Source organism: Pinus tabuliformis, chromosome 6 (assembly GCF_031772625.1).
Source record: "Pinus tabuliformis cultivar Carrire ecotype Pingquan chromosome 6, CPIR1, whole genome shotgun sequence".
Taxonomy (NCBI): Eukaryota; Viridiplantae; Streptophyta; class Pinopsida; order Pinales; family Pinaceae; genus Pinus; species Pinus tabuliformis.
The window spans coordinates 2,073,841,942-2,073,914,030 of NC_142292.1; positions in this window are offsets into that span (position 1 = coordinate 2,073,841,942).

Below are 72,089 nucleotides of genomic sequence, written 5' to 3' on the forward strand. Positions count from 1 at the left end.
TATTTTGGGGGAATAGAACTTTGTAATAGAAGAATGGAAATCCTTGAGTGAGGGAGATCTTCACCAAGGCCAATGTTATGGAACATGATGAGACTAAGAGGATCAAGCAGATCTTGACCTCTTTGGGAAAATTAGTGAGTGATTTGGGGAGTAAGGAGAAAGGGAAGTTAGTTATGTCCATTTTGAGCTCCTCCAGATGAAAAACTGCATCATGACTGTGATCTGAAAAGATATAACACTTAGAAACACAAAATTGATCATGAATCATCATTCTGCAACCTCAAAAACTACCTACCCAGCCTACTTTCCTAACATTCTTTCTTCTCTTTGCTTTGGGTGCACTTAGACTTGCAGACCCAGCTTTACAATTTTTTCTTTTGATTGCCTTCCTATCTAAATCTACACTTATTTTTGCCAAGGGCCCAGATTAAGCAGTTGGGCTCCTTTGATTCTCTACCTATCTACAAATCTGCCAAGATTAAGCTGTTTGGATAGATATCATTCTCTATATTCTAAAACAAGAAATTGAAACCTAGGGAGACCAAGGTTAAGCTGTTTGGCCCTCCCTTTTATAGAACATTCTTTTTAAAATTGTTAAGTCATCAAAATTGGAATGCAGCAGTGGCATTTGGACTAGCACACTTCATGGCTTCTTCTTTGGTCTCTTCTGGAAATATGGAACATTGCAGCATGCAAAGTATGACATATTTAGCATGTAAAATTTCAATCATGAAAAATGAACACCTGTCGCAACAGCAGGCTAACAGGAAGCTCAGGGAAATGTTGCATGAAGTGCCCCCCCCCCCCCGGCGGTTCCAAGCCCTGAAGCATGTCCCGTACAGAAGCACCTAGGAAGCTTGGCCTGAAGTGGCGCTTCCGAATTCGGAAGCACCGCTTCCTAGAAATTTGGAAGCGCGGTACGAAAGCACCGCTTCCAGGCCTCTGAAGCACACTTCGTACGGTGCTTTGGGCCTCAGAAGCGTGGCGCTTCGGAGGAGGAAGCGTATGCTTCCCGTATGCTTCCATATGCTTCGGGAAAGAGGCCGCACGCAAGGCAAAAAAACAATTTTTTTTTTAATTTATGTTAACTTAGCATAAAGGGGGTGGGTTAGGGTGAGGTTAGAGTGAGATTAAGGTGAGGAATGAAAAGAATAAAGCCCCCATTCATTCCTCATTTTCTCACTTTGAGTTTATGAGAGTTGGAGAAGAGAAGACAGGAGAAGAGAAGAGAAGAAAGGAGAGGAGAAGAGAGGAGAGCTTGGAGGAGTGAAAGAGGAGGAGCTAGGAGAAGGAGGAGGAGATTGGAGCAAGAGCGTGGAGGACTTCATCTACAAGAGCTAAAGAGGTAAGTTCAAACCCCAAACTCCCTTATTTTTTTGACAATTTTTTTGTATTTTTCTCCTCCCTCTCCTACTCTTTCCCATTGTTTCTACTTGCTCCTTTACTTACAGGTTGTCCACCACCTATATCCATATTCCAAGATGGTGTTCTTTTGGCTTCTCTGTATCATTCCACTCTTGGTTTTAATGATGGCAAAGGGGAATAGGAATAGAAGGGAAGAAACACAAGAGGACAGTGGTCCCAATATGAGTGACCCAATGTATGATGAGGAGGAAGGGTTTGAAGAGGAAGGGGATGAACCTGAAGAGGACACTGAAACACAAGATGGGAAAGCTACATCAACACCCTTGTGGAACTATGTGACCAAACTTGATGGGGGAAAGGGTGGTGGATCTTACAAATTTGTGTGTCCTCATGGTTGTCATGAAGGAAAACCATATTGTGGTTCATATACCCGTCTAAGGAGGCATCTTTGTGGGGTGTTGGACAGTGATGAAAAAAAGGGTCCCGTGGGGGCACAAATTTGCCCCAACATTTCAACTGAAGAAAGAAGAAAATACATCCAAATAGAGATGGCTGCACAACAAAAAAACAAGAAACAAAGAACTCATTCTGAATCAAGTGCAACCTCTAAATTTGGTAGCTGCTCATCTCCTCATGGTACTTCTGCAAGCTCTGGAGGTAGAAGAACAATAGGGGATTTCCTTAATGTTGCTGGGAGGGATGATGTGGATGGAAAGATAGTCCGTTTTCTTTGTGCTTGCGGTGTACCATTCAATGTGCTTCGCTCTCCCTATTAGCATGAAATGGTAAAGGCCATCAATGAAGCCCCAAAAGGATACGAGGCCCCCAACTATGAGAAAGCTAGAATAGTGTTATTAGAAAGAGAAAAAGCTAAGGTTCAAAGAGCTTTGAAATGTTTTACAAATGAGTGGGTAGATTCTGGGGTATCCATTGTATCAGATGGGTGGACAAATATTAGAAACCAACATTGATAAATGTCCTTGGTGTTTCTTCTAGTGGTGCAGTATTTATTACATGTCATGACTCCTCCTCCATCACTGCATCTGCAAACAAAATTGCAGATCTCCTATTGAAATCAATCAAAGATGTTGGTTCCAATAATGTGGTTCAAGTGATCATAGATAATGCAGCAAATTCTAAGGCAGCAGGAAAAATTGTTGAGCGTACTCATCCACACATCTTTTGGTATGGGTCCCTGGTTCACACATTGAACCTTTTGATGCATGATATTGTGAAGCACAAAGAATGTGGGTGCATTACTGAGCTTTACAGGAGAGGGAAGCAGCTCATTAAATTCATCACAGGGCATACAAGGGTAAACTACTTCTATGGCACTTACTCCAAGTTGCAGTTGCTTAAAATTGCGAAGACAAGATTTGCTAGTTATTACCTCACCTTTAGACAGCTAGTGAAGGTGAGACAAGCTTTAAGTAATCTAGTGTGTGTTGAAACATTGGATGAAATTAACACTGACATAGATGGTGCTAATGCAGTCAAGGACACTATTGTTGACAGTTACTTTTGGTCACAGGTTACATATGTTTTGCAATTCACCAAACCAATTTATTACATGATCAAGTTTGCAGATTCAGATTGACTAGTAATTGGGGAGGTGTATGAGCAAATGGATAGCATGTTGGGGAAGATTAAAGACATTGTTGAGCCTAGAGATACCACCTTGTACAATTATATTTGTGTAGAGGTGAAAAACTGATGGGAAATGCTAAATGTTCCATTGCATGCATTAGCATATGTTTTGACACCTAAATACTATCATCCATCATGGATTTCAACACCAGCACCTGGCAGGGGAAGCAAGAGAAAACCACACCAAGATCAAGAGGTTCACAGAAAATATATGGCTGCATTGAGTAAATTAATCTCTGATGAGGAGGAGGCTGCATTGGTACGGAGACAGGTGAGCAACTATATGCTTAGCACTGGTCCATTTGGGAGCATGCATGCAATTAAAGATCGAGAGACTTTTTCTTCTCTTGAGTGGTGGAACATGCATGGAGGGGGTACTCCACTTCTACAATATTTGGCATTGCGGGTGCTATCATAGGTGGTAAACACTTCTTCTGCAAAGAGGTGTTGGAGCTCTAATTCTTTCATCCACAGTGTTAAAAGGAACAGGTTGAGTTTAGACCGGGCAGAGAGCTTGGTTTATGTTCATTACAACTTGCGATTGTTGTCCCATTACTGTGAAGATGCAAAGTCTAATAAAGGCCTGTTGATTTGGGACAAGAATCTAGAGGAGCCCAATTTGCAGGATGGAGTGTTGCAATTAGAGAAATTAGAGGATGCTCTTATCTAGGTATGTCCATTGTGGTATGAATTTTCCAATTTTTCCTTATAAAGCATTTCTCTAATTCATGTTTTTAATTTTTTTGTTAACTAGTGTTTTTTTTTTGCATGAATTTTTTGAGCGATTCCACGATGATGATGATCGTGTTGATATGCCACCCCCACCCCATCTGGTCCCTTGGTTCCTAGGTTCCATGGTTCAACACCAACAGCAGGGGGTTCTTCTTCATCAGTTTCAGTGCCACAACTTCCACAGGCACCATTTTCTTCATTGCCACCACATGGAGGCCCTCGTCCACCGACACGTTCTCTTCATGGTGGAAGGAGGAGAGATTAGTAGATATATTCACAATCTACTACTTTTTGTCATAGATTACTCATTAGACTTGTAGGCTTGTGAATTTGAATTTTGAACCTTTTTTGTCTTGGCGATGACCAAGTGACATATTTTGTAAACATTATTATTTGAATTTTGGACATGACAAATGTTGACAGTTGCTCACTTGCTAGATAAATCATAATATGCTCTATGTTTTATGTTTTATAATATTCTTAAACGTTTTATGTTTTATAATATGCTTAAAAATTTGATTTATGTTTGTAATAGCTAGAATATAGATGATTGTTGTACATACTAGTAACTACAATGGAATCATGGATGCCATATCTATCTTTATTTATGCAAAAATATGCATGTTTTCATGTCTTCTACAATTAATTTGCTATTTGGGATGTTTGTTTTGAGTATAAATGCAAAAAAATTATATATATATATATATATAGATATATATATCTATATCTATATCTATATCTATATCTATATCTATATCTATATCTATATCTATATCTATATATATATATATATATATATATATATATATATATATATATATATATATATATATATATATATATATATATATATAGCAGGCGTTTCCACGGACGCTTCACTTCCTAGATTTTTGGAAAATGACGCTTCCATGTCCCTGCTTCCAAAAAACGCTTCCGCTTTGCTCCTGCTTCATGCAAAATTGGCTCAAAGTGTCACGGATGATCAAATGAATAAAGTGACTTTCGTTAGTGCCTTTCAAGATCACACACTAACGTGGTACATTAAGTACTACACTGATAACCTGACGTCCGCATTGGCAAATATCTAGACTGCGGTGAATAAGGAATTCAGTAGACCTATGTTTGAAGCAAAATCCATTTTGGAATTCAAGGAGATCATGATGAAACCTAGTGAGACACCCTAGGAGTTGAATCAAACATTGAATTGTATGGTCCGTGAAGCTAACATGATTTGACTGATGGATAGCACCGTGAAAGGTTTGTGGCCTCGCTCCTACCCCACCTAAGGGTTGCGATATCACAGCAGAAGATCGGGACCCAGGAAGAAGCTTTGGAAATCACGATGAGATTGCATGAGACACCAATGCAGGATGTTAATCTAGGGGTGCAGAAGATTCATGCGTAGTTGCACAACCTTTGCCTCAAACTACAAAGTATGAAGAAAGACTCGGCCAGAAGTGCACGAAGAGGTCTGGTGCCTGAAATGCAAAGGTCAAGGGCACGACAAAGATCATTGTCCAGTCTTCGTGAATTATGTTGCAGTAGGGGGACCAATGCCTTTGAGGTTGGAGGCTCCAACAAGGCCAAGTATAGGGCCCGCGCTATGGTGTGCTATCTGCCAAGTAGCTCAGAAACATGCAACCGCCAATTTCCATTTGCTGCAGAAGTTTGTACAGACACCACAACAGTTGTTCTACAATTTCTGTCAATCAGCAGGTCATGAAGAGCACAATTTCCGTAGTTACGAATTAATGATGGACAGGACACCTGCATATAGGGTGTAGATAGAAATGTGACCTTCGGACCAAGGCGCTAGAGGAGTACGAGGTGAGTATCAAGGGTGCAGAAGAGGCCGAGGTGGAGGAGGGTTTGGTAGAGGTTGAGGGTATCTCATCTGTTACAATTGTGGATGTAGATTTTAACCCTGTACAGAAATTACCTGCATACGAATTCTAAAACACAGAAAATAAACAATGCGAGAGCATAACACATAAAACACACATACACAAAGATTTTCCCCTGGATCCCAAAACTAGGACTACCAGTGTGATTTTTCATTTTGTTCCTTTCAATGTTACAATACATATTTATACATGTCAAATCATCAAAAACCATGGACCAAAAACCATCACATCCAAAACCATGGACCAAAAACCATTGCATCCAAAACCATGTGCGAAAATCATGCACAAAACCATAGGTAGGTCCACCCAACCTAATATAGGGTCCAAAAAACAAAATTTTGGACCCCATAGATGGGGGTTACCTGCACCCCTCAAACCCCCTGTGACCCCCCTTCTACACAATTGACACAACGAAGGGGGGGCTCTGTCCCCCCTCTAACCCCCTCCCCAGGTCAACTACGTGGGCTAGTCATGGAAAGAATATAACACAACCCAACATTCTCCCACTTTTTGTTTTCTTTCCACAGGGGGCCACAAGAGAGCTTAGTCATTTATCCAGCCCTGCAATGCCCATTGTTTCTCTACACCAAGAGAACTTCTCAGAGCTCACATATTTTGTCAATGCATCTGCAGTATTCTTCAAAGTGTCCACCTTTACCAACAACACCTTTTTGTCTTCTATCATATCCCTCACAAAGTGATATTGGACATCAATGTGCTTTGTCTTTGAATGGTATGCAAGGTTCTTTGCCAAGAAAATTGCACTTTGGTTGTCACAGTCTATCCTTATGGCTCCCTATACTAACCCCATACTTGAACACAATTTCTGCAAAAAAACTGCTTCCTTGCTTGCATGAGTGGCTGCCATGTATTCTGCCTTTGTAATTGATAGTGCCACTACATATTGTTTCTTACTCATCCAACTGACTGCACCTCCAAATAGTCTAAACACATACCCACTTGTAGATCTTCTCTTATCTAGATCTCCAGCCCATTCTGCATCAAAAAAGCCACGAATATCCAACACTCTGTCCAATCCTGGTCTTCCTTGGTAGCACAAACCATAATCACTAGTGCCATGCAAATACTTGAAAACTCGCTTCACTGTTGTCCAATGCTCCTTCCATGGTTTTGCCATAAACTTTCTCAATACTCCCACTGCATGTGCAATGTCTGGTCTCGTACAGACCATTGCATACATCAAGTTATCGACTACACTTGCATATGGAACATGGAACATGTCCACTTCCTCTTCTTATGTCTTGGGACACTGTTCAGCAGATAACTTCACACCTACAGGAATAAGAACCTTCATCGGTTTACTATCCTACATATTAAACCTCTGCATTATTGTCTCAACATACTTCCTCTGGTTTAACCATAGCTTCCTCTTAGCTCGATCTCTTTTAATTTCCATGCCCAAAATATAGTTTGCATCACCAATATCTTTCATGTCGAATTTAGAGGACAATTGGGTCTTCAAATCTTGGATAATCTATTTGTCATTTCCAACCAGCAACATATCATCCACATACAAGACCAGATAAATAACACGGTCACCAATTAATTTAAAATACACACAGTGATCTGCTTTGCTTCTGGTCAAGCCAAGTCCCTATATAAATGTATCAAATTTTTGATACCACATCCTTAGTGACTGTTTTAACCCATACAGAGACTTCTTTAACTTGCATACCAGTTCTTTCTTACCCTTCACCGCAAAGCCTTTAGGTTGCTTCATGTAGATTTCCTCTTCCAGATCCCCATGAAGAAATGTTGTCTTCACATCCATCTGTTCTATCTCAAAATCAAAAGCAGCAGCAACAAATAAAACTATCTAATAGAAGTTACCTTGGCAACAGGAGAAAAAATATCACCAAAATAAATTCCCGACACTTGGGAATAACCTTTTTCTACCAATCGAGCTTTGTTTCTCCACCTTTCTTTCTGCATTTGTCTTCTTCTTGAACACTCATTTACTACCAATGGGTTTCCTTCCAACCAGCAACTCCACCAGATCCCAAGCCTCATTTTTGTGCAAATATGCCATTTCATCAACCATGGCCTCTTTCCATAGTTTGTCATCCTCTAAATCTACTGCTTCCTTCATAGTTCTAGGATCATCGTCAGTAATAGATAAAGAAAAATTTGAATAAAAAACAGATGGACTATACCTTTCTGGTTGCCTTCTTTCTCGAACTAATGTTCTCACACCTAGAGTTTGTGGCTCTTCATCTTCTGATTCCTCCTTTGTTGTAGAGTCTGATTCTTCCTTCTTAAGCTCAAACTCTATCTTCTCAAGTTCCTTTGGTTGGACTTCATGTTTAATAACATATTTTACCTCTCTGAACACCACATCTCGGTTGTACACAACCTTCCTTGTTACTAGGTTCCAAAGCTTATAACCCTTTAAACCATCCTTATACCTAATAAAGATGAACTTTTCAGATTTACTATCCAACTTGGTTTGTTTCTCCTTTGGAACATGTACATATGCATCACATCCAAATACCCTCAAATGTGAAAGAGAGGGTTTCTTACCAGTCCATACCTCTTGTGGAGTCTTATCCTCCAACGCTGATGAAGGTGATCTGTTGACCAGGTAACACGCTGTCTCCACCACCTCTACCCAGAATTCCTATCCTAACCTGGCACCACTGAGCATGCTTCTTGCCCTTTCCATCAATGTCTTGTTCATTCTTTTTACAACTCGATTTTTCTCAGGTGTGTATGGAGTAGTCTTCTGCCGCGCTATACCACATTTCTTACAGAATTCTTCAAATTCCTTACTACAAAACTCTCCACCATTATCTATCCTCCACACCTTTATCTTCTTCTCTGTCTGGTTTTACACCATAGCCTTAAATTCTTTAAACCTATCAAAGACTTCAAATTTCTTCTTAAGGAAATATATCCATGTATTCCTTGAGAAGTCATCTATAAATGATACATAGTACACAGACTAACCCAGTGATGGAACCTTCATAGGTTCAAACACATCACTGTGCACAAGTTCTAATATCTGTTTCACCCTCTTATCACCAGAGGGGAAGCTCACCCGATTCTGCTTCCCATATACACAATTTTCATAGAAATCAAAATCCAGAGAGCTATTACTCATACCTTCTACCATACCTTTACCATGAAGTATTCAAAGGCCCTTCTCTCCAATATGTCCAAGCCTTTGATGCCACAGCATGGTCTTCTCTCTAGATACCACTAGATTTTCTGCTCCACTTTCAAGAACCATAGAACTGTTGCACCCATCAACAACAATGCTACCTTGCAGATTGTACAGAGTTCCAATTCGAACTCCCCTCATCAATACCAGTGCCCCCCGAACCATCTTGCAAATATCCTTCTCGAACACTATTTTTTTCACCTGCATCATCCAGCTTGCTTACAGAAATTAGATTTCTGGCCAATGCAGGAATATGCAGAACACCCAGAAGTGTTCTAACCCTTCCACCTTGCAACTTCAACTTTACTTTTCCACGACCAACAATTCTAGCCTTCCTATCATCCCCTAAGAAGACATCACCACCATCGTATTTATCATACTCGCAGAACCACTCTCTATGGGGAGTGAAGTGAAAGGATACACCTGAGTCAATCAACCATGCCTCATGATCTACATGTGTACTTGAAGAAGCCAAGTACACATCTCCACCTTCATCTGAGGTGGTTTTCACCTCTCCAGAAGGAGCATCATCAAATCCATTTCCTTTATCAGGAGCTTTAGATTTACAGTCCCTTTTGTAGTGCCCTTCCTTTCCACATTTCTAGCACACCACCTTTACAGGTTTTCCTGGAGATTTAGATTTCCCACTAGATTTAGATCTCCCACTCGATGACTTATTTTTGTTTCTGCTGTGGGACTGTCCTCATATAGACAAGGCATCGCCATTATGGCTCTCCATATTTTTCCGTCTCATCTCCTCCACCAACAATGATGAGACTATTTCATCAAACACTAAGGCAGTTGTATTGCTACCTATTGCAACAACCAGACTATCCCACGAATCTAGTAGAGAACACAACAAACTAATGCACTTATCTTCATCTGAAATTTTAATATCAACAGATAATAACTAAATTACCACAGTATTAAATGCATTCAGATGCTCTATCACTAAGTCTCCATCTTTCATCCTCAGGTTATACATCTTTTTCCACAAGAACAGTTTATTCACCAGAGACTTAGATTGGTACAAAGTCCCTAACTTGTCTGACAAAGCCTTCGTTGTAGCTTCCCCTGATAAATTCAAAAATACTGAATCTGAGACACACAATCGTATTGTGCTCTTTGTCTTCCAATCTAACTTCTTCCATTCTTCATCAGACACTCCTATTGGTTTAGTACCCAGATCTACCGTGATCCACTGATCTTTATCCACCAACAGATCCTCCATCTTGAGTTTCCACAACTCAAAACTTTGACCATTAAATTTCTCAATCTCTATCTTTTCACTGCTCGCCATCTTCTTTCACCACCAAAATTGATCTCACAGATCTCCCGCTAAACTGGGTCTACCACAGGCCCAAGTGGAACCCCTTAGCAACAAAGGCGTCCCCTTGAAGCCAAAACAACTCTGATACCAAATGTAGGTTTTAAACCTGTACAGAAATTACCTGCATACGAATTCTAAAACACAGAAAATAAATAATGCGAGAGCATAACACATAAAACACATATACACAGAGATTTTCCCCTGGATCCCAAAACCAGGACTACCAGCTTGATTTTTCATTATGTTACTTTCAATGTTCCAATATATTTATACATGCCGAAACATCCAATACCATGGACTCCAAACCATCGCACCCAAAACCATGTCATGCACAAAACCATAGGTAGGTCCACCCAACCTAATATAGGGTCCAAAAACAAAAATTTCCGGGGCGCAGCCCTAAACCCCATAGAGGGGGGTTACCTGCACCCCTCAAACCCCCTGTGAATCCCTTGCTATGCAATTGGCATTGGCATTATGGCACAGGTTTGGCACTATGGCACAGGTGGTGTCCTTGATGGCAACTCTCTCTGGTGATAGATCTTAGTTCAGGCTCTCAGAATGAAAGAAAAATATATATACACAGGTTCACAATGACGAAGACGCGTATACACACGGGTTAGTCGTTCAAAAGTCGCGTATACATATACACGCACTTTCATGCAAGGAAAAGTGCGTACATGTGGGAGAACTTATTTTTGGTCCGTGGTATTTAGTCCTTGGTATTTGAACCTATGGTTTTGGGCCATGGTATCTCGTCAGAAGTGTTGATCCCAAGTATTGGGTCCATGGTATTGATTTGTTATGGTTTTGGACCATGGTATTGTGAAAGGGCTAAGACTATAAAAGAGGAAGGAGATCATTTGGCAAAGGATCATCTGAATTATATTGAATATCTGATAAAGTGCTAGATCTGGAATACTGGTGATTAGGTTATAGTGCAGATCTGGATCTGAATGAAGAACCTGAGCACAAGGATAAGGATAAGTTCTATTGATGGGTCAAAATCTTAAGGCATGAATAATAGTATCTTTGTATGATTTTGATCTGTTATATGTGACGCATGCTTGATCTATAAATTCGGTAATCTGGGTTAACTAATGTCTGAATGTTTGAAAGAGTGAATTATCCTTTATAGATCTATACGCAGGTTCAATGAAGTGAAGGCGCTTATACACGCTGGTTCTGTGAGTAAAAACAACATATACACAGGTTGGTCCAAACACAGAAGCGTATGCACGCAAGTTTCTGGTTATTGAAGTAGCGTATGTCTCTTGAATTGTGTTCTAGCTGCTTCTGTTTATTGCTGCAGTGTTCTGGGTTCAGAATTGGTGTGTGGTTACTATTACTGTGTTCTAGGTACAGCTGTCAGAGAAGTGTCTATTTGATTCAGTGTTAATTTGTGGAAAGGAGATTGATTGATGCAAAAATTCTTGATGATTGATTGATGTTCATGGATCCAATCTGAAAATTTATGAAACGAGGTCCCTGGAAGCAAAGAGAAGGTTGTAGCCTTCTGCAGGTAGTAGCCTGCGTACTAGTATCCCAGCTAGTACAAGAGCTAAGGGGGTTGTAGCTCCCTTCCAGGAAAAGCTGGAGAACGAGAGAGGGTTGTAGCTCTCTGCAGGTAGCAGCCTGTGTACTGGTAAAGGACTGCACCAGTACAGAAACATTGTAAAAAGAAGTTTCTAATTAAAAGAAGATAGAGACGAATTGTAGCAGGTGGTTTTCACCCACATTGGGTTTCCACCTTATATCTTGTGTTCTTGTGTGTGATTGTCTTCTGCTCTGTTTCACTGTTTCTGGTTACTGTTTATTTGATTCTAATACACAGATTAATGATCAACATCTGTAAGATAAATGAAATTATAAGTCTGCATGGTATACGCAGGTTTCCTTATCTGTAGTTGCGTATACACGCGGTTTTAACTAATTGAAGTAGCGCATATGATCTGGGTTTGAAAAAGAAAATAATTGACTTGATAATACTGATTCACCCCCCTCTCAGTATTATTTCCAATAATTGGTATCGGAGCAGGTCCTTTAGAAGAAGCTTGATCACTTGAAGGAAGATCTAACATCATGAGCAACTACGAGAGAGAAGCATCAATCAGGCCACCAATTTTTGATGGGACCAACTTCGTCTATTGGAAGGTAAGAGTCACAACCTATCTTCAATCTCTTGGTACAGAAGTCTGGGATATCATAGATACAAGGTACACTTTTCCTTCAGCAACTCCTATAGATCCTGCTGGTAAGAAGCAATATGAAACAAATGCAAACGTTGTCAATACTCTATTAGGATGTCTATCTCAATCAGAATTCGTCAAGGTCATGCAGTATAAATCCGCAAAAGAAATATGGGACGAGATCGTTCTGAGCCATGAAGGAGATGAACAAGTAAAACGAGCAAAAATTCAAACCCTCAGAATTCAATATGAAAATCTCAGAATGTACAATGATGAAAGTGTGGCTAACTATTTCCTACGTATAGATGATATTGTTAATTGTATGAAAAACTTGAGTGAAGAAATAAAAGAGGTTGTTGTGGTTGAAAAGGTTCTAAGATCTTTGTCCTCTAAGTTTGAATCAAAAGTTTCTGCAATAGAAGAAGAACAGAATCTATAGAACCTTACCATGTCACAGCTGCACGGAATTCTAACTGCTTACGAAATGAGGAAAGGAGGACCATTGGATAGAAGAGAAGATGCATTCAAGGCTTCAGGCAAATGAGATTACTATGAGTCAGGACATATGTCAGAAGAAGAGGAAGAATCAAATTTTGTTAAGAACCTTCAACGGGGTGCTGGAAGATTCAGAGGTAGGTTACCTTTCAAATGCTTTTCTTGTGGAAGAGTCGGTCACTATGCTGCCAAATGTCCTCATAAGCTTGGCAAAGGTAAGGAACCTGTTAGATGGAACAAGAAACGAAATGTAAATAAGAAAAGCTATTACACTCATGAAGACAGTGATGGACTTTCAAATAGTGATAAAGATGAACAAGGTAACAATTATAGACTTTTAATGGCTTTTTAAGATGATGATTTCTTGGATGCTATAGATGAAGAAGGTCTTTATGAAGAGATTTCTAAACTCAAAATTTGCTTAGAAGAAAAGAATATGATCATAGATACTCTGCAATTTCAACTTGTTGAAAAGGAAAAACATCATGAAAAGTTAGAATGTGAAATTGTGGGACTCAGAAAAGAGATTGAGAAAACAAAAGCTCTTAATATTAGATTTACTGAAGGATCTGAAACTCTAGATGAGAATATCAAAGTGCAGCTTTCTCCACTAATCAAGACAGGTCTGGGATATAATGAAGAATCATCTCAAGCGCAGAAGCCATCCACTTCCAAAAGTTATCTTGATGCAGCAAGGAGAAGTGAAACGATTGACAATCAACAACAAAGGCACAATGCTACTCACTAGGTAAATCAGGGACAATTTACCTCAATGTTGTGGGGAAAAATGCCTATGCAGGACGATCCTATCCACCTAAGGTGTGACAGTGCCTTAGCAACAAACAGAGACAGTTATTCTAGTATTCTTCCTTTATGAATTAAGAATGAAGAGAGATGGATGGACTAACCAGTGTCTTCCGTTTGTCCCTCGATCCGGTTTCTCTTCTCTTTGGGAGTTCCCAGCTACTTACCTTCTCGCTCGCCCAGCTTCAAGAGGTTTCTGCAAGATCACAAGAAGAGAACACTACACAAAGACATAGATTCATATTCATAACTAGTTCAGGATTAGAAATAAACTAAACATACTAATGCAATCATACATCAAAGATACACCAGTATATAGGAGAAACCAAGATAGCTTTATTGATGAATAACAAGGTTCAGGGAGAGATACAACCCGAAGGGCTCCAATCCAGCATCTCCTTCCCAGCAAATGAAATTCCTATCTTCACCTTCCCTCAAAGCATTAAGCACCCAATGATTCCAATCTCAAACCAACAACAATTCTTTGCAATAACAAAATTCCAGCCTCTAGATCTCATGGAGGAGAGATCCATATATAGATGTTTGGAGAGAGGATGAGTCAGCTTGAGATCTGACTAGTGTCCTCTCCCTCTGTCAGTTCTTGCTTCCACTTGGAGGTTCTTGCTTCCACTTGGAGATTGAGAACCTCTTACTCATCACTAGTCGAATTCACTGAGGCAAGTGTCATTGAGGAAGATTCTGGAAGCTTCCAGGGTCTTGACACCTTGTTGAATGAACTTGCCATTTGTCAATTCTCACTCAGCGCACCCTGGTAGTGCTTCTACCTGTGTTGCAGTGCAGGTAGCCAGTGTAGACTTTGCATTTCAGCGCAGACAGCTAGTGGAGCCTCTGAATTGATCCTGAATTGACTTGTTTTTGAGCAGTTTCTGGTGGAGAACTTCTGTGAATTGCTGTGGTTTGTTAGCCTTGTTCCTCTAGGGGTAGGAACAACATGTTTAGGGACTTTGGATCCCTTGGATTATGGACATTTCATGCTCAATGCTGTAAGGCACAAAAATGTCTATAACAGTTGCCCCCTAAAGTATGAGGTCATTTATTGGGTGAAATGCTTTATCAGGAGGATCCGAAGTTCATTCATTGCTGGGAGGAGACCTGTAATACAATACATTATTTTTCATACTGCTTTCATGATTTAGCTGAGGCGGGCATTCCCATGCTCAGCTTTATAAATTCATTTTTCTGTACATAGAACAGACAATCGTCTGATGGTAGACTGATAATTTTTTATGAAATTATCATCCTTTGGGTAGGATGATTATCTGCTGCAATGATGTACATGTCAATGTCTTTATCTTTCCTGAATATATATCGCAGCCCGGATGGATGAAACTAGATCCGGGGTCTTCAAACTCGTTCGATCTTCACTCTAAGTACAAGTCGATCCATGTGAGAAATGTTCTGAAGTCGAACATGGAAAGACATCGCTTGATTACCGGTCAATGAGGTAAACCGTTAACAAGCGCGAGAGGAATCACCGATAATGATAATGACCCTCAAGGTACTGCAGTACAATTCACGTGGTGTGAATAAAGGACTTGGCGTCGAACACCACGCAAAATCTTTCGGTTGAAGGTCATTGATGTATACCTATCGCCGGAAGTGAGAAACTTGCCATTGAGGCATGCAAACTTCAAAGTACTGAAGGGGTTGTTCCTAGATCAACTTCTTGGATAATGAGCTGATGTCGACAAGAAGTGATCCGTCAAAGGAGGGCCTTAATGAATCCCACATCAGTGACACGGAATGGAGCAAATGATTTTGATGGAGGTGAAAACGATCTGATGATATATGATTCAGGGTGGCGGCCATGAAAGGATGAAGGATAAAGTATGGCAGTGGATGGGACACGGTTGACTTCTCTGAACGACTTCTCTTGAACATATGGCGACACTTATGCGATGGATCGGTAGCATTACCCCAAATATGGATGGTATGGCGAGACCATGGCGATGTGACCGGTGAATGAAACAACCCAACCCAACTGTGGTACGGAGGAAAAGTGTCATGTTCAAGAGCGACTTGCTACCATCAAAGTTTTCTTGAGTTTCTCCCAATTTTTCCCTAGTCATTGCTGACCAGTACCTCTTTATTTTTGTCAAGCTTGAGGAGGATAACAAATGCTTGTTCTATAACTTGCCCTTCGGGCAAGCCCATCACTATGTTTTAACGAGCCTAGCGATAGTGAAACTCGTTCTCGTCTAAAGACAAGTTTGTCGCTATTTAATGATTTTAACGAGTCTAGCGACAAAGATAACTCGGTCCTTTTCACTTTTAGAGAGTCTGAAAAGGTACGTAAAGTCAACTCCGAAAGTCCTTTTTCGTCATCTAATCCCTTAAGTCCGAAAAAGTATAAAACAATACAGAAGGGATGAGTTTTCGATAGTTTTAACGAGCCGAACAAAACAAGCGCTCGATCTTTTTGTGCAATAATCCCTCGGGTCCAAAAAGATTAAAATCTAGAGGAGGGATAGCACTTCCGGTCGCTTTAACGAGCTGGAAGGCCAAAACTCGGCAATCTTTTCATATTTTACGAGTCAGATGAAAAGAGCTTAAATAAGACTCATCTTTTGAGGAACGAGTGATGAAACGGGTTAGCAGCTGATTCATTCATTGTTGGGAGGAGACCTGTAATACAATACAATACAATACATTATTTTTCATACTGCTTTCATGATCTAGCTGAGGCGAGCATTCCCATGCTCAGCTTTATAAATTCATTTTTCTGTACATAGAACAGACAATCGTCTGATGGTAGACTGATAATTTTGATGAAATTATCATCCTTTGGGTAGGATGATTATCTGCTGCAATGATGTACATGTCAATGTCTTTATCTTTCCTGAATATATATCGCAGCCCGGATGGATGAAACTAGATCTGGGGTTTTAAAACTCGTTCGATCTTCACTCTAAGTACAAGTCGATCCATGTGAGAAATGTTCTGAAGTCGAACATGGAAAGACATCGCTTGATTACCGGTCAATGAGGTAAACCGTTAACAAGCGCGAGAGGAATCACCGATAATGATAATGACCCTCAAGGTACTGCAGTACAATTCACGTGGTGTGAATAAAGGACTTGGCGTCGAACACCACGCAAAATCTTTCGGTCGAAGGTCATTGATGTATACCTGTCACCGGAAGTGAGAAACTTACCATTGAGGCATGCAAGCTTCAAAGTACTGAAGGGGTTGCTCCTAGATCAACTTCTTGGATAATGAGCTGATGTCGACAAGAAGTGATCCGTCAAAGGAGGGCCTTAATGAATCCCACATCAGTGACACAGAATGGAGCAAATGATTTTGATGGAGGTGAAAACGACCTGATGATATATGATTCAGGGTGGCGGTCATGAAAGGATGAAGGATAATGTATGGCAGTGGATGGGACACGGTTGACTTCTCTGAACGACTTCTCTTGAACATATGGCGACACTTATGCGATGGATCGGTAGCATTACCCCAAATATGGATGGTATGGCGAGACCATGGCGATGTGACCGGTGAATGAAACAACCCAACCCGACTGTGGTACGGAGGAAAAGTGTCATGTTCAAGAGCGACTTGCTACCATCAAAGTTTTCTTGAGTTTCTCCCAATTTTTCCCCAGTCATTGCTGACCAGTACCTCTTTATTTTTGTCAAGCTTGAGGAGGATAACATATGCTTGTTCTATAACTTGCCCTTCGGGCAAGCCCATCGCTATGTTTTAACGAGCCTAGCGATAGTGAAACTCGTTCTCGTCTAAAGACAAGTTTGTCGCTATTTAATTATTTTAACGAGTCTAGCGACAAAGATAACTCGGTCCTTTTCACTTTTAGAGAGTCTGAAAAGGTACGTAAAGTCAACTCCGAAATTCCTTTTTCGTCATCTAATCCCTTAAGTCCGAAAAAGTATAAAACAATATAGAAGGGATGAGTTTTCGATAGTTTTAACGAGCTGAACAAAACAAGCGCTCAATCTTTTTGTGCAATAATCCCTCGGGTCCAAAAAGATTAAAATCTAGAGGAGGGATAGCACTTCCGGTCGCTTTAACGAGCTGGAAGACCAAAACTCGGCAATCTTTTCATATTTTACGAGTCAGATGAAAAGAGCTTAAAGAAGACTTGTCTTTTGAGGAACGAGTGATGAAACGGGTTAGCAGCTGATTCCAGGTACAGGTTGGAATTTTCCAATCACGGCAGTGTCACAAGGATGGCTAGTGAAATCACTCTTCACAGCTGTTCCTCAAAATGGGTAAACAATCATATGGAGGTGAATGATCGGCCAATGGAAAAGTGGAGGTGATGGTGCAAACACGACCAAGGCTTTTAATGGCTGATGATATTACATTCACAGTGGTTATTTACCGGGATAGTTCATTTTTTAACGAGCTTAAACGTGGGTGGAAACATTTGCTCGGTCTTATGTTTATTTTTTAACGAGCATGAACTATGCGCTAAAACTGCTCGGATCTTGCGTTTATTTTTTAACGAGCATGAACTGTGTGCTAAAACTGCTCGATGATAAGTTTGCATATCCCCAGCATAACAACGCAAATCGAGGTGCATGCCCCCCAAGCTTCATTGCATTCAGCTTGGTGGTTGGAATGAAGGTTTACCTTTGAGATTTGGAAAGGAGATTGTTTCATTTTTTAATGAGGTTGACGCAGTAAAAGAACTATCCTCATGACTCCTTGTTTCATTTTTTAACGAGGTTGACACGAGATTAGAACCGTCCTTGGAGCCCACTGTATTTACAGTATTTCTATCAGGGCGATGATCCACGCTCACAAAATGTTTAGGAATCTTCCGAATCCATTAGATATAGAAGATTTCATATTGTAGGTTTCCACTGTGGCCACTTCCGCCAGATTACTTGCAGGCGGTAGGGGAAAAGTACCCATTAAGGCAGGGTCTTTTAGGAGACCTACTCCAATATTTTGAAGCGAATGATTGCTTCCATGGATCATTGGAATGCTTCCCGTAACTTGTGAACTGTCGGGGAGGAAAGTTTGTTGGCCGATGACTGTAATTCCTCCTTGAAAGGGAAATGCAATCTTCCTGAAGTAGGTCGACACAACTGCGGCCATGGCATATATCCAGGGCCTTCCCAGTAGGATGTTGTAATCGAGGTTTCCATCAATTACTTCAACATCAATTCCTACTGTTTTGCCCCCTAGTTCAACTTGCAAGTTACTTAAAATCCCGTATGGAGTGTATGATCGTCCATCAAATGCTTTTAACGTCGTTGACGATCTCGACAAGGGTGGTGAGCCTAAATTCTTCCAGCAACTCATCGACATAATACACGTAGATGCCCCCTCATCAATAATTGTTCGATGAACAGTTTTGTTGAGGGCTTTCACTTGAATAAGGAAAGCTAGTTGAGCTGGTAACTGAGGGTCATATCCTTTATGATCAAAGGCCACAAGATTGGAGTCCATTGGGTCAATTTCACCTATTGCTGATAATAAAGCTTGCTCTTGGGAGAGGCAATTTTGCGGTACCTCAAGCGTCGGCATAGCGGACGGCGATTGGGCCAGGTCCTCTATTATATTATAATTCTGTGCTATTTTTGCACGAGGATTAAATGTCGACTTGTACACTACTCCCTTTGGCGACTTTATCATTTTTTCAGGAATGGTGGGTGGCACAACTTTGGTCAAAGTTGTTGTCGAACTACTAGGTTGTTCATTAGCCTTGTTATTCGACACCTGTGGATTCCCGTAATCTTTATTCCTTGCCAAAGCATCATTTTGCTGCTTTGAGATAGACAACATAAGCACTTGGGATCAGGAAGCATTTTGATTAGCAACCAATTTGGTACCCGGGCTTGGAAACGGATCAGTCAATACTGCTGAGGTTTTTGAACTCTTAAAGAGTTTCTTAACTTCAACTATATGTGGACAATCTCTCGTCCAATGATCCTCATCACATATATGACACCCCACAGGGGGTTTCCTTTTTCTCCCTTTCTTTTTCTTCTTGCCCCCTGGTTGCTTCAGTTGTTTGCCCTTGTCGGTCGACGCGGCATTTACTTCCGAGGCAAGAAGTTCCTCATTTGCATTTTGACTGGAAATCTTACGGACCCTTTTAGATGTAGCCTTTGTCGATTTCGTGTCTGTCGTGCCAATCACGCCATCAATGGCATGAGAGTCATTGTTTGATTTAGGAGGAGGAATTGAGAATTCCAGTCTAGGGGCGTCAGGTATTTTGTCGTAGAGCGTGCCAGACTGAGTATAGACCAAGTCCAGATATTGCGCACGAGCGATGACTTGCTCTTCTGTTACGACTCCCCCCTTTGCCACATCTTCCGTGATTGTAGGAAGTAAGGATTTGATAAACCATTCAGCTAATAGCTGATCGGGAACGTACGGTTTTACCATCCTACGACGACGTCGCCACTCATGTATATGATCAGATATGTGAGTGGCCGTTGTCTATTTGAAATTGGTTAGGAGTTCTATTCCCGTTTCATACCTTATCGGTAATTGAAAATGGGTTAAGAAAGTCGTGGCTAAGGTACTGAAATTGTCGAACGAAGCTCTAGGCAATTCAATATACCATTTTGCCGTTGGACCCGTTAACGTCCTCTGAAAAAGGCGAAGTCTTATCGAATCATCATTCAGGGTGTTTGATGAACACCACAGATGAAATGTCATCACATGATTCGACGGATCTTCACCCGGATTTCCATTAAATTTAGGAATATCTGACGGAAGTTTATGCGGAATCGCTGGCCACTAAGGGGCATAAGCAATTGGATCATTCGTCAGCCGGTTTAGATTTGGTAATTCTAGAGTTGCTACGAAGGGCAACTGTTGATTCAGGTTAGGCGAAGCATACCCAGGATAAGATGGAATCGCTTGAGCAGTGGGTCTTTGCATACCGGCATAATGTATTTGATGCTGGCAACTTTGACAAGGTTGATGGGCATAACCATTATAGTATTGCTGTTGATAACCGCTTTGGAAATGCAGTTGCCCATTACTTACAAAGACTTGTTGCTCAGGTCCTTGATATGATTGCTGGAATTGCGGTTGTTGAGATTGAACCAGCCCTGGTTGTTGGACCATATGTTGTTGTCCAATACTGGATGATTGACCAAGATGAGGAGTCATAGTACTTGTTTGAGCCTGAGTCGCTCCAGATAAGGAGGCACTAACCTGAGGTTGTGACTGAGTTGTCGAGACAAGAGGTTGTTGTATTGCAACCTGAGAAACTTGGGGTTGACATACAACAGGTAGCGCTTGTACTTGCGACGCAATCACCATACCAGGTATAGTGGGAATATTCGACACAGGGTGGACTGGTTGCATTGAATATGCAACCCTTGGTTGCTGAGGCAGTATTGGTACCCAACCGCTGGATGTAATTCCAGTTTGACTTGAACTTTGTTGTAAACTCCCATATGGTTGTTCTCCGGGAGGGAACAATGAAAAGGCATACTGCCCTCCATATGGTGGCAATCCAGTACTTAAAGGGCAGATTGGCCTTTGAAGACACATTGGATCAATTTGTTGAGTTTCAACATAAGAAATACCAGATGATAATCTGGATGAAGAAATAGGAACTAACCATGTCGTCGAAGCAGTCCCCGATGGGACTCCGGCTTGTTGTTGATAACTTGCCAGGACAGATGGTATAGCATCGAACATCGTTGGGGTAGCAGCAGGAGGCTCTGCCGCTGCTGTGTCAGATGACACAGTCCTGGATGTCAACGGTTGTTCAGACATATCTAGTCTATCCAAAAGATTTTCTAGCGATTCTACAAGAACTTATGATGAAAAGAGACTAACTTCGAAGATCAACGAGGGAATGGTGATGATTATTCCGTTTAAAATAAATTTTAACGACGCTTAGACACAACCTGCTTTTTCAATTTTAAAGAGTCGAGAAAAAGCAAAAGATGACTCTAGTCTCCTTCGATGTTTTGACGAGCCCGAAGTGACAAATGCTCGGATGGACTTTTTCCGTTATAGAGTCTGAAAAAGGCCAAAAGGAACTGCTCTGGAGTTCTAGGTAGAGGGTGTGCCAAACTTTTCGCAAAACCGCAGAATACTTTTTAAGGTACGGGCGGTCAATCTTCCTGAATGCTGTGTTCAGTGCATTGCGATCAGTAGGGCGGCCGACACGGCTTCCTAAGGATAAAGGTTTTATGCCTATAGGGGTCTCCCAATATATACTCGATGGTACGTGGGAGCACAATCCGTACTGGCGCTATCGTCCCTCAGGAGGAATCACCCACCATCAACGAGATCGACAGTCACCAGGCTTTACGACGTCGGAACACGTCTCTAGCCTAGACCTCTATGTTGTGCGTTATGTTGCAAAGCGTTGTTAAGTTCATTCAATTTATTTTAGGTTGATCTTTTTAGAAGTTTGCCTTTCTGGATCACCACGAGATGTATGATACAATTCCTAAATGCAGTCTAAAGATGATAAGCAAGCTTTATATCTTTTCAACTATGAAAATCCTAGCTACAAAGGGAAAAGAAAGACACCATCTTTTCTCAAAGAGCAATCAGCACACTCTAATGCACTTTTCCTAAATCAAGCATGCAAACTATCAAGATGCAAATGCACAATGCAGGTGTTTGTTTTCCGCTTTCTTAGTATTGATGCCTAAAAAGAAAGCTTTTTTGTACAACTTTGAATTTGCTTTTAAATGACAAATACAAACAAGTTTACTTTTTTGAAATCAGGAAGGGTAGAAGAGATTACAACACTTAACGATTTTCGAAATGAATACTTGTTTCGACACTTAAAAGAGACAAACTCAAACCAAAAGCAAAAATGAATATATAACCAACTGCAAACAGCCAATGAACTCTCTCCTAAGATCACAATCAACAGATCTGAATCAAGGGCTACAGGATGACTATTTCACTCTTGCAAAGGAAAACTGTAAATGACGCCACAAACACATAAAAACACTCACAGTCTTTTTGTACAAAAGGAGGCGGAATTTAAGCAGAGAAAAGGAGTTATCAGACAAGTACCTATGCTGGTTACAGGCTGCAAAAATCAGAGATCAAAACAAGGAAAAACAGAGCAGAGAACCCCAGCTGCACAAGGCCTAACTGGATCAGCGCACCCTCAACACAGGGGTTTTGACATTCAGCGCAGGTAGCCTTCACGGGACCTGCGTTGAAATGCAGAACCTCTTCACAGGGTCTGCGCTGAAGGAGAAACGAGGGTTTCTCACTAGGTTCTGGGTCACAGTTTGCTATTTAATCTACAGTTTCAGGCCAAATCAAAGCAACAAGCAAGGTACAATCAAAGGGATGCTTTGAGGAAGGGCTAAGATCTATCACAAAGGATCATCAAATCATTTGTGAGTCCATTGTTCAGATCATAGACAAATCCAATGATTGGATCAAAGCAGCGGCTGTCTACTTTGCATCTGAGAATAGCAGATGCAGTTCGATTGTTGCTGTTGAGTCTATGAAACAAACAATGATAGAGACACAAATAAAATGACTAAACAGATCTCCCCAGTGGAGTCGCCAATTTGTTGTGGGGAAAAATGCCTATGCAGGACGATCCTATCCACCTAAGGTGTGACAGTGCCTTAGCAACAAATAGAGACAGCTATTCTAGTATTCTTCCTTTATGAATTAAGAATGAAGAGAGATGGATGGACTAACCGGTGTCTTCCGTTTGTCCCTCGATCCGGTTTCTCTTCTCTTTGGGAGTTCCCAGCTACTTGCCTTCTCGCTCGCCCAGCTTCAAGAGGTTTCTGCAAGATCACAAGAAGAGAACACTACACAAAGACATAGATTCATATTCATAACTAGTTCAGGATTAGAAATAAACTAAACATACTAATGCAATCATACATCAAAGATACACCAGTATATAGGAGAAACCAAGATAACTTTATTGATGAATAACAAGGTTCAGGAAGAGATACAACCTGAAGGGCTCCAATCCAGCATCTCCTTCCCAGCAAATGAAATTCCTATCTTCACCTTCCCTCAAAGCATTAAGCACCCAATGATTCTAATCTCAAACCAATAGCAATTCTTTGCAATAACAAAATTCCAGCCTCTAGATCTCATGGAGGAGAGATCCATATATAGATGTTTGGAGAGAGGATGAGTCAGCTTGAGATATGACTAGTGTCCTATCCCTCTGTCAGTTCTTGCTTCCACTTGGAGGTTCTTGCTTCCACTTGGAGATTGAGAACCTCTTACTCATCACTAGTCGAATTCACTGAGGCAAGTCTCATTGAGGAAGATTCTGGAAGCTTCCAGGGTCTTGACACCTTGTTGAATGAACTTGCCATTTGTCAATTCTCGCTTAGCGCACCCTGGTAGTGCTTCTACCTGCGTTGCAGTGCAGGTAGCCAGTGCAGACTTTGCATTTCAGCGCAAACAGCTAGTGGAGCCTCTGAATTGATCCTGAATTGACTTGTTTTTGAGCAGTTTCTGGTGGAGAACTTCTGTGAATTGCTGTGGTTTGTTAGCCTTGTTCCTCTAGGGGTAGAAACAACATGTTTAGGGACTTTGGATCCCTTGGATTATGGACATTTCATGCTCAATGTTGTAAGGCACAAAAATGTCTATAACACTCAAGAATGAACAAAGACTACCAGGTTCATCGGGGGAAATCTACTTTAAGGATGAACAGAAGCTACAACCAGCCACAGGTAAAACCTTCTCAATTTGCCTCAAGAATGGATGTCAATAGAAACTACAATTATTTGGCTGGTAGATTTGATAATCATAGGAGTTTCTTCAATGGCCAATGTTTCTCTTGTCATAACTTTGGTCACAAAGCAGCTCAATGTGTTGCCTATAAGACAATCATGACCAGAGAAGCTCAAAAACAAATAAGTATGACTGGGATCACGAAAAGGACTTACAATAACTTCTCTGCCCTTGAAAATGAAATTGAATGTTCTATTTGTAACAACTTCGGTCATGAAGATTCTGAATGCAGGAGCAGGTTTCGGCAAACAACTCAGAAGGAACAAGCCTCAAGTGCCAAAACATGGAGAATGAAAGAACTGCAACCAAAAAGATGTGGTATAGCCTTATATGCGGAAGGGCAGGAAAATCAATGGTAAATCGATAGTGGATGTTCGAAACATATGATGGGTGATAAGGAAAAACTTCGGTCATATAGTGCCTTAGAGAAGGAGAAGAAGGTCTCATTTGGAAATGACACCCCTGCGCTCATAAAAGGTAAAGGTTCTATTCAGTTGAAAGAAAAGGTCAAAGCTACAAATGTTATGTATGTTAATGGCTTAAAGCATAATCTATTGAGTGTCAATCAGATGTGCGATCAAGGAATTGAGGTAATATTTCGATCAAATGGATGTAGTGTTCATGATCTTGATACAAGAAAAATAGTGATCAGAGGCATAAGAACTCCAAATAATTTATACATATTCAAAGAAGGACAACATCAATGCTATATAAGTAAGAATGATGAACACTGGCTATGGCACCGGAGATTGGGGCATCTAAGCTTTTCATAAATAAGGAAAGCATGAAAATACCAGATAGTTCGTGGACTTCCAGACATCAGAATTCTAGACAATACAATATGCAAATCATGTCAGTTTGGTAAGCAAACCAGAACTAACTTCCCTGAGAAGGAAGGATCAGCTAGCAGGCCACTTGAACTTGTCCATACTGATGTATGTGGTCCATCTAGGAAAAGGTCACCTCGGGGAGAAGAATACTTTATATTATTCATTGACGATTTTTCCAGGATGTGTTGGATAGGACTTATGAAGCACAAAGATGAAGCCTTCGAAAAATTCAAATCTTTCAAAGCCTTGGTTGAAAACGAATCAGATCACAAAATCAAATGCCTCAGGTCTGATAGAGGTGGGGAGTTTACCTCAAATGAATTTTTCGATTTTTGTGAAGAACATGGAATAGGAATGGAATTCTCTATTGCAAGGACTCCTCAGCAAAGTGGAGTAGTGGAAAGGATGAATAGAATGGTTCAAAAAATGGCTCGTGTTATGATGGATGAGTCTGGAACTCCCGCAACTTTTTGGGGTGAAGCTGCATTTGCTGTAGTTTTTATTCTCAACAAAACAAACGTCCGGGTGAACAACACTCAAACTCCTCATGAGCTCTGGTATGGTGAGACTCCTTCGGTAAAATATTTCAAAATTTTTGGAAGCAAATGCTATATCAAAAATATTGATGAAAATCTTGGCAAGTTTGAACCTAGAGCAGATGAAGGCATTCTCCTTGGTTACTCCCCCCACAGTAAAGCTTACAAGTGTTACAATAGAAGGCTTGGAAAACTTGTTGAAAGTATTGATGTAGTGGTTGATGAAGAAGAAAACACTCCCAGGCAGGTAAGATCTGAAGACTTTGAAGATGATGAGGACTATCCATCAACATCAAATCAGATTCATGATGAAGAAGAAACCCATGAGGCACTAGAGGAACAGATAAGGATAGAAGAAAAGACTCCATCCAGGTATGTTCAAAAGAATCATCTAGAATCTCAAATTTTGGGGCAAAAGGAGGCAGGTATACAAACAAGAAGAACAATTGTAGAAGCTTCAAGCTATTTGGCATTACTCTCCTCCACTGAACCACAAAATGTAAGAGAGGCATGCAGAGATGAATGATGGGTCAAGTCAATGGATGAATAACTTGAGAAGATTGAAAAGAACAACACTTGGGAGTTGGTTCCTAGACCAAAATATAAGAATGTCATAGGGAAAAAATGGATATTCAAAAACAAATTGAATGAAAATGGGGAAGTTATTAGAAACAAGGCCAGACTTGTTTGTAAAGGGTATGCTCAACAAGAAGGAATAGACTTTGAAGAAACTTTTGCTCCTGTTGCTAGACTTGAGGCCATCAGAATGTTCCTTGCTCTCTCTAGTTTTCAAAAATTCAAAGTATTTCAAATGGACGTGAAATTTGCCTTTCTGAATGGAGACTTAGAAGAAGAAGTGTACATTGAGCAACCAGATGGATTCATCCTTGGCAATGATCCAAAACTTGTATGCAGACTTAAGAAGGCTCTCTATGGTCTTAAACAAGCTCCAAGGGCTTGGTATTATCATCTGGACAAATATCTTCATCAACAAGGCTTCTCAAAAGGATCAGCAGATAGCAATCTTTATATAAAAATTGAAAATGACAAATTGCTAATACTTGTTGTGTATGTTGATGATATCATCTTTGGCAGTAATGAAGAAGCTATGAGTCAAAACTTTGCCTTGGTGATGCAGAAAGAATTCGAAATGTCCTTGCTTGGAGAACTGACATATTTTCTTGGATTACAAATCCAACAAAATGAAGGCGGTATCTTTTTATCTCAAACCAAGTACCTCAAGAAGATTTTGAAGTATGGCATGGAAGATTCTAAACCAGTATGTACCCCTATGGTTATAGGATGCAGCCTCAGTGCAAATGATGAATCAGCAGCAGTGCATCAACCAACTTATAGATCCATGATTGGAAGTCTGCTCTATTTAACAGGTACCCGACCAGACATCATGCATGCGGTGGGAATGGTTTGAAGATTTCAGGAAAATCCTAAGGAAACTCATCTTCAGGTAGTAAAGAGAATTTTCAAGTATCTTCAAGGAACTCAAAACTATGGCCTGTGGTATCCGAGAGATACAGATCTCACTCTTCATGCTTATACAAATGCAGATTGGGCTGGAAGCGTGGATGACATAAAAAGCACAAGTGGTGGCACATTATTTATGGGTTCCAGATTAGTATCTTGGTTCAGCAAGAAATAGAGTTCGATTGCTTTATCTATAGCTGAAGCAGAATATGTGGTTGCCGCATCTTGTTCCACACAACTCCTTTGGATGATGCAAACTTTGCAGGATTTTCAAATCACTTGTACTCCACCTATCTCCATCTTATGTGATAATACAAGTGCTATCAGTATCTCAAAGAATCTTGTCATGCATTCAAAAACTAAGCACATACCGATCAAGTATCATTTTCTCCGGGAACAAGTGTTGGAACAAAAGGTCAAATTGGAGTATGTTCCCTCTAAGGAACAAGTTTCTGATATTCTCACCAAACCACTGCCCAGGGAAACTTTTGAATACCTCAGAAAAAATTTGGGAGTAGTTGATGCATCATCTTGCTATTGAAACTTGTCTGTTTCAGAGAAAAGTGGGTGTGCACGAGTTTCCTGAGGAGGATCCGCGTACATACGCCGATTTATGTAGAGACAGTCGCGTATATGGTAGTTTGTAAGAAATCAGTGGGGACAAACTCTGGTTGAAGAGAGTATGATATGGGTCTGACAAAGACCATCTGGCACAGGTTCAAGGGGAGCAGATAAACTTCTGACAATGCATTGTTGGCATTACATTAGAAGCTCTTGGTTCGAGTACACAAGCTGTTTTGGGTTCAGGTGGATCAGCTGCAGAAGGAGAACAAAAGGAAAACATGGTTGCTGATCTGAATAGTGATTGACAGGTGTTGCTGATATCAGTTATTAGTGACTTTCATAAGTCTTGCTCTAGATATTTCGTCTCTAAGTCATGTATATCGTTTATTGTCAAGGTCATGTAACGGCCTATTTTGATTTCCCCACTATTCCTGGGATGAATGTTGTAATGTTCTTGGTTGTCATATGTAAACTTTTAATGTATCCCCACTTGTTTGGGTGGATGATCCCCACTTGGTTGGGTGATTGATGTTGTATAGAATCTTTTGGTGATAGGAAGGTCTTTTATGATGTATAAATCATTTTTCTTCGTGAAGAACATCTTTTTGCAGATCTTGCCTATAGTTAGGGGGAGCATGGCCAGCACAACAGAGCATAGATTTTAGCATGTACTCAGGGGGAGCATAATCCTTTGCCCTTAATGACAAAGGGGGAGAATGACTTTGAGGATCTTGGGGTTGCCATCAAGTCCAAAGGGGGAGATTGTTGGCATTATGGCACAGGTTTGGCACTATGGCACAGGTGTTGTCCTTGATGGCAACTCTCTCTGGTGATAGATCTTAGTTCAAGCTCTTAGAATGAAAGAAAAATATATATATGCAGGTTTACCATGACGAAGACGCGTATACACATGGGTTAGTCCTTAAAAAGTCGTGTATACGTATACACGCACTTTCATGCAAGTAAAAGCACGTACATGTGGGAGAACTTATTTTTGGTCCGTGGTATTTAGTCCATGGTATTTGAACCTACAGTTTTGGGCCATGGTATCTCGTCAAAAGTGTTGATCCCAAGTATTGGGTCCATGGTATTGATTTGTTATGGTTTTGGACCATGCTATTGTGAAAGGGCTAAGACTATAAAAGAGGAAGGAGATCATTTGGCAAAGGATCATCTAAATTATATTGAATATCTGATAAAGTGCTAGATCTGGAATACTGGTGATTGGGTTATAGTGCAGATTTGGATCTGAATGAAGAACCTGAGTGCAAGAAGAAGGATAAGTTCTATTGATGGGTCAAAATCTTAAGGCTTGAATAATAGTATCTTTGTATGATTTTGATCTGTTATATGTGGCGCATGCTTGATCTATAAATCTGGTAATCTGGGTTAACTAATGTCTGAATGTTTGAAAGAGTGAATTATCCTTTATAGATCTATACACAGGTTCAGTGAAGTGAAGGCGCATATACACGCTGGTTCTGTGAGTAAAAACAGCATATACGCAGGTTGGTCCAAACACAGAAGCGTATGCACACAAGTTTCTGGTTATTGAAGTAGCGTATGTCTCCTGAATTGTGTTCTAGCTACTTCTGTTTATTTCTGCAGTGTTCTGGGTTCAGAATTGGTGTGTGGTTACTATTACTGTGTTCTAGGTACAGCTGTCAGAGAAGTGTCTATTTGATTCAGTGTTAATTTGTGGAAAGGAGATTGATTGATGCAAAAATTCTTGATGATTGATTGATGTTCATGGATCCAGTCTGAAAATTTATGAAACGAGGTCCCTGGAAGCAAAGAGAATGTTGTAGCCTTCTGTAGGTAGTAGCCTGCATACTAGTATCCCATCTAGTACAAGAGCTAAGGGGGTTGTAGCTCCCTTCCAGGAAAAGCTGGAGAACGAGAGAGGGTTGTAGCTCTCTGCAGGTAGCAGCCTGTGTACTGGTAAATGACTGCACCAGTACAGAAACATTGTAAAAAGAAGTTTCTAATTAAAAGAAGATAGAGACGAATTGTAGCAGGTGGTTGTCACCCACATTGGGTTTCCACCTTATATCTTGTGTTCTTGTGTGTGATTTTCTTCTGCTCTATTTCACTGTTTCTGGTTACTGTTTATTTGATTCTAATACACAGATTAATGATCAACATCTGTAAGATAAATGAAATTATAAGTCTGCATGGTATACGCAGGTTTCCTTATCTGTAGTTGCGTATACACACGGTTTTAACTAATTGAAGTAGCGTATATGATCTGGGTTTGAAAAAGAAAATAATTGACTTGATAATACTGATTCACCCCCCCTCTCAGTATTATTTCCAACAATTGGTGCAACGAAGTGGGGGCTCCACCCCCCCCTCTAACCTCCCCCCTGGTTAACTATGTGGGCCAGTCATGGAAATAATATAACACAACCCAACAATGGAGGTCTAGGATACTACGTGAGTGACCGCCCAAAGCCGATGCAACATTCATGTCACTATTGTACTTAGTTTGACCATGCGATAAAGGATTTCCCTATGTTGTTGGCTAAGGTTCGCGAAAAGGGGATGCAGCCTCCACAGTCGACACAGAACCTCCAGAAGATGAGGGTTGAGCCTCGAGAGGAAGACCCTAAGGTAAACATTAAGTTGCAAAGTGGAACAGTGACTAGTGAGGATAAAGGGAAGCAGTGTGCAGAAGGTGATTGGGTCCACAAAGCACCAGAAAAGGAGACTGGGTTTGATTTGGAGTGCAGAAAAGAAACATTTATGGAAGCAAAGAAAAGCTTTGCTGAGGCCTCTACCTCAGGAAGACAGGAGAAACTGTTGAAGAAATGGACCCATCCATGATTACCACATTCTTGAAGACCTGCATGACTCTACTCCACGATAGTAAGGTTGTGAAGGGACTGCAGGTTCTGATCAATTGGTGTTTTGGAATGGACAGCGCTACAAACGAACAGCACTTATTCAGAAAGCTTAGCAAGCATAAGGCAAGGACAAGACGTGAGATGAGACTCATCGCGCAGATAGGAGAATATGATATGGATCAAGTTATTTTGGATCTAGGGTCAGACGTGAATTTTCTACCTAAGAAGACATGGGAGCGAATGGGGAGACCGACACTGTAGTGGTCTTCGATTTAGTTAAAAATGTAAATCAACAAAATATCATCCCCATGGGATGATTGTAGGGAGTAACTCTAGATATTGAAGGTGTGTGAGCATTGGCATAATTTGAAGTAATAAAGATTGTGGATGACAGCAACCCATACCCTGCACTCCTTGGGATTGATTGGGCTACTGACATGAATGGGGTGATCAACCTGAAGAAGTGAAAGATGACATTTGAAAATAAATCATTTCGTGTGTTAGAAAATTATATATTACGAAGCAATGGAACACATAAAATATTGTAGAAATATAAACACAAAAAATGCATAAAACAAGAGAGACACAAAGATACGTGGTTCACCCAGTTTGGGCTACGTCCACGGAGAAACAACCAGTCCTTCCTTTTATATTATCCAGCAAACTGAAGAGATATAACCTACAACAGATCCATTGTAACACCCTCTTCGCTCTCAATCTCCTCTCTCTTTCTCACTCAGAATACAGATCTACATAGACGCAATACAATTCCCTCATATATAGTGAGGGGTTGCCTTCTAGGGAAAAAAAACCCTAAATTAAACATAACTTATATTGTCAAATCTCTGCCTAATGAACGGCCTAGATTGACTAGAAATTACTATACTTTTACAAGGCAATTTTACATCTATTCTTAGCTTCAGGGGCGCTGCCCCCAAAACCCCCCACCAGGGGGGGCTCCCCAAAAGTTGCAGTCGCCCCCCCTGGACCCCCCCTGCAGTGAATACAATGCCGCCCCATTTCGAATTGGGGTCCAATGTGGCGATACCTTTGAATACAAAAGATAATCAGGCTCCACACCCAACATCGTGTAGTAGTACTCCTGGATCCTACAGAAGGACTGCGTTATTCTAAACTGATCCGTGATTACAAAAGCGATGACGATTTGGACCATATATATAAGATAATTGCACGAGATCAAGATTGGGTGAATCCAACAATGGATGGTTGTATTACATGGGACCATGAAAGTTCCTACACATCAAACTCGGATGAAGAATTAGATCACTAGTAGAATCGATTACATGAAGTATCTATGTTGCGTTGTAATATGATGATTAAAATGTTGCGTTGTGTGTCATTAGAGGTAAGGAATCTGCCTTCTTATGATGGGTTGACTAATGTGGATATATTTTTTTATGCATTTGAAAGGGAAGTGCCAAAAATGCATTGCTTCCAGGCCTTGGATTGCACACTGCATGCTACAACCAAAAGATGGTGGGGTACGCACAAGAGTAGTTTCGACGATTGGCACGAATATAGGAGGATGACGAGAATACACTTTGGACAGCTGAAAGTATGGATGACAGACAAGTATAATTGGAGGGATGATTCGCACGATCACTTGGCCAAATAGACTAAAGTTTATGGAGCAGAGCCTCAGCTTGAATGGGTGCATCTGTTCTGTCATACCCTGGATGTCATACCAATGAATTGGTACCTAGAGACAGAGCTTTGTCGTGGCACTGAAGAATGGGATATTTTGCACCAGGGGTTTGTAATGATGTTCAGCTTTGAAGACGGGCTTGACTGTATTAACGAAGCACTACAAGAGGTTAAAGCAATGATCTTTAGGATACCACAGGATCCTTTAGATTTGATTCAACCTGATTGGACCACTCAGCTGAGTCAAGCACTGGAATGATATAACATGATCATTAAAGAAGTAGATGAGGATCCCAGGAAAATTAATATTCCAGAAACTAAGGGTTGCCACGAAATTGAAGGATTGCAAATAGAAAACCTAGACATAACTGCACCACTCAAAACTAGGCAGGTGAACATTGGCACATAAATAGAGCCTAAGTTTGCAAAGATTGGGGACTATTGGGATGACGCGATAGTATATAAGGTCGCCAAAATACTCCGCAAATATCAAGATTCGTTCCCCATGAATTTTTCTGACCTGAAAGGAATAATAGGAGACTTGGGTGTCATGAGGATCACCCTAAAACTAGACACCAAACCTACAAAACAAAGGCCTTACTACCTCAATCTGAAGTATAAGGAAAGGGTCCGTGTTGAGTTAGATAAGATGCTCACAGCAAGTATTATTGTACCGATGGAAGAATCTGATTAGGTAAGTCCAATAGTGGTTTAGAAAAAGAAACAGAAGGAAGAAATAAGGATATGTGTAGATCTCATGAAATTGAATGACACTTGTGTCTATTATCCTTTCCCAACCTCATTCACTGAGGAGGTCCTGGATAATGTAGGCGGCCAAGAAGCATACTCTTTCACTGATGGGTTTTCTTGGTACCATCAGATCAAAATCACACCTAAGGATAGAAGAAAGATGACCTTCGCGACTGAATGGGGATGTTTCCAATACACTGTAATGCCTTTTGGGCTGAAGAATGTGTCAGCAATATTTTCACGTGTAGTCATTGCGGCATTCAAAGACTTCATTCATAAATTTCTGGAGGTATACTTTGATGATTGGACAGTGTTTGGATTGGTCAAGCACCATGTGGCAAGTCTGCGCTTGATGCTAGATACATGTAGGAGATACTAGATCATGCTCAATCTGAAGAAGTGTTTGTTTTGTGTCCCTTTTGGGATCTTGTTGGGTCATGTGGTATGCAGACAAGGATTGATGGTAGACCCCACAAAGATCACGGTGATAATCAACTTGGAGGGCCGAGGAGTGTGAAATAGCTGCACGTAACTCTGGGGCATACTAAATACTATAGGAAGTTCATCAAGGGCTATGTCCAAATCACCACACCTATGAAGAAATTTTTGAAAAAGGATGATATGTTCTGTTGGAATGATGAATGTCAAAAGAGCTTGGATGTGTTGAAAGAGAAAATGGTCACTGCGCTGATCCTAGTCTTCTTGGATTGGAAGAAGGAATTTCATGTGCACGTGGACACATCATGTATTGCACTGGGAGCTGTACTGACATGAGCCGGTGAGGGAGAACTGGATCATCCTATATCGTTCAAAAGTAGGAAGTTTTCTAAAGTGGAGAAAAATTATTCCACGATAGAGCGCGAAGGATTAACTATGGTGTACGCACTCCAGAAGTTTAGGCACTATTTGTTGGGCGAACACTTTAAGATGTATATAGAGCATTCCACGTTGAAGTAACTAGTCAACAAGCCTATGTTGGGGGTGGGAATATGTATATGGTTGTTGTTGTTCTAGGATTATGATTTTGAAGCTATTGTGAAGCCAGGATGACTGAATACGGGACCTGATCATCTATCGTGCATTGAAACTGGAGAGGAACCTACTAATTTAGAGGAGGGACTACCTGACACACATCTCTTCATAGTGCGCGTCATGGACTGTAACTTTGAAGATATTATCCACTTCCTGACGACAGGAATGGCTTTGGAAGGTTATACATGTCAACAAAAGAAGGAACTGGTAGTGTGCGTAGCAAACTTTTCTATCATTGCAAGGCACTTGTACAAAATGGGATCAGACAAAATATTGCGATGTTATGTGCCTAACTTTGAACGAAACATCATCCTCGCTGAGGCTCATGGAGGAACTGTGGGAGGACATTATGTAGGGAAAGCAGCAGCATAGACGATTCTATGCACTAGGTTGTGGTGGTTGACCCTGCATAAGGATTTGAAATCAAATTGTATGGCATGTGATTCATGTCAAAGGACTCGTAGGCTATCGCGAAGGGATGAGCTACCTCTAATACCAAAGGTGACTTTACAACCATTCTAAAAATGGGCAATTGACTTTGTGGGACCAATTCAACCTCAAGGAAAGAAGACAGGTGCGCGGCACATCATCAGCGCGACTGAGTATTTGACCAAATGGGTAGAGGCACAACCTGTGAAGGACTGCACAAGCATGATAGTAGCAAAATTTATTTTTGATTATGTCCTGATGAGATTCGGGTGTCCAACTCTTTTGATGAGTGATCACAGTACACACTTTCTTAATGAAACAATCAGCACGTTGACAGAGGAATTTCAGGTGTATCATCAGAAAAGTATGCCTTATCATCCACAGGCTAATGGGACGGTGGAAGCATTCAATAAGATACTGGAGAGCACGCTGATGAAGGTTTGTAATGCTCAAATAAATGACTGGGATGTGCACATACCCACAGTGCTATAGGCCTACAGAACGACTTACAAGAAGCTGACTCGACAAACGCCTTTCATACTCATGTATGGCGTAGAAGCTGTGATGCCAATGGAATACATTGTACCTAGTTTGTGCATAGCGGCATTCACAGGAATGGCAGATTGCGGAGCCCTAGAAGAGAGGCTCGCACAATTAGCAGAGCTTGAGGAGGACCGATTTCTAGCTGGATGTCATCAACAAGTTCAAAAGGGGCGCGAAAAGGCATGGCACGATTGACACATCAAACTACGCACCTTCAAGGTAAATGATCTAGTCTTGTTATATGACATAAATTTTGATAAATTTCCAAGGAAATTTAGGATGCACTGGCTAGGGCCATATGTCATCAAGGATATTACCAAGGGTGGAGCAGTTCAGCTGGTCAAATTGAATGGAGAACCCTTCCCAGGGAAGGTGAATGGCAGTCGATTGAAGCCATACACCGATGATCCAGCTAGGTGAATATATGAGGGAAGCAAAGTCTTAGTGCTCTAGGCAGCTGAAAGGAATCACGGGACTATAAACTACATTGCTTGGGTCAAAGAGTTGCACAATTAGGAACTGTGCGGAATGAAGAAATGTCATAGAGCCCGCAGAAGCACGTAGGTAGCTGTGCTACCAAAGGAAAAACCACGCAGGACAACCAGAAAGTGACCATTAAAGTCATTGTTCATGATTTGACAACGAAAAAACAGCCAAATGGGTCGGGGGCGTGGCATTTAAGTCAGAATTTATGGACCATATCTTTGAAAAATATGTCGCCAATCTAGCATTAATGAACCGATTGTGGGGGGAACGTTTGGATTTGAATTCAAAAATGCCTATGAATTACAAAGGGTTGCCCAGCAGAAAACACTTGGTATTTTGAGATTGAGGTGTTGAGCTCTCAGGCGCACATGAACTGTGAATACTTTGAAGCTTTGATAGCAATTTTGGCATTTGAGAAGTTGCCAAAGGAGACACAGGAGTTGTTGAATAAAATCATGTCGATGCCAGTTGAGACTGTAAATTTTGGGGAAGTAATGAAAGATAAAGGAGTTGTTCAGAAGTAGCCATGGCAGCCAAGGGAGCTTCCCCAGAGGTTGCAACTATGGAAGTACCAGCTGAAGTACCTAAGTCACCATGGTCGCCCAGGTTGAGGCCTAACCTGACTGAGGAGGGTCCAAAGAACATGAAAGGCAAGTAGGCCGTGAGATTGCATTCGGTGTGTGCATCACCTAGAAATCACCCATAGAAGGATAAGCCCACTACGTAGGAAAATGGCAAGGTGGTTGACCTAGAGCTGAAAGAAGAGGTTGAAGAATTCCCCATGGATGATGAGGATATTGCGATGGAAACAAAGGATGTTTGTTCGAAAACCAGCTCATAAAAATATAGAAAAGATAGATCAATGCCTTAGAATTCAGCCTCTTCGAGGGGGAAACCTCCTTTACATTACACAAATAAATAATTCTTGGATGATACAAATGAGTAAACCTCCTTTCTATATATAGGATTCTAAGGGGTCATAATTTAATCAAGCCGACATAATAGTAATAACATAAGGGCACAATAATAACAATAGTGGGTTTCTATGGGGCACATTAATAACAATATGGGCATAATAGAGGCACGATAATAACAATAAGGGATACAATGACAATAGTAATGGGGGGATCACTAGTATTATAGGGACCTAACATGCCCCTCTCCTTCCAAAAAACATTGTCCTAAATGCTTGAGTAGTTTTAGATGCTTCTGTATAAAATTCTCGTCCTCCCATGTGGAATATTCAGTGGATAAGTTCTTCCACTTGATGAGATACTCTGAAATTGATCACTTTTGTAGCTGTCGAGTTCTTTTTTTTGTGACTGCTTCCGATTCCAATATGATTTTTCCTTCCTCGTCAAGTTCTAGAAATATTGTTTAAACTGGGAGCTTGTCACCAATAACCTTCTTTAAACATGAAACATGGAAAACTGGGTGCACTCGGGAAGCTGCAGGAAGCTCCAATTTGTATGCCATAGTACCAATCTTTTGCAACACCTTGTACGAACCATAATACTTTGGTGATAATTTATAATCCTTCTTAGCTTTCTTGAGGGACATTTGTTTATATGGTTGTAGCTGTAGGAATACCCAGTCACCTACATCAAAGCTTCTTTCGCTACGATGTTGATCTGCCTATTGTTTCATTCCATTTTGTGTCAACGTCAGGTTATCCTTTAAGAGTTGGAGAACTTGTTGTTGATGCTCGATGTGATGTTCCACTGCTTGAACCTTAGAATTTTCTCTTAAATATGATGTGATGGATGGTGGATGAAGTGCCATAAAAGAGGTCATTTTGTTGCAGTATGGAAGGAAGTGTTATACCACCATTCAACCAGAGGCAACCATTTGACCCATTGTGTATGTTAATCAGATACAAAGAAATGAAGATATCCTTCCAAACATTTGTTTACTATCTCAGTTTTCCCATTAGATTGAGAATGATAATATGAGCTATGAGTTAACTAAGTATCGAGACAAGAAAAAAATTATGTCCAAAACTTTCCAGTAAAAATGGGATCTCTGTCTCTTACAATAATTTTTGGGTTTCCATGTAGCTTTTGAATTGTTTCCATAAATGCAGTAGAAATTGTACTGGCTTTAAATGGATGTGATAATGCACAAAAGTGTGCATAATTGGTAAGTCTGTCAACTACAACCATGATGACACTCTTTCCTTTGGAATTGGGTAAACCTGTGATAAAATCCATTGAAACTGTTAGAGCCTAAATCTACCTCAGGCTAAGAAAGGTAAGATCCAGGGCCAACATCAAACCACGCTTAACCTGGTAGCTAGCCCTACCAGGTCAGGAAAGGGCTCTCTCCAGGTCAATATCAACAAAATATGATCACTAAGGGCCTAAGATGACTGATATAACTACTGATATTAGGCTAGGTATGTGTGCAAAAGAGTTTGATTGAATAAAATGATGTTTTTGTTGGCTCAAATGGAAAAGCAGATTTTGCGTGCCGGGAATGAGGCTCAGTCCTGCAGGGATCTCAATGGGGCAAGGTAGGCAACTGATTTTGGTACTTCAAATCAAATTAGGTGGAGGGATTAGATAGGTGAGGAGTTGAATAGGGCAATAGAAGCCATGGATCCTCTCCAAACAGCTGAAAACATCAAGAAACTAAAGCAAACCTCAAGTAAATCACTGCAATTTCAATGGATTTTACTTTCACTCTTGTTTGATTTAGTTAGGAAGAAACAAGATATATAATGTTATACATAACACATAAGTAAATTCACAATTACAAAGAAAAGCATTGTACCAAAACAAAATGCCACAGGGATCCCAAAGAGTGCTACAAACCCTGGTCTCAATTCCTTAGCCAAAATGCTGATATGAGTGTACAATGAAGCTCCTTGCTTTCTCAAGAGTCCAACTTCTACCAAAATCCAACCCCTACACTATAAAATTCATAAAATATATACATTTTCTCATCCTTGTACTAAGGGATTGAGCTCAACCATTTTCTTCAAAATAGAATCAATTACATTAAACTTGGGCCAAATTTCTGAAAATAGGTGTTGAAGATGAACTCATATCTCTTAAACCATAGCACCTATTACAAAAAGGAAAGAGGTTTTTGTAGATAAGGTCATTTTGGAGAAGAACCACTCTAAAATTTGGGAAATTCATTTCCAGTTTCTCGCAATCTGTTCCACAAAATAATCTCTAAAACAGAAAATCATTAAAAATTTAAATCTGTGAAAATGAGCTGTAAAGATCTAGTCACATTTCCCAATTCATGACACCTGTGAATAAATTGAAAGAGGTTTTTGTTATATGGCTCGTGATTAACAAAAACCTCCTTTTGTTTTCAAAATTACTTTCCATCTATTGTAAAATGGCCCCACACTAAAATGACTAAAATAGTAAAAAATATGAAAAGTTTGCTTTGCTTTAATGTAAGCTCCAAATATCATTGTATATCTCCCACATAGTAGCCCTGTGCATAAACTGAAGTAGGTTTTTTTTATTTGGTATGTGATGAAAAAAACCTCTTTCACTTTTGAAAAATTCCTTACCATTATTTTAGAAACTGATTTTGTACTAAACTTGTCATTGTGTGCAGCAACTGACCTCAAAACATGCATAACCAAGAATCACTCATTCATTTCGATCATATCTTCTAATCAGGGAGCCAGTTATGGGAGTGTGATATACCGTTGGAAATATTTTTCCGAGCTTCTTCTGATGGACACACTTGTGACATGTTTTGTACAAAACATCTAACAAAACGAGACATAGTAAGAGCTCATTTTGATCCCTGGTGACAGGCTACGAAGACTGGAATTAACAGAAACCTCCTCCCAACGTTGGCTTGGTATGGATAAAGGTTGTAATATACCTAGGGTCTTAATTGTTTCAACTTTATTTCATTGGAAAACCAAACATTCCGCCACTAACTTTTGAATATCCGATTTAAGGCCATCCCAAAAAATTCATTCTTAACCCTGTGGTACATTCTTAAAGATCCTGAGTGCCCTCCTAAGGGAAAAGTGTGCAATTCCATAAGATTTTTTTTTTTGAGTTGGGAATTCTTACATAGGTATAAGAAATCTTTGTACCATAATGAATCATTTTTCCAACTAAATGTATCAGATATACTGGGATCTTATTGTAACTTTTGAATGAGTGCTCACACTTCTTCATCATTCTTCCATTAATCCCTTGCTTCGTTTATCCAATCTCGTTGGATAATAGAAATGGCGCATAGCAATGCTTCCACATCCTCATCCTCTCTTGAGAGTGCATCTTCCACAACATTTTTCTTCCCTTTTTTGTAGATGATTTCAAATTCATAACCCAACATCTTTGTGACCCATTTTTGTTGCTCTTTAAAGGATAATCTTTGTTCTAAAAAGTATTTAAGGCTATCATGATCTGTTTTTACCTTGAAGTGTCTTCCCATTAGTTAGGGTTGCCATTTCTTAAGTGCATGTAGTACTTCCAACATTTCATTCTCATAAATAGCTTTGTGTAAATACTTTCCTTTGATTAGATGACTTTTGAAAGCAATGGGTCTTTCATCTTGCATTAAAACAACACCAATTCCATTTCTTGAAGCATCACATTCCATAATAAAGGTTTTTGTGAAGTCCAACGTAGCTATGACCGGTGCTTGGCACATTGCCTTTTTAAGATGTTCAAAGACCTTTGTTGCTTCTGGAGTCCATGAAAATGCATTTTTCTTCAATAATGTTGTTAGAGGTGCTACTATTCTCCCATAATTCTTAACAAACTTGTGATAATACCTTGTCAACCCGAGAAATCCTCACAGATGCTTTATGGATGTGGGGATTTCCCATTCCTTAATGGCTTTAATTTTTGTAGGGTCTACCTTAACACCTTCATTAGATACAATATGACCCAGATATTCCACCTCTTGTACTCCAAAGAAACATTTGGAGCTTTTTGCATATAATTGTTTCTCCTCCAATAGTTTAAGCACCCTGTCAACATGTTCAACATGATCCTTCCAAGACTTGTTGTAGATTAGTATATCATCAAAAAAATACTAACACAAATTTTCTAAGGAATGGTTTAAAAATGTAATTCATCAAACCTTGAAATGTAGAAGGTGCATTGATAAGGCTAAAAGGCATGACCAAAAATTCATAATGACCCTCATGAGTTCTAAATGTTGTTTTCAGAGTGTCTTCAGTCTTCATTCTGATTTGATGATATCCTGAACGAAGATCCAACTTAGTGAAGTAAATTGATCCATGCAATTCATCCAATAATTCATCAATGATAGGAATGGGAAATTTATCTTTAATAGTGAGATTTTTGAGCTCCCTATAATCTGGACACATGCGCCATGATGCATCCTTCTTGTGCACCAACACTACTGGAGCAGAGAAAGAACTTTGACTAGGCTAAATTATACCAGCCTCTAGCATTTCTACAACCATATGTTCAATTTCACTCTTTTAGGCATAAGGATATTTGTACGGCCTGATGTTTGGAGGAACACTTCCTGGACTCAAATGAATAGCATGATCATGACCACGAATAGGTGGGAGGCCTTTGGGAGTCTCAAATACCTTGGAATTATTGTCCAAGACTTTTCGGAGATCTAGAGAAATAGTTGATTTCGATGTGGAAACCTCTAGCGAACACAATTGTGCAATTACACCTCGTCGTTCCTTCTTTAAAAGCTTTTTCATACCGTTAGAGTTTATTATCTTTCCTAGTTTCCCTACAATACCCCTTAATTCAGCTTCCTTTCCTTCTGCACAAAATTTCATGAAACGTTCTTGAAAATTAAAAGCTATTGTACCCAAGGATTGTAGCCATTGGACTCTGAGTACAACATCGGCACCACCCATTGGAATGGAAAGCATTGGGCTATTCAATACATATTCTCCCATGGGTAGCTTGATATTATGCCACTTTCCAGAGCAATTTATGGTTCCTCCACTTGCAACCATTACTTGACACTCTGGTGCTAGATATAGGAAGAAATTCAATTCCTTGGCTATCTTACAATGAATAAAATTATGGTTACTTCCTAAATGAATCAACGCTATTACCTTTTTCTTCTTGATATGTCCTTCTATCTTGATAGTTTTAGGAGTGGTAATTCCAGCCAATGCATTACAAGATATGGTCGAATTCATTTCTTCTTTATCTAGGGTTTTTTTCCTAGAGTATATCCTCTTCTTTTGACATTTCTTGTTCCTTTTCTTCCTACTCTTCACAATATATGTAGAATAATTTCTTCTTAGCACACTTATGACCTTTAGTGTATTTTCTATCACAACTATAGCAAATCTCTTTTGTTCTTTTTTCTTCCAATTGTTGTGGTGTCAACCTCATAGGTTGTGAGTGGTAGGCTTCCTAGTTGCCATAATATTGCTTTCCATTTTTCTTGCTAACTTGAATGCCTTCTCCAATGAATCAAGTTCCCAAAGGTGAACCTCATGTTGGATATTATCCTTTAAAGTCCCTATGAACACATCAATCCTATGCTCCTCTAGAATATCTTTTACCCTTATGTTCAATTTTTGGAAGTCCTCAATGTGCTCCATCATTGAACCCTTTTGTTTGAGATTTATTAATTGGCTAAAAAAGGTGTTGCTTTTGTATCCTCATAATGTGCTATCATTTCTTCCATAAAAATTGCCCAAGTGACAATTTTTTTACGAGAGCAAAGCCATCAATACCATACAAACTGATTTGGTTCCAAATACAAAGTTGAAATACATACCTTTTGTGTGTTTTTCAAATTATGGAGATCGAAAAATTGCTCCATCTGTAGTATCCATGTTTCGGAATCCTTGCCATCAAACTTCCTCATATTGATTTTTGGAACATGGTGGGTCTTCAATCCAACATTAGAGTCTATGAAATCATGTTTAACATTTCTTTTGTTCACATCATGAGTTTCCTTTACTACCCTTTCACCATTAGTAACCATTTCTTGTAGCAACTTATTCAAATTTATCTACAATTCTTCCATTTTAGCTTCCATGCCATTCATCTTAGCTTCCATGCCATCCATCTTAGCTTCAGTTACCTTTTGTGAGAGTGAAATTTGCTGTACTTGGTTTTGTAATTTTGATATGTCATGTTGCAATTCTTCCTCTTCTTCACGAGTCATGCTAGAGCTTTCAGGTTTCTTACTAGGTGTTTCCATTTTCTTTTTTCAGGGCATCAATTAATGCTAATAATTCTTCACTATTCCCTTTGAATTCTTTCAAACTAAATTTTAAAACCAATCTTATGCAGAATTAAAAAAAAATAACTACATGCCTTTTTTTCACTTTGTAAAAGCTCAATATTGAATCTATTGTATCTCTGTAACTATGGATCTTGAATATTTGAAATCACATTGTCCAAAAGCCCTTTTATTCCTCTTTATAACCCCCCAATTCTGATTAATATTAGATTCTCCAAGGAAGTGTTATGCCAAATCTCCCACGCTGACCTCATTATATACTAGTTCGGTAGAGCAAACTTGTGTGAAGTGCCACGTGTCACAATTTCGACCTTAGTACCTGAAACTGATAAACAGAAAACTACAGGTCGTCCTCTTTCTGAAACTTCTTATGAAATTTCAATCTGATGCGCAAAACAAAAGTTATGATTATTTTCCCTATGTCACCTATTTGGAATGTAATTCAGGAGTCTGCAAAAACCCTAACTTCCTCAGATCATATCGCCGAAAATATAGTGAGACAAGCTCTAAAATTTGGACCCACAGTTCAGAATGATTTCATCTCAAATGGGTTTTTTGTTTAGCTTTTGAAACTGTTAGTTTCAGACTTTGCAGCCTTCCTCCAGTGATCAAACATGCTCTTACAAAGTGATTTTAAGGTGTCAAGGTCAAATTTTGTCATTTCAGTGAGTCGTCAAGCAAAATTTGGTCACTAGGTATTAGGTCTAGGGTTTGCTTTTACTCCTTTCAAACTTGTCCAAATGTCGGTCCATGTCACCATTCAGTTGAGTGTAGAATTATTCAGAGGGTCGTCATCATCATGTCAAGTTCCACTGGGTCATTTTAGACCTTGTTCATGCTTCAGTTGTGCCTAGGTAAGGCTCATTTCCCTCTCCTAGGGTTTTGAAGGTAATTTCTCTTGGATGGTAAAATCATTAGTAAAACTTGTATCTTGATGTTCATACACCTTCCACTATCCTTAATGTACCTTATTAAACACTTCCCATCACTGAGATCCCACAAATTCCTCATTTTCACACAAACCCTAGTTTCTTGCTACAACTTGACAATTTTCTAGGCTAGGCCTGTGTTTTTCCCTTTTGGACCCCTTCCCCTCACTCAATCTTTGAAATTCCACTTTCCCATTCTTCCTAACATCCCTAGCTACTTCCCAAAATTTTCACAATAATTTAGAAGACCCTTATCCCCTTCATTTCGCTTCATTTCGACAAATCCTCTGTTCCACACATTAGGATAGGTTTTACTTCAATGATATTTTTGAGCAAAAAAATATGGATTTGGGAAAACTGAGAGAGGTTTTTGTCCCAAATAGTCCAAGGAAGAAAAGCCTCCTTCACGTTTTACACAATTGTCATGGTTTTAGAGAAATGTCAAAAATACAGTTGCCTCAGGAGAATTGATGCACCTCTGAAGTGACCTTGGGAAAATCAAGTTTTCTCCTAGTGTGGTTGGCCACATGACTTTCTTGATGCATCCAATCATAACTAGACACAACTATATTTCCAATGAGCTATCATGAGCTCAATTTGGGGTTGATGAAGACCTTCAAAAGTTGATTTCAACAGCACTCTGCCTTTAGGCAACCTCATTTGGCACATTTTGACCAGTCTTGGGAGATTTGATTTTTTATAGGGAAAATGAACTCCAAATTGAATAATTCTAGTTGGGTTGGAAATTATGCTTAGTAACCGCTCCAACAAGCTATCCCGTGCCTAATTTTCACACCGGGAAGACCTCCAAAAGTCTCTTGCAAAAAGTGGGATGCATTGGGTTTGGTGGCGTGGCGCATTGGGTTTGTGGCACGACGCATAGAGCTGTAAGCCCAATTTCACCCATAAACACTCTCAAATTTCCAAATTTTCTCAATCCTATGGTGTGCAAGTAAGTCAAGATTTCTTCCCTTGCTAGTGAATGATTTTTTCTTAAAATTTATGGTGGTTTAGTGAGACAAAACTCAAACCCTACTTCTTTGCAATTTTTGCCCAAAAACAAGTGCTTAGGGTTTGTAGTTTGTGTTTTTGCTACCAAATTCCATTCCCTCACTCCCAAAATCTTTCTTTCCCACATTCATTTCATAGTTTCAATCCCATAGCCCAATTCCCATATCCAGAAATTCACTAACCCCATATTCCTAACTCCCACTATCCCAAACCCTAGCTACACATTCCTAAACCCTAATTGTTATCCCAAAATCTAAAAACTATCCCTAAAACCCTTCTATTCCCCAAATTCCAGTCAGAAACATTTCTAAAACCCCTCTTACCCTCTCCCTCCACAGTCCCTCATACATTCTTACCCTTGGTGGCAGAAAACTAAAATCACCATAAATCTTTTCATACTCATCAAGAAAACTCACACATTAGCAAGCATCGTGAGTCTTGGTTGGAGAGGACTAATATCCACTTGGAGAGGAGGTTGGAGAAATCCATAAATGAGAAGAATATGTTGAGAAACATGGCATATCATTATTTGTCGAGGAATATGGTGTGCCAAGCTAGAATCAGGAGCTTGGAGGTGAAATTGAAGAAGAGATCGAGAAGGCAAAAAGCACAAGATAAACTTTAGATCTTGGCTGAGGCTTCCTTGTCCCAACACAATGCTTGATGGAGAAGACTCAGCCCAAATCTCAAAAAACTTGGGACACTTTTTTCATTTTTAAAATTTTTGGACTAAAACACAAAATTTTCTGCCCCACGCGTCGCGCCACCTGGCGCTCGCTTTTGATGGGAGCCTCCAAATGACAAAAACTTAGAATTTTTGGATTTGGCATAGAAATATATGCTTTCCTACCAATGGCCAAGAAATTTGGGCAGGTTTTGAGTCCTCAAAAAGGTCAAAAACACTCAAAAAATGGCCTTTCTGCCCCTATTTTAACACACAGGAAGAAGTGTTGGGAGAACTGAGTTTTGGAGGGGCAAATGGAGGCCAAATTGAAAAATTCCACTTGGGTTGGAAAGTAGACAGGTAGACCTTTCCAACAAGAACACGTGGAGCGAATTTGGACATCGGGAAGGCCTCCAAAAGTGGGTCCAAACAGGCGCTATGCATAGAGAATCAGGCGCGACGCATAGAGGAAAAATTGCCAGTTTGACCAAGTTTTGCTCTGTTTTTTGCCCAGTTTTGCCTAGTTTGACTTTTTTACTTTCCTAATGGAAAATTTTTGATGTAATTTGATGTATATTGATGTATCATGATGTAAATATGTTATATTTTCACTTGTAGAGGTAGATTCATCAGTTTATAGGTTGTTTGAAACTGAATGAATCAGTTCCCTTGTTTCTAGAGGCATGTTGTTATGTTGCCTAGTTTCTAGTTCTCAGTTTAGAATTAGTTGGATCAGCTCCTAAACATGTGAGCTTGACCCCTAGAGGAAAGGATGAGCTATGTTTGTTTATATTATGTTGTTTTTCAGTCATTAGCATAGTTGGACTTTTGAGAAAGCCTTGAGCTTCATTGTATACTCATATCAGCATTTTGGCTAAGGAATTGAGACTAGGGTTTGCAGCACTCTTTGGGATTCATTTGGAAATTTGTCTTGGTACAATGCTTTCTTTTGTAATTTTTAATTTACTTATGTGTTATGTATGCCATTATCTATCTTATTTCTTCTTAACTAAATCAAACAAGAGTGTAAGTAGAATCCATTGAAATTGCAGTGCTCTACTTGAGGTTTGCTTTAGTTTCTTGATGTTTTCAGCTGTTTGGTGAGGATCCTTGGCTTCTCTTGCCCTCTTCAACTCCTCACCTGTCTAATCCCTCCACCTCATTTGATATGAAGTGCCAAAATCAGTTGCCTACCTTGCCCCATTGAGATCTCTGCAAAACTGAGCCTCATTCCTCGCACCCAAAATCTGCTTTTCCATTTGAGCTAGCAAAAGCATCATTTTATTCAATAAAACTCTTTTGCACACATACCAGTCATCTCAAGCCCTTGTTGATCATTTTTTTTCTAAGATTGACCAGGAGAGAGCCCTCTCTCGACCTGGTAGGGCTAGCTACCAGGTTAAGCGTGGTTTGATGTTGGCCCTAGATCCTACCTTTCTCAGCCTGAGGTAGATATAGGCTTTGAAACACTTTTTCTTTGCAATAGCGAAAGTAGATAAAAGTTACTTGAGTCAATCTCTGGTCTAGTCTTATAAGCTGAACATCTGATTTGCACATTGCCCCAGTAACATGTATCAAGTTCAGATCTGATTATTGATGGTGGACAACAATCAGACACAGCAAGGCTGAAATCATTCACCTGGTGATTCCAAATCATTTTTGAGATCAGATCCAAGGACTCCATTGGAGGATGAACCTGACTAGCATAAGCATGAAAGAACAATATGGAAAGATCAGGTATTCAAGTTGGAATTTCATCCAAGACATTTTGTTCTTTGTTCTAAATTATTTCTTCTCTTTTCCTGAGAATGTCAAGAAGGCTTTGCAAAGTGTATTGTATTTGAGAAAATATCCTCAGCCTGCATTTGATTCCTTCCCTTTGAAGATTGTAAATACCAAAGATTTTCATGCCTTTAAGCTTGATCAGGACCCTTTTTCTAAATCTTGTGATGACCGTCTTCAAATTGATGAGCCTCAAGAGACCAAGACTGATTCTACTCCTTCTGTACATACCCCTATACCTTGTAAAATTCCAGATCGATACAAACCTCTAATTTTACCTCCTATATCCCATGATTTCCCTAAAAATCATGACCTATATCTACCAAGATTTGATGGTGAACGCGACAATATCACTGCAGAGAGACATGTATTGAATTTTGAGTCCTTTCTTGACCTTTTTGAAGTTGATGAAGAAGATGTCAGTATTAGGCGTTTTGCTCTTTCTTTGCAAGGCAAAGTCAAGAGTTGGTTTAAAACCCTGCCTGATGCGAGCATCTCAGATTTCCAGTAGTTCGTCAAAGTTTTCATCGACGAGTGGGTGGTCTAACAAAACCCTTTCATGATTATAGAAGAGTATAACCAGTTGAAAAGACAGCCAGGGGAGACAGTACAACAGTTTTCTGCCAGATTTAACCAAGTTTATTATTCGATGCCTATTAATATAAGACCTCCTCCTGGATCTGCTCTCTTGCACTACCTAGGTGCCTTTGATCCAAAAATGGAGTTTCGGCTAAGAGAAAGGAATCTTGCAACACTTGAAGAGATGCAGAACAGTGCAGTAGATGTAGAGGCTCATTTGCTTATCAGAAGGGCAAAGCTAAAGGAAGAAGAGATGAAAAACATAGATCCGGAGGAATCGACATCTCTAGAGGTAAAGCTCGACATTTTGGCAAGTGCAATGGAAGAGATGATGCACAGGATCATCACAAGGAATGAGTATAGTTTTCAAGCCCATGGCTCACTGATTGAAGAAGAACAAGTTGCTAATCCAGAACATTTTGTTTCTTATCCCAGTTGTCATAGATCTGATAATGATTGTTTTGTAGATCATATTGGAGAAGAGAGATCTTTTGATATGACATGTATGCTTGATGATGTCTTTTATATTGATGATTTGCCTCAGTTTGATCAGTATGATGATGATAATTATGTTCTCCAAACAAAAGCTAATCTTGCATACAAATCAACATCTAGTTTGTGGAAGTAGGAAGTTCATTTTCAGCAGCTCGAGTAGTGTGATCAACTGATACATATCAACTATGGAAGTGAGGAGGAAAGTGCAGAAAATTTTGAAGTAAGTGAAGGATCTTTTCCCTTTTGTTTTGCTTCGTTTCAGTTCATCAGAGACAACATTCATGCAGTCATAAATCAACTGTCAACAAGTCTTGATTTGGACCATCTTGAGGGCAATGAAAACCTTGTTCAAGACTTCTCATATCCAGATTTGCAGCCCCCGAATGCCATTGATTTTCAAGTTGCAGATGAAGACTTGGAAGCTGGCACATATGATCAAATGATACAAGATTATTCTGTACCATTTTCTTTTGAATCATTTCAGTTTTTGAAGGGTACATTGCATAGTATATATTCAAATGAGTAGCCTGTAGGAAATCATGGAATCTCATCGGAACCAATAGAAAATGGGTTGCAGCAGTCTTTTCAAGTTTTTCATGATCCAATAGCTGATGTGTTGGATGATGTCTGCAATCCAAGTCCTTCTCCATTGACTATCTGTGAAATTGACAAAAGTATTGATACAAACTTGATCCGGCAGCTGGTTTCTTTGTCATTTTTAGCAAGAGTCTCATCACAAAGCTCAGATCAAAGTTTTCATTCATGGTATGAGGAGAAGAAAAGTAATTCATTGGATGAGCTAAGTCCCAGTGTGCATGAACTTCAAGATCCTTATGTAGTGTTTTTGGAGGCGGATAGAGAATCTATAATATTCAATGGATCTATTCACAAGTTTTCATGGGCGTTGCCTTTCAGTAGTTCTCTCTTGTTGTTCATAAGAAAGCACTTGCGGAGAATTCAAACAGCAGCTGGAATACTTACTTGGTTGCATTGGTTGTTTCATTTCACTTGATCAGGTGATGAGTGAAACTGTTAGAGTAGGTTTTGATGAATATGCTCTACATTGAGCATCATTTCCAGTTTGTCGGTTGTGTTTAAGTATCGAGTCAGTTTTTAGTTGAGTAAGAGTCAATTTGTGTCATCAAGTCATCGGTTTTCAATCATGCATTTCAGCTTGAGTTTTTTACTCCATTGCCCAATGGATGAAGGCACTATCTGATTTCCAAAGATCTGTAGCTCTTGGCACCTCCAAGGAGCTACCATCCCCATTGGAGCCAATGTTAGTGTCAGTCTTTGCAGCCTTCCTCCAGTGATCAAACATGCTCTTACAAAGTGATTTTAAGGTGTCAAGGTCAAATTTTGTCATTTCAGTGAGTCTTCAAGCAAAATTTGGTCACTAGGTATTAGGTCTAGGGTTTACTTTTACTCCTTTCAAAGTTGTCCAAATGTCGGTCCATGTCACCATTCAGCTAAGTGTACCATCATTCAAAGGGTTGTCATCATCATGTCAAGTTCCACTGGGTCATTTTATACGTTGTTCAGGCTTCAGTTGTGCCTAGGTAAGGTTCATTTCCCTCTCCTAGGGTTTTGAAGGTAATTTCTCTTGGATGGTAAAATCATCAGTAAAACTTGTATCCTGATGTTCATACATATTCCCCTATCCTTAATGTACCTTATTAAACACTTCCCATCACTGAGATCCCCCAAATTCCTCATTTTCACACAAACCCTAGTTTCTTGCTACAACTTGACAATTTTTTAGGCTAGGCCTGTGTTTTGCACTTTTGGACCCCTTCCCCTCACTCAATCTTTGAAATTCCACTTTCCCCTACTTCCTAACATCCCTACTTACTTCCCGAAATTTTCTCAAGAATTTAGAAGCCACTTATCCCCTTCATTTCGCTTCATTTCGACAAATCCTCTGTTCCACACATCGGGATAGGTTTTACTTCAATGATCTTTCTAAGCAAGAAAAGATGAATTTGGGAAAACCGAGAGAGGTTTTTGTCCAAAATAGGCCAAGGAAGAAAAAACTCATTAACTTTTTACACAGGTGTCATGGTTTTAGAGAAATGTCAAAAATACAGTTGCCTCAGGAGAATTGATGCACCTCTGAAGTGACCTTGGGAAAATCAATTTTTCTCCTAGTGTGGTTGGCCAAATGACTTGCTTTATGAGTCCAATGACAACTAGACACAAAGAAATTTCCAATGAACTATCATGAGCTCAATTTGGGGTAGAGGAAGACCTTCAAAAGTTGATTTCAATAGCACTCTGCCTTTAGGCAGCCTCATTTGGCACATTTTGACCAGTCTTGGGAGATTTGATTTTTGACAGGGCAAATGAACTGCAAATTGAATAATTCTAGTTGGGTTGGAAATTAGACTCAATAATATTTCCAACATGATATCCTGCGCCCAATTTAGACACTGGGAAGACCTCCAAAAGTCTCCTGCAAAAACCATGACGCATTGGGTTTGGTGGCGCGATGCATTGGGTTTGTGGCACGGCGCATAGAGTTGTAAGCCCAATTTCACCCATAAACACTCTCAAATTTCCAAATTTTCTCAATCCTATGGTGTGCAAGTAATTCAAGCTTTCTTCCCTTGCTAGTGAATGAGTTTTTCGTAAACTTTATGGTGGTTTAGTGAGACAAAACTCAAACCCTACTTCTTTGCAATTTTTTCCCAAAAACAAGTGCTTAGGGTTTGTAGTTTGTGTTTTTGCTGCCAAATTACATTCCCTCACTCCCACACTCTTTGTTTCCCACATTCATTTTATAGTTTCAATCCCATAGCCCAATTCCCATATCCCTAAATTCACTAACCCCATATTCCTAACTCCCACTATCCCAAACCCTAGCTACACATTCCTAAACCCTAATTGTTATCCCAAAATCTAAAAACTATCCCTAAAACCCTTCTATTCCCAAAATTCTAGTCAGAAAAATTTCTAAAACCCCTCTTATCCTCTCCCTCCATAGTCCCTCATACATTGTTACCCTTGGTGGCAGAAAACTAAAATCACCATAAATCTTTTCATACTCATCAAGACAACTCACACATTAGCAAGCATTGTGAGGCTTGGTTGGAGAGGATTAATATCCACTTGGAGAGGAGGTTAGAGAAAGCCATAAATGAGAAGAATATGTTGAGAAACATGGAATATCATTATTTTTCGAGGAATATGGTGTGCCAAGCTACAATTGGGAGCTTGAAGGCGAAATTGAAGAAGAGATCGAGAAGGCAAAAAGCACAAGATAAACTTTAGATCTTGGCTGAGACTTCCTTGGCCCAACACAATGCTTGATGGAGAAGATTCAGCCCAAATTTCAAAAAATTTGGGACACTGTTTTCATTTTTGAAATTTTTGGACTCAAACACAGAATTTTCTGCCCTACGCACCACGCCACCTAGCGCTCACTTCCGATGGGAGCCTCCAAATGACAAAAAATTAGAATTTTTGGATTTGGCATGGAAAAATATGCTTTCCTACCAATGGCCAAGAAATTTGGGCAGGTTTTGAGCCCTCAAGAAGGTCAAAAACACTCAAAAAATGGCCTTTCTGCCCCTATTTTAACACACAGGAAGTAGTGTTGGGAGAACTGAGGTTTGGAAGGCAAAATGGAGGCCAAATTGAAAAATTCCACTTGGGTTGGAAAGTAGACAGGCAGACCTTTCCAACAAGTACACTTGGAGAGAATTTGGACATCAGGAAGGCATCAAAAAGTGGGTCCAAACAGGCGCTATGCATAGAGAATCAAGCGCGGCGCATAGAGGAAAAATTGCCAGTTTGACCAAGTTTTGCTCTGCTTTTCACCTAGTTTTGCCTAGTTTGACTTTTTTACTTTCCTAATGGAAAATTTTTGATGTAATTTGATGTATATTGGTGGATCATGATGTAAATATGTTATATTTTCACTTGTAGAGGTAGATTCATTAGTTTATAGGTTATTTAAAACTGAATGAATCAGTTCCCCTGTTTCTAGAGGCCTGCTGTTATGTTGCCTAGTTTCTAGTTCTCAGTTTATAATCAGTTGGATCAGCTCCTAAACATGTGAGCTTGACCCCTAGAGGCAAGGATGAGCTATGTTTGTCTATATTATGTTGTTTTTCAGTCATTAGCATAGTTGGACTTTTGAGAAAGCCTTGAGCTTCATTGTATACTCATATCAACATTTTGGCTAAGGAATTGAGACCAGGGTTTGTAGCAATATTTGGGATTCATTTGGAAATTTGTCTTTGTACAGTGCTTTCTTTTGTAATTTTTAATTTACTTATGTGTTATGTATGCCATTATCTATATTATTTCTTCTTAACTAAATCAAACAAGAGTGTAAGTAGAATCCATTGAAATTGCAGTGCTCTGCTTGAGGTTTGCTTTAGTTTCTTGATGTTTTCAGCTGTTTGGAGAGGATCCTTGGCTTCTCTTGCCCTCTTCAACTCCTCACCTGTCTAATCCCTCCACCTCATTCGATATGAAGTGCCAAAATCATTTGCCTACCTTGCCCCATTGAGATCTCTGCAAAACTGAGCCTCATTCCTCGCACCCAAAATCTGCTTTTCCATTTGAGCTAGCAAAAGCATCATTTTATTCAATAAAACTCTTTTGCACACATACCTAGCCTAAAATCAATCAGCATATCAGTCATCTCAAGCCCTTGTTGATCATTTTTTTTCTAAGATTGACCAGGAGAGAGCCCTCTCTCAACCTGGTAGGGCTAGCTACTAGGTTAAGCATGGTTTGATGTTGGCCCTAGATCCTACCTTTCTTAGCCTGAGGTAGATTTAGGCACTAACAGAAACATCGCGGAAAAAAAATTATAGTGAAAATTCCATGATGACCTGTTTGGAGCAGCGAAACCCTAGAATCCAAAGCTCTGATACCAAATGTTAGGAAACTAGCTCACAAAAAGATAGAAAAGATAGATCAACGCCTTATAATTTAGCCTCTTTGAGGGGGCAACCTCCTTTACATTACACAAATGAGAAATTCTTGGATGATACAAATGACTAAACCTCCCTTCTACATGTAGGAGTCTAAGGGGTCATAATATAATCAAGTCAACATAACAGTAATAACATAAGGGCACAATAATAACAATAGTGGGTTTCTATGGGGCACACTAATAACAATATGGGGACAATATGGGCACAATGATAACAATAAGGGATATAATGACAATAGTAATGGGGGAATTACTAGTATTATAGGGACCTAACAATGTTGAGGTTGAGGAATCTGACCCCATTTCTAAGCTATGTGAGTACATTCCTCCGCACAGGGGAAAAACAAAGGTGCCGAAGGATATTGATGAGAGTAAGGTCACCCTGCACACACCACTACTACCAGAGCAAATTGGCTTTGAGGGACCGCGCTTGGGGCGTGTCCCCCTTATAAAATTGGAATACTGGGATTTAACTGACACGGAGTGTTTCCCTCATTTAGCGACAGACCAACTTATGCACCATGTCTTCCACAAAAACACTAGAGTGACCACTTTGGAGCCAAGGAAGTGGATGAAAGGCATGGAAAAGGTAGCTTGCTAAACCTACTATGGGTACTACATTACAACTGCATGCCCATCATGATGATCATGATCAAGCAGCTGTTGTGATTGGTGCACGATGGGTGTTTGTGGCTGGACGAGTCTGTTATTACTCAGAATTATCCTTAGAAGTTATCAGAAGAAGGAAGCATCCAAGGTAACCACAAACCAATATTTTAGGCTTAGGATCTAGCCAACCTAAGTCTAGAGAGGGCTCTCTCTGTATAATTTAGCTTTGTTTTTATGAGATTTAGCTGCAGAGCCTCTTGTTATGCTAAGACTCTCACTTTTAGCTCTTCACAGACTCATCAAGAACTCAAAATTACTTAGAACTCTACTTCCTTCCCTTAGACTCTTCTATGACTCCATTTTTATACCATCCCACGATTCGCAGACCAAGGGCAGATCTCTAAAGCCGACACAAGCTATCTAAACGAAGGGCGAAAACCCTTTTTGACTCTTGATATCCTCGTGCTCCACGGCCACAAAATGCGAAGACTTTACATTCCTTTATACAAAATTTGGGCTTTCTGCCCCAAACTTAGTCTTTTAGTCCCAAAAATTACCCCAGGGGACCCGTTCCTAACAACAACCATTTGAGAAATGGGCCATTGATTTCATAGGCCCAATTCAGCCTCTAGGAAAGAATACGGGTGTGCGACACATCATCACTGCGACTGAGTATTTGACCAAATGGGTGGAGGCATAGCCTATGAAAGACTGTACAGGGGAAACAACAACAAAGTTCCTCTTTGAGTATGTGTTGACTACATTTGGTTGCCCGAAGATTTTGATGAGCGATCGTAGTACACATTTCCTTAATGAAACGATTAGCCCGCTGACGGAGGAATTTGAAGTTTATCATCAAAAGAGAATTCCATATCACCTGCAGGCTAATGGGATGGTATAAGCATTTAATAAGATATTGGAGAACATGCTGATAAAGGTTTGAAATGCACAAGGGAATGACTGGGATGTGCGCATACTCGTTGTGCTATGGGCTTATAGAACTACTTGCAAGAAACTGACTGGACATAAAATCTTCAGGCTGGTTTATAGCATAAAAGCTATGATGCCAATGGAGTATATTGTACCTAGTCCACACATAGTGGCATTCACAGGAATGGTAGATCGTGGATCCCTAGAAGAGAGGCTTGGGCAGCTGATAGAGCTTGAAGAAGATAGGTTTTTGGCTAGATTCCATCTAAGTTTAGAAGGAGTGCGAAAAGGCATGGCATGATTGGCACATCAAACTGCACACCTGTAAGGTAAATGATTTGGTTTTATTATATGATAGTAAGTTTGAAAATTTCAAAGAAAATTTCAGATGCATTGGTTGGAGCCCTATGTCATCAAGGAGATTACTGATGGTGTAGCAGTTCAGCTGGTGAAATTGAATGGAGATCCATTTCTCGAGAAGGTAAATGGCAACCGATTTAATCCACACATCGGGGATCCATTCAGATGACTATATGATGGAAGCATAGTCTTAACGCTCAAGGCAGCTGAAAGGAGGTGCGAGACTATAAAATACACTTCCCAGATTATAGAACTACGTGACTGGGGGATTGAGTGGTATGGAATAATGTCACAACATCAACAGAATCGCGAAGGGAGATGCGCTATAGGAAGAGAGACCACGCAGAGTAGCCAGAAAGTGACCGTTATGGTCACTCTTCATGATTTAATAGTGAGAAAACAACTAAGAGGAGCGGGGGGAAGACATTTAAGATGTAATTTAAAGGTGAGATATTTGAAAATATGCCACCAATTTAACATTTATGAATGGATTTTGGGGGAACGATCGGATTTGAATTCTAATTTTCCTATAAATTACAGATGGTTGTGCTACAAAAAAAACTTTGCATTCTAAGAATTGAGGTGTCGAGCTATTGGTTGTGCATGAACTATTGGCTTAAGGGGGCCTGACCCAGGTTCAAATTTATTTAGCCAAATGAATCCCTGTACTACTAGCTCTTTCGGCAATAGCCCACAAAGCGCAGATTGAGGTCTCACCCGAAGCAGTGTGGGGGGAATGCAGGAACCAAGTTTTTGTACCCTTGAGATGTCTGAGGGGTCGATTTAGTCCAACTGTGAATACCTTTGCGTGGTTCACTTCACACCCTTTCCTAACCTGCGAGGACTTCACACCCTATTATACTAGCCTTTGCGCAACCCTAATCCGAGGCTGAGGAGCCTTCGCGTTGCTATAGCAACGATTTGCACTATTTCCCCCAGTTACACTGCGGATCTTACTTATCTTCTTATAATAGTTAGTTATCTTCGTGTAAATAGATAATTTATCTTATATTCACTTTATCAACACATTCATATAAGTTTGCACATCATATAAATAGCAAACTTGCAATTCATACCCAATATACTTCAATGCATCAAAATAGGAAAACGATACATAGAAATGATGTAAAACTTCTCTTTATTAATACTTCAATCAGTTACAGACTCAACCCGCCCTACGCACTCAGCTGCAGGGGTCTGTGCACTCAACTGCAGACTACTAGGCCTCTGCACACTCAACTGCAGAGCCTACTCCTACCCTACTACCCAAAGACTCAACTTTACACTTAGACTCGATGCTTCATCATCTCTTAGATTCTTCTATCTTCCATTTTTCTTTACATTTAGTGCCTCGCTCTATTTATACAATCCCATGGTCCACGGACCATGGGTAGAGCTCTCAAGCTGACATTACATTACAAAAGTAAGGGCGGGCAATCCTATGACTCAATTACAACTTCGCACTCTGCGCCCACAAATCGTGGAGTGTTTACATCAGTCTTAGTCAAAACTTGGGCTTTGAGCCCCAAAGCTTGCCTTGGGAGGATCCCACGCCCAACAGGCCCCCAACAAAAACATCGTGACTCGCCCTCGAGTCACTTTGTCGGTGCAGATATCTTCCCACGGAGACCTCCCAACTCTGCTCAGACAGTTGCAAGGTCGGCAGTGCACTGAGCGACTGCCTGTTGTATCTCCTGGATGCACTGTTTGGAGACCGCAGTATCTGAACTACTTCCCTATATCTTCTCCTGCATTCCCTGCATCTACATGAGATTGCCTTCAATTGTTGCTATGATTATGAAGGCCTTATCGATCCAAGGTTAGACGCGTGCCTTCAAAACTGCTTCTCTATGTTGCACTGCGTCACCTGCGCCTTAAGTGATTTGTCCTGTTACCGAGCCTCTATGTAAGGGCCACCATTTGCGTGGTCCCTTTGATGTTGTCATACTGTTGCTGTAGCTCACGCACCTTTATTTCTAAGCACTGCATGTTCGGGTCCTCCTGTAGAGTGGTGAGGACCTCGAACGACTCTTCCAAAATTTTGGTGCAGTCCTTTACTACACTGTTGATCTCCTCCATCCCAGATGTAACGGTGCTAGCGCACTATTCCCTTACCTCTGGAGGAGTTGAAGGCCGTGCCTTCAACCATAGCTCTACTAACTAAAGGTTCAACTCCAACTGAACCTTGGACATCTCTTCTCATGCCTCGCACTCTTGCTGTTAACCTTTGGATGCGTGCCTCTGCTGGAATGGCCAACTCAGGGACCATCTGGCAGGCTTCCTCAACCACCTACACCATCTATCGGTTCTACACAACTACCTCATCACATGGCAAGCTCAGTTTCTCGATGTTAGTTCTTTATTCTCTTAACACCTATAGTGCGCAGCCTTCCCTAGACCGCAATTTCACAGTCACTCTGTCCTACAGGACATAGAGTGTCTCTCGAGGGATCACAACCATGTTGATTCCTACTCCTTTCAATGCATTGACTGTAGGCCTATCAGCTTCATTTTCTATAACCAATGCCCCATCTGGCAGCACTATTGTGTTGGTCGTGCGGGCGCGCGTCATTTCCTCAGCCATGGTCATTCCTACTATGAGTCTGGTCAAGAGAGTAGCAGCCTGGGGAGTGCGCACTTGAAACTCCTGAATTTGTGCCCAAAGGGCCCCCAACACAATCTGATTCTCCTCCGCCAACTATTGGAGGGCCTCCGCGGTGACTTCATGCACCATCTCCCATATATCGTGTAGATCTTCCTAAGTGAGGGTGATCGGGTTGAAAGAAGTCTTAGATGCTTTCGACTTCTTTCATGGCCTCACCTGCTCTCTCGGGCACTGGCGCTTTAACTATATCATCATTATTTGTAGGTCTATGCCACCCTCCTCTTGTAGAATTTTCTCTAAAAATCAACTAGCTCACTGATATCATGTAGAAATTTCACCTGCCGATCAAACTAATATATGCAATGTACTAAAGCATAATACTAGATCTACATCGACCATAAACTTTGCAGAAGATTAATCAACCTTGAGCAACATCAAGCATGAACACATATAACTAATAAGAAGGAATCAATCACACATAACACAGAATATATCACTGGGGAAAGCACCAGCATAAAACCCCAACACTGTATTATCAATCAAGTGGAAATCCTCTGTTAGCACCTAAATTTCCCTTAGGCTGAAGGAAGGCAAAATTCAGGGTAACCACAAACCATGCTCAGTCTGGTAGCTAGCCCTACCAGAACAGAAGAGGGTTCTCTCCGAGTCACGGTCAGCGAATAAGTAAATAGAATGGTCTGAGATGACTAACAGTGAAATATTGATCTTAGGCTAGTAAGTAAATATGGATACAAGAAGCAATTTTTTATGAATGACTGAGTTTCTGGGATGGTATGGGACCAACGGACAGCAATGAGCAGAGAATTTAATACAAAGTCACAGATTACTTCATGAGGCAAGACAGGAGGAAAGTCTAGCAATTTAGTTTGAAATAACACGGAATGGAGGAATTGCGTAGGAGGGTGAAAAGGGCATAAGTACATGAATCCTTTTCAACAGAAGAAGAACATTGAACATGAAATTTTCCCACAGGCAGAGCAATAAAAATTAATTCTACCTTATCTAACTTAGAAAATTTCACTGGAAATGAATATGAAATGAACTGTGAAACATTACGAAATACATACGAAACATAAGAGAAATATTTGCTACACTCACAACCACATGAATCTCATGAAATAGAGCCGCTGCCTTTCATTAATCCTCTGTCAAAATATACAATGAAGAACTGAGTTTCTCTCCCACAGTCTCCCAGAAATTACAAGCCAACCAACTGCAAATGGTTTGCATACAATAAATAGACTATGCCATGAGGAAATAGAACGACCAAGAGTTGGGGAGTTTTTCAAATCATTACAAAGTGGAAGTGGAAAGCCAACCATTAGTTATAGGTGCAGCGTTACAAAAATGACAAATGGCTTGGGTGACTGCTCGCCTTCCTTTGCCACTTGGATAGGAGCCCACCTTTAGTGAAAATACTTTTTAAACATTGCCTTAGTTGCCAAGAAAAATATAGTGTAAATGAGTGGGCCCACTTGGAGAAAGTCGCGAATCGAAATTTCGCGAAGCGAGCGCGATTTTGGCCTTTTTCTCTATATGCGTCGCGCCCAAATCTATACGCGCCGCGCCACTTTGGAGGCAATTTTGAGGTACCTTCTGGAGTCCAAATTATGCCCAAGTGTGCTTGTTGGAAATCTTGGCCTGTCTACTTTCCAATCCAAGTGGAATTTCTAAATTTTGTGCTCATTTGCCCCTCCAAATCTTCATTCTCCCAAGACTGCTTCCTGTGTGTCAAAATAGGGGCAAAGAGGCCATGTTTTGAGTGTTTTTGACCTCCTGGGGACTCAAAACTTGCCCAGACTTCTTGTCCAAGCACTAAAAGTCATGATTTTTCATGCTGAATCCAAAAATGCAAACCATTTGTGATTTGGAGCTCCCAATACTAAGCGCCACGCCAGTGGCGCGGCGCATAGGGAGAAAAAACCTGTGTTTTGACCAAAAAATTACCATGTGAACAAAATTGCCCCAAATTTCTTGAAATTTGGGCTGGAGGTTCTCTAAGAGGCACTATGCTAGGCCATAGAAGCTTCAGCCAAGATTCGAAGCCAATCTTGCTCTTTTGCCTCTTTTGCCTCTTTTGTTGCTTTGCTCAATTTTGCCTTCAAGCTCCTTATCCGGGCCTTTGGACTCATATTTCGTGCCTTGTAATGATAAACCATCCTCCTTAGTATGGTTTTCTCTCTCTCAGCCATCTCCAGCAGTCTATCCAAGTGGATGTTGATCCACTCAAGCCAAATCTCTCGATCAGCCTCTATCTCCTGCTGAATGGGTGTCCTCTCATTTAGGCTTCGTTGGGCAGCTTGCTGGTCTTCACGTATGTTTTGCCACCTCTATGAGGGCTCCTGGTTGCATGTACCTATGTTTACGAATCACTGTGTGTCTCTTCTTCATGATCATATGATGGATCAGATGTCATGTCTACTGGTGGAAAAACTACCTCAAAGACAAAATGACTGCTGTGTATAAACTGTGCTTGCACTGCTCTTTTGGATGATGTATTCAAATTCTGCCACGAAGGGAAAAAAACAAATGCAACAGGGACTGTTAGGGATTGTTAGGAAGGGGAAACAATATTGAGGAATGGGAATAATTGGGACAAATTAAATAGGGAAATATGGGATAGGGTTTGAGGGTTTGATGCGTGGGAATAGTGTTTAGGGTTTGGGATTTGTTGATAGGTTTTGTTGTGTGGGGTTGGAGGATTTAGGAAAGAGTATGTAGGGGAAAGGGGTAATGAATTTAGGTGATAGGGATTTAGGGATCAATGAAAATAAGGGAACAATGGGAGGGAGAAAAATCTTGGTCGCAAAAATAGTGAATTGTAAACCTGGTTGCAATTGGCTTGAGGATCCTTTAGAAGTAGGTTTTGAAAATTTTTATTGCAACCACTATCACCCATTAACCACCATCTTTTACCATAAAATTGGATGAAATGGCAAGATAGTAAGCCTACCTAGAAAATCTAGGCAAAGAATCAGCAATTTGGAGAAATTTCAATGAATTTTAGGCCTTTTAGCCCTGCGCGCTGTGTTGACCACTACCGGTCAACTACCCATGCAGTATACCCCCTCTTTTCTTGGCAGAAAGGGGTAGCACTTGAACCGGTCAACTACCCATGCAGTATACCCCCTCTTTTCTTGGCAGAAAGGGGTAGCACTTGAACGACGTGTTTGTGCCAGCCTGCAGTCATCAGCAGCTTGATCATTTTACTTGTAAACCCAGTCTGCATCTATGAATTGTAAATAATCTTAGCAGATATGAGTCGTTTATGTAAAATTGCCTAGGTGGACCTAACTTTCTAATGATAATCTACATCCCGGAAGGTTTTTCGTCTCACCGATCTATGATCGGCAAAGTTTACCTTCAGCCTGACCCCAAAGCCGGGATACATTTTGTCGTTAGAATTTTAGGAGAATCCTAGTGCGTTAATCTGCTAGATTATAGTTGTGTCGCAGAACTGGGTGGTTTATGAGGGTCTATGATAAAGGGGTTTTCCCCCTTAAGATGTAAATTGTAAAAGTCATGATGTAATGTGTCCTGAGGGTTGGAAAATGTTTTAAATCCCCTCATGAGTCCTAAGTCCTAGGTCCTAGGTGATGTTTCCAAAGGCTTAGTTCGATGATCCATTTAAGAAAATAAATAAAATAATAAAATAATAAAATAAATAAAAATTATAAAAAAATTAAAAAAATGAAATAAATAAAAAATAATAAAAAATTATAAAATAAAGAAAAAACCGTAAATAATAAAATAATAATATTTTGAGTGAATGCATGCAAAATATTATTTTTAATAATAAGCTAGCAATTTCGACGGATGAGATTAAGAGATGTCTTGATCCTCATCGACAGTCGAGATCATTTCGACATGGATCACTCGAACTAGCCGTTGGGATCATTTCCTTTAAATAGGGTGCTAGGGGTCATTTCAGAACATTGGATCTGTGAGTCTGGTACTGAAGAAGCTCTCTTGTAATCTGTTTTCTGGTTAATAAAAGAAGACTTTGGGGTCCAAATCTTGCTGGTGTTATTCTCTGGAAGTGCTGTGAGCTAATTTAGTTTCTGCATATTTTATGTTTCAGCCATTAATAATAGCTTATTGTAGAGTATTGTGAGCATAAGTATCTTGTTCGCTTGCTAGGGTTTGAGTGGTGTTAGGGTTTCTGAAGTAATGGCAGGTATCTCCATTACTTTTGGGATCTAGCAGCATTTTTGCCCTCTTTACTGATGGTTGAAGTGAGCTATGCAGGAAACCCTTACTGAGGAAGATTAGTGGGCATTTGGGGAAGTTCTCGGCTGAACCAGCCAACTCCCGCAAGCATTTTTTGCTGAGCCCAGTTGGATTTGATCATGGGTCTATCATTCGGTTTATTTTTCCTAATTTGCATGAGAGATTTTCTGAAGTTCTTCACAGTGAAAACCTGAAGTTTTTATTCTTTAAAATATTTCTGTTCTTATTGCCAAATCTGGCTGTTAAGGGGCCAAAATCTGTAAATTAATTAAGCTGATCTAGGGTTTCAAATTTTTTCTTTATGCAGTTTTCATTAGGGTTTTGTTTTCTTGTACAGGGTTTTCATCAAGATCAAATTTTCAAAAAGAGATTCTCGAAATCATAAAGGGATTGATCGAATTCCAGAACCCAGCAAGCCTGCACTCCAATTCAGATATTCAAGGCCACCATCACTATCTATCGAATCTGTGTGTTAGCGTTGAAATCACAACCGATTCGCGTTTCATTTCCTATGCCGTCTGGTTACTGGTCTCAAGAAATGGTTTAAAGCTCTTACAGTAATGAGCAAAGTCTTCAGCGTGGGCATCAGCATTAGAAAGACGTTACGGCTGCCTGCTGTATCTGCTGTCAATGCAAAATCCTGCCGCCAAGCTCCCATTTGATCTGCAAACGTATCGACTTGAAAGCCAGTTGTTGATCGGTGTAATCGGTGACTTTAGCATTCATCCGCCGTCAAATTCCTCATCCGCCGTCGAAATCCCTTTTGTTAATGAGCTCAATCGCAGACGAGGAGAAGTTTCAGTGTGAGCATCAGCGAAAAATTTCTTTGCTACGCAATCTCATTCACGCAGACGGTAGCATGTAAATCAAAAAAAATTTCTTTAGGGTATAGCGCCGGGACTTTTGACCGTTTGTTTTTCTTGCATTAGAGGTTATACGTTTTATTTAAATTAGATTTTAACAATAGTTCCGTCATAATAGATTTAGGTTTAGTTTTTTTTTTTTGTTTATCATTTTTAGTTCATAGCGTAGGGCCTTTTCTTAAGTTTTGGGGTTTATAAAAAATTTAGGGTATATAGATCATAATTTTGACTATCTCATAGTTTTAGTTTTAATTCATATTTTAGATTTTAATATAATGTTTCTTTTTTTTTGAAAATATAAAAAATAAAAAAGATTCTTTTATGCTTTAGGCTTAGTTTTAATTTTTATATAGTTAAGTTTTAGATTAAATTTAATTTTAGATTTTTTTTAAATTTTTTAGGCTTTGTTTCAAAAAAAAAAAAGAAAAAAAAAAATTGAAAAGCATCAAAAGCAACGTGGGAATTTTTGCCAGATCCAGTTGTTTTTCGGAAAAAACATCATTTTGAGATTCAAAATTACTGATGTGGGATAAATGTTTTAGACGAATCTGTACATGAATGATCATCTTAAAGATTAGCTGGTATCTGGTTAATGATTCATGATTTTGCAAGGCATTCATCTCTTCAAAATTTAAAATCACTGGATATTGTTATTAAAGCTCTGGTCATTATAAGAACTCTGTGTATTTATCGAATATCCTGCATCTGTTCTAGTCATTTGATGATAAATGATTGCTACACATGGTTTACATTTTTATTTACTAAGTGATCGTTTAAAATTCAAACCCACAAGGCACTGGTCTTTTAACTTCTAAATCCATTCAGCGCTTTTCATATCGTGTCTCCCAACCAACTGGTCGACAGTTGGTCATCGTCATATCATAGGGTCTACCCCCCTTAGCCGCGGGAGACAGGCTTAAACGGAGAGATCGGGGATCAGAGTGACAGCCCCCGGTCTGAGCGTTGTCGTGTCAATCTGCGCAACAACATTTTTTGGCGCCGTTTCCGAGGACATTTTATTCTCGACGTTTCAACGAAAATCATCCTTGTCATTTCTTATCTTTTCATCTGGCTCGGCAACACCAACATTTTTTGGCGCCGTTGCCGGGGAAACTTTATTCTCGGTGTTTCAACGACAATCATCCTTCTCATTTTTTATCTTTTCATCTGGCCCGGCAACGCCAACATTTTTTGGCGCCGTTGCCGGGGACAAAGTTCTTCTGTTCCTGGAGTTTCATCGACATTCATCTTCTCATCTTTCTCATCTCTCATTTGAGCTGGCAGATTCAACCTTTGGGGTTATCATTTAGATCTTTTATTGCCTTCTCTTCTTTTCGTTTCTTGTTTGGGTGGCGACTCCATTTCATTTATTTTCCCAGACAAGAAGCCTTCTTCATATCTGTTTGTGGTTCCTTTTTGGATCTTAGAATCAGATTCGTTGTTCAAGTGGCGACTACACTTCTTTCATCTCTTGATTTTCTTGAGCAGAGATCCATTTCTATCATCCATCTGATCCCTTATTATTCATCATGGATTATTCATTTAAACCATGTCGTTTTACTGACCGTCGCCATGATTTTCCGGAGGAGGCCATTTCTAAATTACCTATTTTCTCGGGTGGTGATTCAATCGCTGTTAGAAGGCATCTAGGCTTGTTTACTCGCATAATGATCATATATTGTAGACCCCCTCAGTTTAATCATGAAGATATCAAGATGCGTCTTTTTGTCTTTTCTTTAGAGGGTGATGCTTTGAATTGGTTTAACAATTTTCCTAAGGATTCTTTCACTTCTTTACAAGACATTGTCAATGCTTTTAAAGATAGATATGATAATCCAAACAGCTTGCCTTCTGCCCCTAAAATTGTGCAGCAGAATGAAAGTAATTTGATAAAAGGTCCAGCTGTCGGTGAAATATTTCAAGACGATTCTTCATATCAGAATGTGTCATCCACCAGTACTATTGCAGATCAAGTCCATGATAGTGGAAAATCAGGGACAAATAACAATGAAAAGGAAGAGCAAAAGCAAATTATACAAGAACTAATGCTGCTGGTGAAAAATATGGAGAGCAATCAAAATAATTATGTCAATGATGTGAAAACTTTATGCACACACCTTGAAAAACGTAATAGGGAGATAGAGATTATGCAAAATCAGCATGCTAAAGAAATTGAGGCCATGAAGACTAATCATGAAACAGAATTTAGATTCATGCAAAGCAAAATGTCAAACTTAGAGGAAAATATGGCGACCATGAAAGCGGATCATGATAGGGAAATTAATTCTATGCAAAACAAGTTATTAATTATGGATGAAGAAATGACTATCATGACGTTTGATCATAATAATCAGTTGGCCACCATGCAAGCAAATCACAAAGAAGAAATAAACTCCATGCAGCATTGCTTGATGGACATAAAGGAAAAGAACGATAAAGTAATAAAAGATATGGAAGAATACCATGCCAGGCAAATCAGTGCTATAAAGGTTGAACACTCTAGTCAGATGGATGCCATTAAAATACAAGTTCAAAAGTTTCAACAATGGTCAGAGGATAAGAGAAACCAGGGGACATCAACAGATCAGGGGCCTTCTCATTTGTCGCAACAAGTTCCATCTTATTATGAGGAGGTCATTGGTTCAATTGAAAGATGGTTAATTCAAGGTGATCCAGATAGACTTAAAAATGATAAGGATCAGATGCAGGATAAAGAAAGACATGTCACGCATATCTCACATACTTCATCTGATAGATTTGAAACAGAAAGTTACATGTCATCAGTAATACAGCCTGCCACAAAGAAAAAGCACAAGAGAAAGAAAATGAGAAGAATATTTGATGCATCAGACGGTCGTTTTTAGCTTGATTTTCGGATAGGAAAAAGTCCTACCATATGCAGAATTGGACATGGCACATCCGACAAGCAGCCGACAGATTTGCTTGAAAGCAGGCAAATGCTCAGTATACACTATATTGAACACATCTGATGCCATGGGGCATCCTTTGTATTGTATTTCTAACCCTACTTGTCATTTCAGCATTTTCATTTTGATTTTAGGATTAGATTTGCTTTTCTAGATTAGTTAATAAATGAAGAGCTTATATCTTTCCTGTGCTTAATGTTATATGATGATTTTTGGATGGACGTTACTTATATTTTGTTGTGTGTTGCATGGATGCAGATTCTGGATTCTCACATTCCTACAGAGCAGCAACGTGTCCCCAAGTAGAGCCAGATGTTGACCACTACCGGTCAACTACCCATGCAGTATACCCCCTCTTTTCTTGGCAGAAAGGGGTAGCACTTGAACGAAGTGTTTGTGCCAGCCTGCAGTCATCAGCAGCTTGATCATTTTAATTGTAAACCCAGTTTGCATCTATGAATTGTAAGTAATCTTAGCAGATATGAGTTGTTTATGTAAAATTGCCTAGGTGGACCTAACTTTCTAATGATAATCTACGTCCCGGAAGGTTTTTCGTCTCACCGATCTATGATCGGCAGAGTTTTCCTTCAGCCTGACCCCAAAGCTGGGATGCATTTTGTCGTTAGAATTTTAGGAGAATCCTAGTGCGTTAATATGCTAGATTATAGTTGTGTCGCAGAACTGGGTGGTTTATGAGGGTCTATGATAAAGGGGTTTTCCCCCTTAAGATGTAAATTGTAAAAGTCATGATGTAATGTGTCCTGAGGGTTGGAAAATGTTTTAAATCCCCTCATGAGTCCTAAGTCCTAGGTCCTAGGTGATGTTTCCAAAGGCTTAGTTTGATGATCCATTTAAGAAAATAAATAAAATAAAAAAATAATAAAAATTAAAAAAAAAAATTAAAAAAAATGAAATAAATAAAAAATAATAAAAAAATTATAAAATAAAGAAAAAACCCTAAATAATAAAATAATAATATTTTGAGTGAATGCATGCAAAATATTATTTTTAATAATATGCAAGCAATTTCGACGGATGAGATTAAGAGATGTCTTGATCCTCATCGATGGTCGAAATCATTTTGACATGGATCACTCGAACTAGCCGTTGGGATCATTTCCTTTAAATAGGGTGCTAGGGGTCATTTCAGAACATTGGATCTTTGAGTCTAGTACTGAAGAAGCTCTCTTGTAATCTGTTTTTTGGTTAATAAAAGAAGACTTTGGGGTCCAAATCTTGCTAGTGTTACTCTCTGGAAGTGCTGTGAGCTAATTTAGTTTCTGCATATTTTATGTTTTAGCCATTAATAATAGCTTATTGTAGAGTATTGTGAGCACATGTATCTTGTTCACTTGCTAGGGTTTGAGTGGTGTTAGTGTTTCTGAAGTAATGGCAGGTATCTCCATTAATTTTGGGATCTAGCAGCATTTTTTCCCTCTTTACTGATGGTTGAAGTGAGCTGTGCAGGAAACCCTTACTGAGGAAGATTAGTGGGCGTTTGGGGAAGTTCTCGGCTGAACCAGCCAACTCCCGCAAGCATTTTTTGCTGAGCCCAGTTGGATTTGATCCTGGGTCTATCATTCGGTTTATTTTTCCTAATTTGCATGAGAGATTTTCTGAAGTTCTTCACAGTGAAAACCTGAAGTTTTTATTCTTTAAAATATTTCTATTCTTATTGCCAAATCTGGCTGTTAAGGGGCCAAAATCTGTAAATTAATTAAGCTGATCTAGGGTTTCAAATTTTTTCTTTATGCAGTTTTCATTAGGGTTTTGTTTTCTTGTACAGGGTTTTCATCAAGATCAAATTTTCAGAAAGAGATTCTTGAAATCATAAAGGGATTGAAAGAATTCCGGAACCCAACAAGCCTGCACTCCAATTCAGATATTCAAGGCCACCGTCACTCTCTATCGAATCTGCGTGTTAGCGTTGAAATCACAACTGATTCGCGTTTCATTTCCTATGCCGTCTGGTTACTGGTCTCAAGAAATGGTTTAAGGCTCTTACAGTGATGAGCAAAGTCTTCAGCGTGGGCATCAGCATTAGAAAGACATTACGGCTGCCTGCTGTATCTGCCGTCAATGCAAAATCCTGTCGCCAAGCTCCCATTTGATCTGCAAACATATCGACTTGAAAGCCAGTTGTTGATCGGTGTAATCGGTGACTTTAGCATTCATCCGCCGTCAAATTCCTCATCCGCCGTCGAAATCCCTTTTGTTAATGAGCTCAATCGCAGACGAGGAGAAGTTTCAGTGTGAGCATCAGCGAAAAATTTCTTTGCTACGCAGTCTCATTCACGCAGACGGTAGCATGTAAATCGAAAATTTTTTCTTTAGGGTATAGCGTCGGGACTTTTGACTGTTTGTTTTTCTTGCATCAGAGGTTATACGTTTTATTTAAATTAGATTTTAACAATAGTTCTGTCATAATAGATTTAGGTTTAGTTTTTTTTTTGTTTATCATTTTTAGTTCATAGCGTAGGGCCTTTTCTTAAGTTTTGGGGTTTATAAAAAATTTAGGGTATATAGATCATAATTTTGACTATCTCATAGTTTTAGTTTTAATTCATATTTTAGATTTTAATAGAATGTTTCTTTTTTTTTGAAAATATAAAAAATAAAAAAGATTCTTTTATGCTTTAGGCTTAGTTTTAATTTTTATATAGTTAAGTTTTAGATTAAATTTAATTTTAGATTTTTTTTAAATTTTTTAGGCTTTGTTTCAAAAAAAAAAAGGGAATGTTTTTTTTTTGAAAAGCATCAAAAGCATCGTGGGAATTTTTGCCAGATCCAGTTGTTTTTCAGAAAAATATCATTTTGAGATTCAAAATTACTGATGTGGGATAAATGTTTTAGACGAATCTGTACATGAATGATCATCTTAAAGATTAGCTGGTATCTGGTTAATGATTCATGATTTTGCAAGGCATTCATCTCTTCAAAATTTAAAATCACTGGATATCGTTATTAAAGCTCTGGTCATTATAAGAACTCTGTGTATTTATCGAATATCCTGCATCTGTTCTAGTCATTTGATGATAAATGATTGCTACACATGGTTTACATTTTTATTTACTAAGTGATCATTTAAAATTCAAACCCACAAGGCACTGGTATTTTAACTTCTAAATCCATTCAACGCTTTTCATATCGTGTCTCCCAACCAACTGGTTGACAGTTGGTCATCGTCATACCATAGGGTCTACCCCTCTTAGCCGCGGGAGGCAGGCTTAAACGGAGAGATCGGGGATCAGAGTGATAGCCCCCGGTCTAAGCGTTGTCTTGTCAATCTGCGCGACAACGCGCCGTGCCTCCCATGTGCACTGCGCTAGTGTAAATTTACACTATAAGTTTTCTCCCAGTGCGTCGTGCTCTCTATATGCATCGCGCCTTTTTCCAGGTGACATTTGGAGGCCTTCTCGGTGTCTAAATTGGCTGTAGGATATCCCGTTGGAAAGGTATTTGAGTCTACTTTCCAACCCAATTGGAATTTTTCAATTTGGAGTTCATTTTCCCTATCAAAAGTCAAATCTCCCAAGACTGGTCAAAATGTGCCAAATGAGGCTGCCTAAAGGTAGAGTGCTGTTACAGTAAACTTTTGAATGCCTTTATCAACTCCAAATTGCGCTCCTGATAGTTCATTGAAAAGATATTTGTTTGTAGTTATCCTTTGACTCATCAAGAAAGTCATTTGACCAACCAAGCTAGGAGAAAACTTGATTTTCCCAAGGTCACTTCAGAGGTGTATCAATTCTCCTAAGGCGATTGTATTTTTGACATTTCTCTAAAACCATTACACCTGTGTAAAAAGTGAAGGAATTTTTTCTTCCTTGGCCTGTTTGGGACAAAAACCTCTCTTAGTGTTCAAAAATCCATCTTTTATTTCTCAGAAACATCATTTGAGTGAAACCTATCCCGATGTGTGGAACAAGGGATTTGTCGAAATGAAGCGAAATGAAGGGGATAAGCGGCTTCTAAATTCTTGGGAAAATTCTTGGAAGTAGGGAGGGATGTTAAAAAGTAGGGAAAGTGGAATTTCAAAGATTGAGTGAGGGGAAGGGGTCCAAAAAGGAAAAACACAGGTCCAACCTAGAAAGTTGCCAAGTTGTAGCAAGAAACTAGGGTTTGTGCGAAAATGAGGAATTTGGGGGATATTAGTGATGGGAAGTGTTTGATAAGGTACTTTAAGGATAGGGGAAGGTGTATGAACATCAGGATATGAGTTTTGCCAATGACTTGACCATCCAAGAGAAATTGCCTTCAAAACCCTAAGAGAGGGAAATGACCTTACTTAGGCGCAATTGAAGCATGAACAAGGTGTAAAATGACCCAGTGGAACTTGACATGATAATGAAAACCCTCTGAATGATGGTACACTCAACTAAACGGTGACATGGACTGACATTTGGACAGTGTTGACAGGAATAAAAGCAAACCCTAGATCTAATGCCTAGTGACCAAATTTTGCTTGAAGACTTACTGAAATGACAAAATTTGACCTTGACACCTTAAAATCACTTTGTAAGAGCAAGTTTGATCACTGGAGGAAGGCTGCAAAGACTGACACTAACATTGGCTCCAATGGGGGATGGTAGCTCCTTGGAGGTGCCAAGAACGGCAGATCTCTGGAAGAGCTAGACAGTGCCTTCGTCCATTGGGCTATGGAGTCATTATTTTGACAAACAACACAAGACTTCGATTCATTTATTAATTAAAACTTGACTTAAACTGATTTAATTATGAAACCAACATGACTGAAAAAACCGACTCAATGCAAAAGGAAATGACTCATCACTGACTTAACTAAAACAAGAACTGACAAAACTTATTCAATGGTAGCAGTCCGTTAAGATTCGAGGGTTTCAAATCATGATGACAGCCACCTGTGTGCTAATGAAATATGTATAATCATGTGTAATGTGTCTTCCAATGTAACCAATCAAGTAGATGCCTCCTTGATTGATTCTCCAGATCAGATCTTCTGGTCAACAACAAATACTGGTAATTGGGCTTCCAAAAACATAATTGACCATGATCCCCTTCATCACTGAATATTGCAATAATCACCTTCATTGCTGACTGCAACAAATCTGCCATTGGATCCTGAAAAACATGAAGTCTTTCCTCCTACTGAAAAAACAAGGTATCTTTTTCTCTTGATTCTGGTCTTTCTTCATAAATAAGAGTATGCTCCTGGTCTTCAAAAAATTCTAAACAAATAGGTGAGCAGATTTCCTCTTCAAAGAACATTTCAAAACATGAGACATATGAGGAAGAGTCTGAAAGGGAATCCTGAATGGTATGGTCTACTGAAGTCTGAATATATTGTAGGTCATCTTCATATGATATGACAGCCAGATTTTCTTTACATTCATCAGCCATGAGAAAATAAACCTCAAAAGATTCTTGAAACCCAACACAATCATTTATATCATCTACCATAAATTCACCCAGAGCTTTTTAACTTACTTGAACAAAGATCTCATCTCACTGTTCATAGAGGGAATGAGCTACCTCCTCATGAAGGTCTAGTTCTGGTGAGATAAGGTCAGTTAGGTCTGTACCTTTGTTTTCTCCATTTGAGGCAGCCTCAACCATGCAACTCTCTTTTTCCTCCTCACCATCTGTCTATTGATCTGATTGATCATCCCCATTATCTGAGATTGGAACATCATTTTCTTGCATATCATCTTTTATTTCCACCAGATCTGAAACAAAACTTCTTCTTTCATCATTTCCAGCCATATGGAAATCTTCAGCTTGCTGATCTATAAATCTACCCACAGGACTGTCGTCCTTTTCAGAAGAGGAAAAATTTCCACCATCACCTTCTTGACCGGGTGCACACTACAGATCTGTGCTAACTTGAGCTAGAACATGACTGTTCAAGAGTTGATCTATTTCATCTTCAGACAAAGGAGATATGGCTTTTTGTTTTCTCTTGCACGAACAGTGATTTTCTTCAATATTTTCAAGTGGAGGAGTGTACAAATTTTCCTCAGACTAATGATCCATTTCATGTAATTCCTGTTGACTGTCAAGATGCAAAATTCCTTCATCTTCCACCGTACTACAATCTTGATTCTGCTGCAAATTTTCATGATCATCTTCATGCTGCTGAAATGGGTTTTCACACAGGGCTTCCATGATCTCTTCATCCATGAAATTATCATCTTCATAATATTTTTCAAGGCTTTCAATAAAACCATCAGCGTATTTGCAACAGTCATGAACTAAATTTAATGCTGGATAAGAGTCTTCATACTTCTCAAAGAACATGGCATGAAAATCCTTTAAACAGTAAATACAAGTAGGCGGCAAACTTTCATACCAAGATTGGGCTTCACCTTCTAGAGTGGCCAAGAATATCTTCATTAAGCAATCTTCAAGAAAATCAACCTTCAACTTGCGAATATGCATGTGAA